The sequence below is a fragment of the Oryctolagus cuniculus genome, chromosome 4 (assembly GCF_051225735.1).
Source record: "Oryctolagus cuniculus isolate XC-2025 breed Fujian yellow rabbit chromosome 4, ASM5122573v1, whole genome shotgun sequence".
NCBI classification, from domain to species: Eukaryota; Metazoa; Chordata; class Mammalia; order Lagomorpha; family Leporidae; genus Oryctolagus; species Oryctolagus cuniculus.
In genome coordinates, this window is record NC_142870.1 from 103,050,167 (window position 1) to 103,122,255 (window position 72,089).

Below are 72,089 nucleotides of genomic sequence, written 5' to 3' on the forward strand. Positions count from 1 at the left end.
AATATTTTTACTTTTCCCTAGTTGTTTCCAAATTCAGTGAATGCTAGTTTTATTTTGCTTTTTGTCCCTTTTTGAATCATTTTCTTATTAGTTTTGAATTTCTGATTTGTTTTTCACCATTTTCTTATTTATCTAGTTGATTTTTGGGGTGAATTCTCTTCTGTTTATAGGTCTGAGTTTAAAACAATTTTTATCTTATTCAGGAGCTATGCATATACTTTTTCCCCCAATTGTTCATTTTTATGGTACTGGGTATTTTCATAAGGTTCTTAATTTGAAAGTCTCCTTTCCTGTCAGGATGGCACAGTACAGATACTTTAGCAGGGCTTTCTGTTTATTTGTTTGCTCATTTCAATGATAGGGGAAGATGTGTGAGTTTTCCTGTTTTACAGTTTTGTTTTGCTTAAAAGACACTAACATTCCTCCCTTTCATATTATCTCGCCATTACCTATATTAGGGTTCTCCTGAGAAACAGATCGAAGAATGCAGAGAGGGAGATAAATAGATTTATTTTAAGGAATTGTCAACTGCGACTGCAGAGGCTTGATATGCCCGGACTCTGGTGGGGGTAGCCAGCAGGGAACAGTTGCAGAACATGCAAGGGTGGTCTGCAGGCAGAATTCCTGTTGGCGGGAAGTCAGTCTTTGTCCCTAATTCGTAACATTGAGTTATGCACTTTGAAGAGTGGTTCTTCAATTTTCTGTGTGTGGGGAGCAACTGGGAGCAACCCGGACTAGACTAAGTTACTGGAATTAAGACTTATTCTATGCATCTTCTCTCCCACAATATGGCGCTGGGAGAGGAGGAAACAGCTTCTACGCAGCTGCCTCTTGCCAACTTGAGTGATGACCTCCAGGAGGTGATCCTGCTCCTGATTGGAGGAGAGCAGCGTACTCGGCGTGTGGGCAGCCGAGTTGGGATTGGCGGAAGAGGACTATAAAGGAGGAGAGAGACAACATGCACCAGGAACATCTAAGGGGAACATCTATCTGAAGGAACACCTGTGCAGCCCCCGAGAGAGCCGGCCGGCGGTGTGCCACTCCCCTGTGGAAGTGGGGAAAGTGACCAGGGGGAACCGCCCTTCCACGGAGGTGGAAGGGACAGCAGCCAACCCGGGAAGAACCAGCAGCAAACCCGGGGAGGGCCGAGCAGACAAAAGAACAGCGCATGGTCCTGTGTCGTTCCTCCACGAAGAGGGGGAGCGACATAATGGTGCCGTGACTCGGATATGAAGCCTAGGCAGGGCTTAGTGTCGTTCCTCCACGAAGAGGGGGAGCGACACTGTCCTTTAAATCATGCTTGCTACTTTAAATGGCACCTACACCTTTAAAGCACACACTGAAATCTCAGTCATTTTATTCATGTTCTGATCTTACTGGACTCTTTCAGTGTTTACACATTTAGTGTGGATTTTTAATTTTTATTTAATTTTTATTTTTATTTGTTTGAAAGGTAGACACACACACACATACACACACGCACATGGAGAGAGAGGGAGAAGGGTTCTATCCCCTGGTTAGCTCCCCAAATGCCCACTATGGCCCTGGGCCAGGGGCTGAAGCCAGGAGCTGGAAATGCAGACCAGGTCTCTCACATGGGTAGCAGGGACCCATTGGCTAGAGTCATCACCTGCTGCCTCTCAATGTGCATATTGGCAGGAAACTGGAATTGAAGTGGAGCTAGTACTTGAATCCAGCGACTTCAATATAGGATATGGGAATTCTGAATCTAAACAGCTACAACTGAAGCCTGTCCCTGCTCTTTATAATGGTTTTTCCAAATCACCATGAACTCCTTTGCCAGTTTTCTTCACCGCTGTGTTTGTCAGTGTCCTCCTGTAAAGCGGAATCAATATACAAGTGTCTATGATATTTATCATAGGATTAGCTTACACAATTATGGAGGAAGAGAAGTCCTATAATCTGTGATTTTCACACAGAGAATGAGGGAATTCAGTGCTGTAATTCAGTCCATGTCCAAAGGCCTGAAGATAAGGGGAATTGGTGGAGTAATGTTTAGCTGAGTACAAAAGCCTGAGACTAGAAGAGGGCAGCTAGCCGCAATCTTCAAGTCCTGAGGGCGAGAGAAGATGAACTTCCAAGAAGAAGGCAGAGGTTCCAGCAAATGAAAAGAAGAATGCATGCACCTGTTTTTCACTTTTTTGTTCTGTCCCTGCCCTCAATAGACTGGATGTTGCCCCTCTTCATTCACTGGTGAGGGCAAATCTTTTCTACTCAATTTACTGAGTCAAATGCCAATCAGTTTTTGTAAACAACTCTGACACTCTAGGAAATGTTTTACCAGTTAGCTGATATCCCTTGGCATATTCATGTTGATACACAGAATTAATTATTACCCTCTCGTTGTCTTGGGTTGCCTTTTTCTACCACAACCATTTGTGGTGGAGCAGATGCAAAGAAGGAAGTGCAGAGATTGTGTGTTGGCATTTGATGATTTTCTCTTTTTACTCACAGCTGTTATGAAGTTATGCCAAGGGTGTAGTTTTGTGTATAATTTACCTTCTGCTCCTTGGTTTATCTTAAAGTTTTGGTAGGAAGTTGTTGGAAATAGGGAGCTATGCTATCATTATTATCTTCAGCAACTTGAAAGTGTATAAAATTAAGTAAATATTTGGGGTGGGTGTCTGGCGTAGCAGATAAGACAGTGCTTGGGATGCCTACATTCTGTATCAGAGTGTCTGGCTATGCTTCCAAATCCAACTTCCTTGTACATATCCTGAGAAGCAGTAGGTAAGCAGTAGGTTCAAGTACTGTGTCCCTGCCAGCCTTGTGAGACCTGGATAGGGTTCCAAGCTCCTGCCTTTAGCCTGGTCTAGCCTGGCAGTTATGGGCATTTTAGGAATAAACCAGTGAATGGAAGATTTCTCTCTCTCTCTCTGTGTCTTTCTCCTCTCTCTCTCATTCAAATAAATGTAAATGAGTAAATGAAAAAAAAATTTAAAATTACATCTTCAATAAAATTTGTGTGTGTGTTTGTGTTGTGTGTACACTCACACTGATAGGGAGATTGGGTGGAAGAGTAATAGTGTAAACATTAGCGGAAAATTGGCCAGAGTCTTTTGAATTAAATACTCTCCATGGGGTGGTTGTTTGCCCTGGTAGTTTAGGTGGTTGTTAAGATGCTTGCATTCCAAACTGGAGAACCCGGGTTTGACTCTAGCTTCTTGATAATGTAGACTCTGAAAAGAACTGAGTTATGGCTCAGCAATTGGGTTTCTTCCACCCACATGGGAGACCTTGATTGAATTCCCAGCTTTCAGCTTTGGCCTACCCCTGGCTGTTACAGACATTTGAAGGAGTGACCCAGGGGTTGGGAGCTGTTTCTGACTCTCAGTTTCTCAAGTAGATAAATAAATGAAATTTCTTAAAAATAAGTTTATTAATGAAACAATAACATAAAATAACTCTGCTCATGTAGAAGAGCACCTGATAGTCAACCATAACAGGGTGAGAACAAGGATCACTACTTAAATCTCTTACCCTGATCCCATTCATATCACAAAGCTCTTGCCATGGGTGGTAACACTTTTCAAGAATTCTTGGTGATAAGGGAAGGCAGATAGTCCTGAAATAGGCAACCAATAACCTTCCTTTCAGCCCTTCCTGTCTCCTCCTCCCTCACTTCCTGCCCTCTGCAAGAATGAGACTTAATAACCCTTCTAATCACCTCACTTGAGGTGTCATCTTATAGTCCTTGTGCTTCTCTGGCTATGGAACGGATTAAGGAACAAGGGAGAGCTAAATTCTCCAACCTGTCTGACAATCTTAAGTACTCTGGTCTGTAACTTGTGCACTGAGTCTCTCTCTCTCTCTCTCTCTCTATCTATCTTCCTGCCTCCCTCACTCCCTCCCTCTCTCTCCCCCTCTCCTTCTCCCTCTCTCTCTGTCCAAATAATAATTTGGACCCTTCTCAATTTTCCTGGTTGCTGAGTTATTTAAATATGACTTCATTTTACTTTGCTTACCTGTTCCTTATGTTCTCTGCTTATCACAGCTGCAACCAAACTCCTAATTTGTTTTTACCTTATTGAACATTTACTTCCCTTATTTATTAAGAATTGAACTTGTAATCAGCTGTTGACCATTTGGGTGAGAATGAGACCACCTGTGTCCATATAATGGTACACTAACAGTGGGCACCTGTGTCAGCAAAGCTTAACTATTTGTTCTAGGAAATTCTCATTCAGGAAGATAGGTCTGTAACCATAAATCACCTCACTGTTGACTTTGGGACATTTCTGAGAACTAATTTGTTCAGGGAAATAATTTGCTCATCGGGGTAAACAGCACTCCTATCTGGACAACACACTGCACACCTGTGCAGGCGGCTTGCTTTCCCAGCAGCAGCCAGTCAAGACTCTTTTGAAAACACTTACTTCACTGTTTCCCACTCTGAAACAATTATGTCACAATATTTGGCTAACCCTTATTTTCATTCCTTAAAAAACCTGCCCCAAATTATTTCAACCCAGAACCCCGAGTCTATGAATATCCTAGACCATGGCATCCTGAGACAGCATCAAGACTCTGTCAAGGTGTTACTAATAAAGTAGATCTAAGCAGCAGCATTCTTTGATCTACAGGTTTTCTGGTGGTCTTTGGGGGAATCAATAGGTAACAATAGGAAAACATCTCATCTGACCCAATTTAGCTATGTTGATATTCTACATTAGGCTAGGCTTTAAGCAGTTGCACTTGACTGAAAATAAGGATATTTTCTGTCTTGAGTGTGGAATACTTAGAAAAAGGGAGAAACCCTGCAAGATATAGGCACCGGCAAAGACTTCTTGGAAAAGACCCCAAAAGCACAGGCAGTCAAAGCCAAAATTAACATTTGGATTGCATCAAATTGAGAAGCTTCTGTATGGTAAAAGAAGCAGTAAGGAAAGTGAAGAGGCAACCAACAGAATGGGAAAAATATTTGCAAACTATGCAACAGATAAAGGGTTGATAACCAGAATCTACAAGGAGATCAAGAAACTCCACAACAACAAAACAAACAACCCACTTAAGAGATGGGCCAAGAACCTCAACAGACATTTTTCAAAAGAGGAAATCCAAATGGCCAACAGACACATGAAAAAAAATGTTCAGGATCACTAGCCATCAGGGAAATGCAAATCAAAACCACAATGTTTCACCTCACCCCGGTTAGAATGGCTCACATACAATAATCTACCAACAATAGATGCTGGAGAGGATGTGGGGAAAAAGGGACACTAACCCACTGTTGGTGGGAATGCAAACTGGTCAAGCCACTATGGAAGTCAGTCTGGAGATTCCTCAGAAACCTGAAGATAACCCTACCGTTCGACCCAGCCATCCCACTCCTTGGAATTTACTCAAAGGAAATTAAATTGGCAAATAAAGGAGCTGTCTGCACTTCAATGTCTACTGCAGCTCAATTCACAATAGCTAAGACCTGGAACCAACCTGCATGCCCATCAACGGTAGACTGGATAAAGAAATTATGGGATATGTACTCTATAGAATACTATACAGCAGTCAAAAACAATGAAATCCGGTTATTTGCAACAAGATGGAGGAATTTGGAAAACATGCTGAGTGAAATAAGCCAGTCCCAAAGGGACAAATATCATATGTTCTCCCTGATCGGTGACAACTAACCGAGCACCAGAAAGGAAACCTGTTGAAGTGAAATGAACACTATTTGTTAAAAAAATTATTTTTTTTGAAAGAGTTACAGAGAGAAGTACAGACGGAGAGAAAGGTCTTCCATCAGCTGGTTCACTTCCCAGCTGTAACAGCTGGAGATGTGCCTATCTGAAGCCAGGAGCTAGGAGCCAGGAGCTTCTTCCTGGTCTCCCACGTGGGTGCAGGGGTCCAAGAACTTGGGCCGTCTTCTACCACTATCCCAGGCCATAGCAGAGAGCTGGATGAGAAGAGGAGCAGACGCGACTAGAACCGGTGCCCATATGGGATGCCGGCGTTTCAGGCCAGGGCGTTAGCCTGCTGCGCCACAACATTAGTCCCAGGATAGGATTTTTAAACTTCAAAACAACTCATGTATAATTGAGTAGGTTTTAAGTGGTGGTGAAGAGATAAAGAGAAGAGGTCCATTCACCCACGGAAAGGTTTCGAATTATACCCCTAAGTATTCTACTCATAAGTTCCTTTATCCTTCCTCCTACCCCAATTAGAAGTAGGAAACCAGTCATCTAGATAATTTTCTTTCTTAAAAAGGCAAATGAGGAAATGGAAGCCAGTATTTGTTAATCAACTAGTAAATACTTATTTATCTTTAAATATGCAAATAAGTCAATATTATGGACTATTTGCTTTCTGTCCCACTCAATTCTGTCATTTTATAGTACTTTCTCTTGACCTTCTATAGACTTATTTTTATACAGAAGGAACAATTTTATGCCCACTGGGACACAATTATGCTGGTGAAATGAAAGATTGAAGCAGGGTTTATACAAATTGGTTCCATTAGGTAGTTTGGAAATGTTTTCAGTAGAGCTTTAGTATAGGAGAATTCTTCAGATGATATAATGAATCACTGAAGAAAAAAGTTGACTCTATTCTTCATATTAAATAAAATGTTGGGAAGAACCTAGAACAATTAAGGCTTCTTTTGAGAGAGGGCTCTAATACTATTGTGCTCCATTCTGCTCTTGTTTTATTTTTTATTTTATTTTATTTTTTTAAAGAATTGAGTCTTTTTTAAAAAGTCTTTATTTTATTTATTTGACAGGCAAAGTTACAGACAGTGAGAGACAGAGAGACAGAGAGAAAGGTCTTCCTTCCGTTGGTTCACTCCCCAAGTGGCCACAATGGCCAGAGACACGCCAATCCAAAGCCAGGAGCCAGGTTCTTCCTCCTTGTCTCCCACACGGGTGCAGGGGCCCAAACACTTGGGCCATCCTCCACTGCCTTCCCAGGCCACAGCAAGGAGCTGGACTGGAAGAGGAGTAACCAGGACTAATACTGGCGCCCCAACCGGGACTAGAACCTGCACCCATTTGGGATGCTGGCACTGCAGGTGGAGGATCAACCTAGTGCGCCATGGAACTGGCCCCTTGCTCTTATTTTAGTTACACTGCTCTCCAAGACCTGCCCCTTAAATTCACAGAAAAGTCAGATAAGACTTTTTAAAGATTCTATATAATAACCACTTAGCAGTAGTCTATTATCTGAATTTAGTAGATATGAAAAGTTGAGTGAGCATTAGGTTTTTAAATGTTTAATTAGATCTCATATTTAAATTATAACATGTAGTCCAGTTGGACAGAAATATGCTTTGTTAAAAAAGAGAATTCCCTATGAAGTAGGGGTAAAGTCATTAGAGTTCATTCATTCTATGTATTATATAATAAGTCATAGAAGATGGTTCTTACACTCTATGCTTTATAAAATGACACTGGAAATAATATACTTGACTCCTCTCTCACTCTCCAAATCCAATGCATCAGCAAATACTGTTGACTGCATTTGATCTTTTCATCAGTTCCACCATTCTTGCTGTGCTTCAAGCTGTCTAAGCTAGACTATTCCAATAGTCTCCTGACAAGTCTGCTTGCTTATGGCTTGGATATCTTTTCTACACAGTAACCAGAGTAATCCATTTAAAATGAAAATAAGATTATGTCATTTCTCTCATCAAAACTTGTCAATGGTTTTCTTTAAAGAATAAAATTCATTCTTTTCATACCATGATCTAAAAGAGCAATGTCATCTTACCCCTGCCTGTATCCTGAATCTCTTTCCTTACAACCCTTTCCTTCTCACTCTGTCCAGCTTCACCAGCTCCTTGCTGCTCTCTGAACACATGTTCTGCTCCAGCCTGTGGACCTTTGCACCTGCTGTTTTCTCACCCTGGAATAGTCTTTCCTCAGATACTTGCATGGCTTCTTCTCTCAGTTTCTTCAGGTTTCTGTTACAATGCCACTTCATCATAGACATCTTACCTGACTACTGTTTCAAGCACCATGCCCTGTACATTTCTATTCCATTAGTTTGCATAACAGCGTGCACTTATTACCATCTTGAAATATTCTATTGATCTGTTTATTATCTTTTCCTCACTTTGGAAAGTAAACTCCACCAAGAGCAAGAGGACATCTGTTTTGTTAATTACTCTGTTCCAAGATCTATAATGCTGTCTTGCTTATAGTTAGGTATGGCATAAATGTTGGATAAATGAGTAGACAACAAAATAATTAACTAATAATTATCATTTGACCACATTCTGTAATGACCAAAAGCTGGAATTCACTATGAACATTTGGCTATGGTGACTACAGAGTCTATTCTCATACCATTCTCACATTCTTTCTCACAGGATGACAGCCTTTAATAAATAACTTTGCCTGGACTGAAAAGACTTATTCTAACACAGTTTCAAGGGCTGTATTGCTAGTGCTACCACTTACTTATGTTTTTTGTACTAACCAATCTTGACTTCAAACTCCAGGATCACTTAGACAATGTCGAAACTTGTATTTTCTTTAAGTTTACCCTATTTTAAGTATTAGAATTAATAGTTGTTCTTGGTGATGTGACCTTTTCTATTTTGAAGCTAAAAACATTTTTTACATGTGGTGACGATAAATTTTTTCTCTAAGAATAGCATTTGTTGTGAATTTTTTATAAACAATATAATAGATATATATTTTAGATAGTATGGAACGTTCAGAAATGTAGCTTACAAAAGTAAATATTCTCCTTGTGATTTACTATCTGTCTAGGATAGTAAATTCTCCTGGGCATTTCACAGGATAACCCTTGCCACGGCTGGCGCTGCGCCGATCCGAAGCCAGGAGCCAGGCACTTCCTCCTGGTCTCCCATGTGGGTGCAGGGCCCAAGCACTTGGGCCATCCTCCACTGCCTTCCCGGGCCACAGCAGAGAGCTGGACTGGAAGAGGAGCAACCGGGACAGAACTGGCACCCCAACTGGGACTAGAACCTGGGGTGCCGGCGCCGCAGGCGGAGGATTAGCCTAGTGAGCGTGGCACTGGCCAACATTGAGACACATCTTAACCAAACCTATTAAACATCCTCCAGGTAAGAATAGCTCAAAGATCATCACTCAAAGATTTATTGCTTAATATTAAATAGGTTGCATAATATAATCTAAAATGCTCTGAGTCAATACTTTCTGAAGGCTCAGAATTCTTCTATGATATAATAAGCAATCTCAATTATTTATAAATAACATTTTAATATATTAGGTTTTCTTACAGTGGGCCACAGCTTTTATAAGCAATATCCATACATTAATGTTTTTGGAGCTCAGTGTTATTATTAGTAATAAGAACAATGTTTAAAGCTCAAAGCAATAAGTAGAAAATGCTAGGCTGAATGTTAAAAGTGATTTATTTCAGTCCTTCAGATTCATTCAAGAACTTCAACAGAGTGAAGTAATTTCAGCCACATAAAATCCATTTCTGCATTTTAAAAATGTTTATTTTTAAGAAGAAGATCCACAGTTAGTATTACAAAAAGATGATTGTTGTTATTTAAGATTTTGGCTTAAATTCAGTTTGTCAAAATATTAACAGAATAGTAGCTCCATTCTATATTTTATGATACCATATTTTCACTTTTATATGATAGAATTATTTTTATTATAATACTTATGTATTAATTCTACATAATTTATTTTCAGCATGAAATGCTAAATAACATTCCAACTAATATTTTGCATTTCAGATTTGAGCTGATTATTTGTTTGTCTTTGACATAGAGGATTTAAAGATGCTATCATCAAATAACAACCGTAGAATTAAAAATTAAGACCCCACTTCCTTTAAATTCTTCTCACTTACTGTGTGGAATAGGGCATTTAATCGCAGTGCGTACACTTCCTAATTTCTAAATTAGGGTACCTCTCCTATTCCTATGTCATAGAAACTTCAAGTGTTAGTGGGTTCAGATAAGTTGCTCCCATGCTTTCTTTTCTGTGGCTCCAAGTGCTGCCTCCTCATCACCAGTCTTCAGAGTGTCCACGGGGTTTTGAAAGGAGGAGGACGACTCCCTGACACTCTGCCACCTTCCTGGTTACACTTTGTTGCCTGACCCCACCCTTCCACTGTTTGTAATGAACCGGATGAGGGCAGAGACAGTTGGCCTAGTAAGAATGTCCAGAGACTGGAGGAACGTGATAACAACAATGAGTGCCAGGAGCCCTGTGGGCATGAGGGACGCAGACAAGGGGGTGGGGGCATATGAGGAGGAATGTGGTGTGCCTGACAATAGCCTTTTCTGGACGGTGACACTTTGGGAGGAAAGTAGAAGAATTCTTTGCCTGGAAGTGGAGACCTCTACGAGGAGGTAATAATAACTGAGGTATGCAATAATCTGATCAATCCTCATAAATCTGTGGTCAGTATCTGATTTGTCAGAAAAGGAAAAGTTCTAATCAGTAGCTTTTCTGTGTTTACTGTGTACAATATTTGATTAACATTATAATGTAAAGTGTGGATACTCCATTGTAATGTGTTTCTTTCCTTCTCATGCCTAGAATGTCACTTACATCAATATTATATGTGTATATATGATATATATATAATTATATAGCTATATTATATATGAAAATGTGAAGAGTTGTTAATTCACTGACAATTATTAGACAGGGTGCTACAACTTGCTCTCCCTTTCTTTCCCTGATTCATGATGTATTTATCCTGGACGATGAGAAAGCCTGAGTGAGACATTGATGGTTGGGGGAAAATCTGCAGCCATCAAAGGGAAGGCGTGAGAGGGTACCTGTGCCCTGAAGTGGGCTGCTGAAGACTCATAAGTCTGGACAATGCCTCTTCCTTCTCAGAAGTGTAGGGAAAAGTCCCAGAATCTTTTTGAAAAAAGATTTATTTATGTGAAAGGCAGAGTGAAAGTGGGGACGGGGGAGAGAGAGTGTGAGAGCGAGAGTGAGAGAGAGAGAGAGATCTTCCTTTAGCTAGATCACTCCCCAAATGGCCACAACAGCCAAGTCTGGGCCAGGATGCAGCCAGGAACCAGAAACTTCATCTGGGTTTCCCACTGGGGTAGCAGGGGCCATCATCCTTTCCCTTCTCAGGCATGCTAGCAGGAAGCAGAATTTTCAACTTCAGCTGGCTTTCCCATATGGGATGCCAGCATCATAAACAGTGGCTTAATGTGCTGTGCTATAACAACATAACAGTGGCTTAATGTGCTTCCTACACCCACACCTGATCTTTTAAAGAGACTTCGAAGCAACAGTGATCCTCTAAAAATGTATGTGCCGGGGTAAGGAGGTGTAGCTTTGCAGAATTGCCTCTTAAGCAGTTTATTCTTACATTCTGAACCTCTGAACTGAACTGGCTGGAATAAACTCATTTTCTCCACCTCTTCCTGGTCCTACCTCATCCCAAGAAGAGTCCAGTGTGCCTATAATTCTGTCTGGAGTCGAGGTTTCCTTGTTCATCTCTACTGCAGCCTGACTCTAAAAGTTGGCATCTACCTGGGGTCTCACTGTGACTGTGAACGTGCATCTGTGTCAGTTCAGGTCCTCAGAGCATAAACACCAAGGTGGGATTAGATCATTGTTCCAGAGGTTTATCCGGTGAACACCTGGTGAGGATAAAGGCGAAGGGTCAGGAGAAGGGAAGAGGAGGAGTCAGACTGCAGTGCTGGTCCACTGCCTGTGAAAAGAGGAGGACTGGCTAAGAGCAACAGATGCTTGTGAAAGTTTCAAGCAGGCCAATGGCATCTGTCAGAGGAGTCCCATCTCGGTAGGCATTGCTGTTCTTGTAGCACTGTGTTCATTCCTTGGTTGGGAGCAGCCTGAGAAGTTGGAGTGTGATAGGGTGGTTCCACATGAGTGGAAGTTGGAGTCTGTCCATCAGCCATGCTTCCTGCAGCAGGTTCTCCAGAAAGCAGAGTGAGGACCTGTAGGTCTCCCATCCCCAACTGCAATGGGAACATTTTGGAGAGTCCACAGTCGAGCCTGGAGTTAAACAGGAGGCTTGGTGAGGACCATTGTTCCAGTATGGAAATGTGGATGCACAATTTGTTAGAGATGAACAAGTACCTATGCTTCTTGAGTCTCAGTTTCCTCCTCTAGAAAATGGAGTTAATAATAGAGTCAGCGTCACAGAGCAGGGTTGCTGTGTTGATTAAATGAGTACGTAACATGAAAGTTTTCAGTAAGTCTATTTGTTGTCCTGTCATTATTCTCTTACTGCCCTCTCATTTCAACCTGATCTACTTCTTTCAGTTAACCGAACTGACTTTAAAATTCTGTGTCCTGGGGTGGGCACCTGGTGCAGCAATTGAGCTGCTGATAGGAATGTCCACATCCTATAATGGAGTGCTTGGGGTTAAGTTCTAGCTCTGCTCACCATTCCAGTATCCTGTTAATTTGCATCTTGAGAGTTTGCTGGTGAGGGTTTGAGTGTCTGGGTCCCTGCCTTACAGATGGGAAATCTGGAATGGATTCCTGGCTCCTGGCTTTGGTCTGGCGCAGCCTGAGTCATCCGGGGCATTTGTGGAGAAAACCAGCACATGGGGGATCTCTGTCTGTCTGTTTGTCACTGTCTTTCCACCATTAAAACAAATAAATAGGGGCTGATGTTGTGGTGTGGTGGCTTAAGCTGCCATTTGTAATACTGACATCCCATATGGGTGCCGGGTCGCTGGCCATCTGGTGAGTGAACCAGCTGATGGAAGATCTCTCTCTGTTTTTTCCTCTCTATGTAACTCAGCCTTTCAAATAAATAAAATAAATATTTAAAATAAATAAAAAATTTAAAAATTCTGTTTGAGTCTTTTCTCTTAGAGTACATGTTTAAATTTGACTCATTTAAACCCTATTGCTTTCTTTTGGTTCTTTTTTTTTCTTTTTTGTATCAGATTCAACCTCCTGATTCTTAGTTTCCCATCACCTAAAGACCCATCCCCCTCTGTTGTTTTAAAAATCTTTTTTATGCCCAACTTTATTTGTACTCATCAAGCAGAACATTTTAGCAATGAATGCCTGTTTGCACTGAATTATATATTCCATTACCTCCCAAATTCTGGCATCCATCTGCAAATGAGAAATTTCTCCCCTCGTCTTTTTATTGGATCCCAGTTGATGCTCATGTTACAGAGAGTTTGTATCTAACTTTTCAAGTCTACTGTGGGTTAAAAGACTTTATTTTTTTCTTAAAGATTTATTTATTTATTTTGAAAGTCAGCGTTGAACACACACACACACACACACACACAGAGTGAGAGAGAGAGATTTTCCACCTGCTGGCTCAGTCCCCAGCTGGCTACAACAACCAGGGCTGGTTCAGGAGCCAGAGCTGCTTCCAGATATCCCATGTAGTTGGCAGGGGCTCAAGCACTTCAGCCATCTTTACTGCTTTCCCAGGCACATTAGCAGGGAGCAGAGCAGCCAGGACTTGAACTGGTACTCCTATATGGGATGCTGGTGTCACAGGCAGCAGCTTAACCTACTGTGCCATAACACTGGCCCCAATCACCTGTTATTAACAGTATTTGGTAGAGTACCTGGTGATATTTTGGATATTTAAAGTTGCATTAGAAAAAACATTAATTTTGCCTATGGTCATTTTTGCCTCAGAACTCTAATTGAAGACACTAAGTTCCTTGATTTATGGTAAATTGACTATTAAATCTTTGATATGTGGTTCATTATTTAGTTATCTAAGAAAACAATTTTTTTGTCTGATGATGTGAGGGAGAGTACTGGGAGACAAGACTATCAAGAAAGACAGGGTCATGTTGGGGAGAATCTTGAACTTGTACTTAGTTAAGAATGGAATGAGGAATTTACACAAATAATTTGTGTAAGGAAGTGAAATTACAGGAGTGTAATTTAGAAATGCTAGTGTCAGCACTTTGCAGGTAAAATGGAGTCATGACAGGGCATAAAAATGGCCAGAATTAGGGCAGAAGAAGCAAAGAAGGTAAAGGAAGCTAGCAATGTGAAAGGCTTTGTGGATAGAATTGAGAATGATCTTAAAGGAGAAACAAGAAAAGGAAAGTTATTCAATCTATCAGGGAAACTGATAATATTTATAGCAATAGAGGAAGTCAGTAGTAAGGATCTTTATGGGAGCATATTTTTGGTTTAGAAAAGCAGCAGAATGGTCTCTCAGAAAAACTGTAGCTATGAAATGGCCATCTTGGGTCTGAATTCCTGTATTTGGTTAGATGACCTCTAAGGGCCTCAGGGTCTACAACTATGGGGAAAAATAAGAATTTTTGATTCGAAGAGCTTTGGAATTCCTTCCAGTTCACCACTGTGAAATCTAGACTCATTTTTATTTTGAGGTTGCTCTATTATTTGGGTTCTGGAAGGAAGCCACATAAGGAAGAAATGAAATGACTCCTAAACTGAGTGTAAGACACTGACAATTGATGGCTGTTTCCAATCACAACAGAAAAGAGTGCATAGGGCTTTGGGGTTTGGGTTGCCTGATGTGAGACTTAATCTTCTACTAACTAATTGGTCTACACTCATAGGTTCTTCCTTTGTAGACTCACCTACTCTGCGGATTTTGCTTTATTCTGGCAGTGATCCCCAGTGTGGCATGTGATGATGGGGATGGCTGACAATGTGGCAATGCTGAGAGATCTCAGAGCTGTTGAGGAGACTTGGATGCAGGGAGCTTGTCAGGACTTGGCTGGATACGATTTCTGCATCCATTCTTCAGAGTAAGGAGAGCCATGGCAGCTAACGAGAATGAGCATGTGCTTCGGTGAGGAAACAGAGAGATGCGAGGACAAGATGGGCATGCATGGATTGTTGGTCAATCTCCTTTCTGGTGGCTGTCTGCTAAAGAGAATGGAGGGCAGAGTGAGTTGGTTGGAAAGCAGGTGCAGGGCTGACCTGGAGGCAGGACAGCAACGCTGGCAACACAGAATGGCTGGCTTATTTATTGTGCTACCAGGTGGCACAAGGTGCTCATAAGGTTGCTCATAAGGTTGCCACCGGGATCCAGCCCTGGAGAATAGGATCCTCTGTGGAGTGAGCGTCTCAGAAGAGGCAATAAATACTATTCCATCAATTCCTACCTGTGCTGACATTAGACTCATTTTCTAGAAAAGTCCCATCTTCCAATTTCATGAAATTGTGCTGCAAGGGAGCAAGTTAGGGGTTTTGCTTTTACTTTCTCATGGGAAGTGAGCTTCAATGTAATTGCTTTTTATTTTCATCACTGAGTAAAATACTACAAGGTCCCTAACTTCCTATAGGTGCCCAAGGCTTTCACATAGGCACTGCTTTTAATTCTAATCAATAGGAGAATAAACCCTGAAGAGTGTATTTAAGGTTTTGAACTGATTGCATCCCAAAATCAAGCAAAGAGTTTCCAGATGCTGCAATGTGCTGCATAAATTCAATAAAAATTGCCATGCTCATTAGCATCACTGCCTATTGTTATGGCCATGAACAAATTCTATCTTTCATTGCCCATTTTGCTTCAGTTCTTTGACTTAATGATCCCCATCCCAGAGAGAAACTCCATTAGCATTTGCAGATGTCAATGTAAATGTAGGAGGAAAATGCTTTAGGACATGAAATAATCAGGCAAGACCCTGGATATCTTGCTACTGGTAAAAAAATTTCAGAAGAAAAAATTAGTTTCCACTGGATGGATATATAATCCTAGAAAAATGCCAATTAAGGCTTTAGTTACTCATAATATATTAATTTGTTTATTCACTCTCTGCCTCATTCTGCAAAGAATCTGTGGAGACTTAGAACAAATGCACTTGCTATGAAATGACGAAAAGTAGAAGAGAGATAGAAAATCAGCATCAGGGAAAATAGAATAATATTATTTCGCAAATATAGCAAGTCTTCTTATTTGTCTCTGAGCTTCCTGCTAGACAGGAAGTTGATAGAGCTTTTGTTATTGGAACGTTTTAAGCATTTTCATGTATTCAGGGAAAAATTTTTTTTACTAACACCAAGATAATTTAATAAAAATACAAAGACACTACCTAAGGAATTTAGTAAATGGTCACTGAATGATACAATATATGATGGCCTAATATTTTTGTACTGATTGCAGTTACAAATACAGTATGTATGTTTCTCACAGTGATGTTAGTGGTGTAATAGTATGCAAGATCTCTCTGTCTCTCCAGCTCTGTAATTCTGCCTTTTAAACAAATAAATAAATCTTTAAAAAAAATGGCAGAATGCTTCAATTTTGAAGTTGTAATTATCTGGTACATTATTGGGTGTTCCTCTATTAGAATTTAACTGTTGTTTTTCTCATCATTGGACTAGGGTTATGGATTTTGGATCACAATGTTGAAATGTAGTTTTGTTACATCATTCAATGGTACATATAATGGCAGCTTAACCCACCCTGCCACAAAGCCATCTCCTCCAATTGTGGTTGTAATTGGCATTTCCCTGATGGCAAGTGAGCATTTGTCATAGGTTTTGTGGTAACATATTTAGTTTTCTAAGAAATATTTGTTCCTGGCACTGCTGCCTGTGATACCTTCACTCTATATGGGCACTGGTTTGTGTCCTGGCTGCTCTACTTCCCATCCAGCTTCCTGCAATGCACCTGGGAAAGCATGGCCCAAGTCCTTGGGCCCTTGCATCCATATGGGAGACCCTAATGTTGAACCTCCTGGCTCGTAGCTTCAGCCCTAGCCGTTGTGATCATTTGGGGAATGAACTGTCTGATGGAAGATCTCCTCTCTGTGCCTCCCTCTCTCTGTAACTCTGACTTTCAAATATATAAATAAATCTTTAAAAAAAGACTTATTCATTAAAAAAAGAAGTGTTTGTTTCAATCCTTTGTACATTTTTAAAATGGATTCTTTATTTTGTGGTCAATTTTTTGTGTTTTTAATATATTCTGGATATCAATCATTGTCAGATGAATAATTCGCAAATATTTTCACATTACATTGGTTGTTTCTTTACACTGTCAGTTGTTTCCATTGCTGTGCAAACTTTCTCAGTTTGAAATAATACCATTTGTCTAGTTTTGCATTTGTTGCCTGTAATTTTAGGGTTTTATAAAAAAAGAACCACTCTATAAATATGTCTCCAATTATTTCCAAATGTTTTCTTCCAGTAATTTTATTGCTTCAAGTCTTGCATTTAGTACTTTGATCCATTTTGAGTTGAGTTTTTTATAGGGTGACAGGTGGAGAGGAAATTTTTATCTTCTGCCTATAGGTAGCCAGTTTTCCCAGAACCATTTATTGAACAAACTGTCCTTTCTCCATAGTATACGTTGGCCCATTTGTATAGACTCAGCTTGCTATAGATGCATGGATTCATTTCTGGGCTTTCTATTCTGTGTGCTTGTTTTATTGCCAGAGCCATGCTGTTGTGGTTACTATAATTCTGTTGTATATTTTGAAGTCTGGTATTGTGTTTCCTCCAGCTTTGTTCTTTATGTTCACAATTTCATTGGGTATTCGGATTCTTTTAGTCTAGTTTTGGGATAGGCCCCTAATCTATGGGGAGCAAGTGCTCTCATTTATAAGGTTTAGGGCAAAGTTCCTCCCCTAACTTCACCTGCCTGCTAATAATGCACAGCACTGCTTGTGCTAGGGTGCTGGGTCACAAGGGTACTTTTCACTGCTGTAGCCTGTGCTCTGGGGGCTAGGGGTGGGGGAGACAATGTGAGTTCCTACTCTGGAGCAAGCTAACTAGCTTATTCCAGGTGGCTCCCCCGTGTGGGTGCAAACTTGTGACAACTCTGGATCCCTCCCGTAGCTAGCATTGCCAGTGTCTGGCATCTTTGGAAATGGGCTCCTGTTTACTTTGCAATGGAGATTGTTCTTGGCTGTGGGGCTGGGGTCATGGTTGCAAGGGTGTTGTTCCCCTCTTTTTACTGCCATCCAGGTCTCTGTGTTCTACGGGGTTCTCATGGTTACCTGGCTGAGCTCCAGTGTTCTCCCTCAGGCACACATGTTGAAATGCAGTTATTCACAGGTTATCTTCATTCTTCTCTGAAGGAGGAGTTAAATGCTGGGCACCTCCATTTTGCCATCTCGGAGTCTCCACTTCATTTGGAGCACCTCAGATAAAGGAGGTGCAGTCTGCTGCCCTGGAAGTGCATGAGAGAGTTGGACAAGAGAGAGGATACATTCCGGCCTCTTCTAGCTCAAGTTACTGTGGGTGTGGGTCCCGAAGTTCCCTTGTGCTCCAGTTCTTACCCCAGAGGCATGTGATGACAACTAGAGGACACACCTCCACACCAGGGCTTACATTGTAGGTGAGGAGTCCTGAAAAAAATGACTCTCTGTGTGACATTGCAGAGACACCTGTGGGGTCTCCCTGGCCTTCTGAAAGGATACAGAAAAACCTTCACTCCTGAGAATGATTCTGGGTTCTTATTCTGACTCTTTGTAATGTAAATAAATCTCTCTAGCAAAAGGTAACTATTGGTTCCATTTTTTGGAACAGGGACATCCTTCTGGCTCTAGGTCTCAGCCCTCCTTGAAATGAAAAGTTACAGTCTCCCAGAGGTAGAGCTCCTTGGGTTTCTATCTAATCAGTCTACTGGATCCAGCAAAGTGCTTGCTTTATCTCAGGTTCCAGGTTCAATACATTTGCTCAAAAACCCCAAAACTCTGTACAAATGTGAAAATATTTAGTCTATAGCTCCTTATACAGATGAGGAAAGTGAGGTACAGACAGGCTAAAATTTGGCAAAAGTTGCAAGTATTAAGGTGGGATTTCAATTGAAATATCCAAAGCTCGTGTTTCTTCCGTCAGTGGTTTTCTTCCAGAAAACATTTTCTTGTCCCTCAGGTAACCTCAGATATTTCAAGAACGTACTTGTCCTTTGACCTCCTTCTTTTGTTCACAGTCTTTTCTTGGTCTGTGCACCTCATATTTCTTCATTAGTTCTGCAGAGTTTTGCTTTTTATTGAACTCTGATATGTTTTCAGTAGTGACTTTGCATATTTCCTTGGAGTTTTGGTGCATCTCTTTAATATACCATGCTGCCATGCTTTCTAGAACTCACTAAGGTGTGGAATAGAGATCTTAGGAAAGATTAGGAGATACCAAAACCATTATTGCTGTCTCTGTTTAATGTGGATAAACAGCCCAACTTCAGTTTTAAAACATACCAGCAGTTTTCCACATGTATTTCTTTCTCGAAATCTCAATACATTTCATGCTTATTCCAACTTAATATTGGTATTCTTGTTCCTCTGAATGGTTTGTATTTATGTAACAGTAATGTTCAAGGTCAGGGTGTGAGGCCATAAATAGTTATTCTTAAGAGTGTAAAAAACTTCAATGGCATTTCCCATAATGAAGTACAAGACTGACTCTGTGGCTGACATTTTGACTAGTGCAATCTCTCCTCTCCTGCTGCTGTATAGGGGACTCAGGGAGCCTCTGCAATGTCATGAAATTTTTAACACTGCTTTAGAGGCTTTTGCACATTTCAGTTATGACTTGTATTCTGCACCACCATTGAATTCCTGACAATTACCTGATCTTGATGATTCCTGATTAACTGTGATCTGTTTTTCTTTGCTTTCAAGAATGGGGTGATAATTCAGACTCCCTTTACAGCATAAAACAGGGCTTTGAACAGCTATTGTAAATGTTCACCTGCATGCTTAATTTCCTGTGGTCACAGCATTAGAATAAAATCTCAAGAGGAAGTAACTCACCAGTCGTGGTGTAGCTGGTTCATGGAGAGTTCTTTGTCACAGGACATGAATATAGACCTGTAACTGGGGGAGTCTCTCTTTCTATAGGTGAGAGCAGGCCATAGTGGATCAGGAAGTCTTTTCAAACAGTACCTAGGCTTCCTGCAGTGACAAAGCCCTCTGGTTAGCTGCGGTGTCCATGGTGCCCGTAGCTAACACAGTTTCACTCTTTGGATCTCAGCTGTTTAGAGGACTACGTGAAGCTTTTACCCCAAGGAATCTGCAATCGTTGAACACAATGGCATTGTTGCTTTTGCTGCTGCTTCCAGTGGCTGCTGTGCTGATGGACACCTGCCTATTGTGCCTTCAATGTAGTATACTCAACACTGTTCTGACAGTGGGTGAATTGTTCGTTATTCATTTGGTTTCTGTGCCTTCCTTTTGCTAAAATTGTGACTACGCTTCATTGCCAACCTACAGTAAGGTGATCATCAATGATAACGGCTTATTTCAGATACAACTTCAGAAATCTATTTAACTAATCCTACTTTATTTGAAAATCTCATGGTTGTTGATGGTATATGATACATATGAATGGTTTTCCCAATAGAAGATCATGCACAGAAATAAAGTTAAACATGAAATGTGTCGTTTATATAGAAGAATGATTCCTTGACTATGAAAGTATATTCCTTCTTCTTGAAAGTTAAATAGAATGGCAGGAATAGATTCAGTTTAAGGAAAATGACTTACCTTGCTCACATAATTGATAATAACTCACTGCTTTAATTTAGCTTATCAGCCTGAGAAGGCTTTGCCAGTATTTTCATTTGTTTAGGGAAGGATAACAGCTGCTTCCTCATTATTTATATAGTCATTTGTTCATTCATTCATTATCAGTCAGCAAGTTCCAAGTGTTAATACACTAGGCAGGAATTGTTTTACCCAGTCCACAAAGAATTTGGATGCATGGATCTTGAATGTAGTCTATCTCATTTTACTGGAATAAATGGATGAATAAATGAATGACTTTTCCACTTGATCTTTCTGGTAATTGGTAGTTTGAATATTCAGAGAGGAGAAATGTTGGCGTGCTACTTTTGGATGAGCAGATCAGAACTCCTACATAGGATGGTAGCAACTTCCATCTACAGCATAAGAAATGATAATAATAGTAGTAATAGAAATGCCAATAATAAATGTAGAAACAATATTACAAGCCAGAGTTCTGTATAAGAGAACATTTCATTTTTCAGAGCTGCAAATTCCTACATTTAGAAAGCCAAAGCTGTCACTTCCTCATCTGCTGCAAACTTCACGATTCTTTCTTAGGATATACCCAAAGAAATATTCTTCATTGTTCCTGGTGTCTCCACAATTTTTATATTCTTATTTTGGTCTACTGTAACTAGGAGAAGAAAATGATGTATTTTGGTTGTGCTAGCGGCTTACCTGTCACATTTGTACAAATAGACCATGTAGAATGTAAGGTTCAATTTCTTGTGGGAACCTCTTATGGGCAAGACACTCTGTTGTGTTCTCTGGGGGAATGCCAAGATGGACAAGACAGGGAAATAAAGAATGTGTACAGATAACCTAATGCAAGACAACATGACTAATGCTTTGAGAGAAGGACTAAACAAGACCTGCTGTCACCCTGAAGAGAGGATATTTATTCTTGTGCTTATCGGGGAAGGATTTATGAAAAAGGAGACCTGAAACTTGAGAATCTTTAGAGCTTAGGTAGTTAGAAATCAAAGTGGAGGCAATTCAGGGCAGGGCAAACCTTATTATCAAAGATCATTTGTTCATTTGGTAAGCAAACATTTATTGGCCACTTAGAGTACATAGTTACAGTCCACAACAAATTTGTAATTTATTTGAGAAGATAGACATTTATCTAACAAAACCCATGAAATGTGATAAATTTGGTAAGAGTAGTATGTAGTAAGGGCAATGGAAGTGCAGAGAAAGCAGCAATTTATTCTGACTAGAAGAGGGAGGAGATTATATTTGATCTGCCTAGGGGGGTAAAAGGGAATTTTGTGGGCGGCAAGAGAAGGATTGGCATTTCAGAGAGAGGAAAGATCATGGACACTTGTCCAAACCAATGTTTCTCAAGATGTGTTTCTTGGGCATCCTTGGACCTGGACACTTGGTACACTTATAAATGCCAGTTCCTAGTCCCAACCCAAATGACTCGGTTATAATCTTCCTGAATCTAACCCAGCCTTTGTTTTTTCAACATGTTTCTGACCTTGGAAAAGTTGAACACTGCTTATCCATGGGTAATGTGAAGCGGCTCATTTGGGGAGTGAAGTTTGTCAACTTAAGATGTGTCTGAATACCAGAGTGACAGAAATGGGAAATAAACAGTGCCACTTACTTGTAGTGTGTCAGGAGTGGTGAGTGATAAATTTAGAAAGGTGGTTTGTACCAAATCATGAAGGGACTTGAACAACTTGACTGTTTCTCACACAATGAGGTGACCTTGAAGTTTTGTAAGTAGGTGAGTGAAGTTTATAAACCCCCCCAAATTTCCAAAGTTACCACCATGACTTTTATTTATTTATTTATTTTATTTTTTTTAAAGGCAGAGTGGACAGTGAGAGAGAGAGAGACAGAGAGAAAGGTCTTCCTTTTCTGTTGGTTCACCCCTCAGCGGCCGCTGCAGCCGGTACACTGTGCTGATCTGAAGCCAGGAACCAGGTGCTTCTGGTCTCCCATGTGGGTGCAGGGCCCAAGGACTTGGGCCATCCTCCACTGCACTCCTGGGCCACAGCAGAGAGCTGGAATGGAAGAGGAGAAACTGGGACAGAATCCGGCGCCCCGACTGGGACTAGAATCTGGTGTGCTGGCGACCCAAGCGGAGGATTAGCCTAGTGAGCTGCGGCGCCAGCCACCATGACTTTTAAATAGTAAATAAGTCACACATAGCTACTGACTGATTGCTTTTTCTCACTTATAAATATTCCAGTTTTCAGAAAATATTTAAAGAGAATCCAAATTTAGTGTCTTCTGACACTTTGGTCATTTTTGACTTTGGATGCTACCAATAAACATGTTATGGATCCTGTTTGTAATCTGTACTTAGCAACTGCCTGTGGTTGTTTACAATGCAGTCTGAATACACATGGGTTGTATTAATTTTCAGATTTTCTGAGATAATTTTCAATTGCCTTGGTCATAATATGGAGGTAATGGAGCAAATTGGCCTATAAGTGAGGAGAGGGATCCACTTGGTATAATCTAGTCTTTACCATGTGGGAGAGTTCATGCTACACTGGTAGTCTTGAATCCAGGGACTTTAGGCTGGTGGTAGTTTTGGTCTTCAAAACGTTCTGTGAACTTCTTCCTCTATGACCTGTGTGCCATTTTTCTCTTGAAGTCATTGAAATGTCCCAAACTGTTACTATGTGCCCTTGCCCATCTTCCATCCCACATTCTCCTCTGGAAATCATCCTTACCTTTTGTAGAGAAGAGCTATTTCTTACTTCAAATATGCCATGGAGTGACCCCCATCTCAGGGGTTGGAGCTGTAGCGGAACAGACAAGAAAGATGGATCAGCAGCCTGAATACTTGGGTATCCATCCAAGAGTCAATGCAGTTAACCAGGTATGCATTTTTCTGCATCTCAACCATATGAAGTTTAATCTCTGTACAACCTAAAGAGTGACAACGACTCTGTAAAATCTGTTAAGTCTGAGCTGCGGGTTGAGAAGGCAGTATAGGAATCTTTCTGTCCATTTTGGACACTTATCTCAAGAAGTTAGTATTTGGAATACTAACTGCGGGATAAAAGGTACTGTTGATATCAGTTAGGTCCATTGGTCAATAGTTGTAGATTGGTTCTGTTTGTTGATTTTCTGTCAAGTTGATCATTTATGAAACCCCCCAGTAGTACTGTAATGGAGTCTATGTCTCCTTTTAGATCCATGAACATTTTTTTAAAATACCTTGTTGTCCTGGTATTGGGTCCTGTTGAATTGATTGTTACATAGTGCCCTTCTTTGTCTCTTTTAAAGTTTTTGTGTTAAAGTCTATTCTGTCTGATATTAGGATGAGTACAGCAGCTCATTTTTGCTTTCCATTGGCATGAATATCTTTTGTCCATTCTTTCATCTTCAGTCTGCATTTATCTTTGTTGGTGATATGTGTTTCTTGTAGGCAGCAAATAGATAGATATTGTTTTTTAATTCATTCATCCATCCTATATGTTTTTTCCCCTCAAAGATTTCATAAGTACAGCTTTAGGAATTTAGCGATTCTTCCCACCATGCCTGCATGGGATGCGAATTTATGTATTTATTATTATTTAGTATTTAGTATTTATTTCTTGAATTTCTGTATTTTTAAGCATTTGTGGAAATATTTGTTGTTTTTCTTCTCTGATGTATCTCATCTTTGTACTATTACTCTGTGGCTTAGAGGAGTGTCTGCTTTTTCAGTGAATACCTAGAGGTGTGTTCTGGGTGTGGCCAGGGAGCTCTGACCAGTGCTTCAGGTTGGACGAGTATCCTGTGTGACAGTCACTTTGGATGTGGTAGATCTCTTCTATTGTCAGCAAGGGGGAGGGTATGATCACTTCTCTGTGTGTAATCACAGCTTCACCTTATATCTTCCAAGGTGATTATTACCCGGCTGTTAGTTCACAGTGGGTGCAACACTGTGTACACCCATGCTGTGTATGAACTGCATAAAATATCTTTGCAGCTCTCAGTGTAAGCATGGGTATCTTTGGAGTGACCCACCACAGGCAATCAGAGAGCTTTGGATCTCTGTTGTTGGACATAATGATTACACGATGACCCAGCTACACTCTGACTTAACATGCAGTCATAGAGTTCCCACAGTCGCAGCATACAAGGTTCTTGTAGTCACAGGTTGCAGATCTGTTTTGCACCCCTAGCCTGTCCCATCCACATAGAGAGATGAGATGGTCCCATGCCAACTACCTATGGATGTTCCACCTTGAAGTCTGAGCCCCAGATCCTGTGATATGTTGAGAGGATGGGGCACATCCTACGTGTATGCCCAGCCCCCTGTTAACCCTCCCAACCAGACCCAAAGTCAGTGTGGGATGCTGATTTTTCCCTTTGGTAAAACCCCCTGATAACATGTGCTCAAGAGCCACCACAGCCTGTTGCCAGGTGCCCTCAGGGAGGAATGGAGAGAAAGAAGCATGCTTTTCTTTCACTGGATTAGGTGGGTGCCTTGTGCCACATTAGTGCTCCAGGATGGACTCCAAGACAGTGTGATCCATAAAGCTCTCCCCATGGCAATATCACCAGTGGCATAAACTGCCAGTCTCCTGTTGCCCTGCTCTCCAAAGCTGGCATATCCTCACAGCTGTTGGTTGTGAGGGATATGTGTGTGGTGTCCACGTACATTGCTGCATTGATCCACCATGACCCTAATCCTTCTGTAAAGTTTCCCCTTCAAATTTCTCCCCAACTCTCCCCTGTGAATGATCTTTCTCTGCTTTTTTCTCTGTTGTTTTCTCCTTGTTTAAAGTAGTACATCTTTTCCCTATTCAGGCATCTTGGAATCTCTGGCACAAATCAATTTACTAAGAACATTTACATATTTGATAATCACAATAGTGTCTCACAAACTTTCAAGGGATCAGATAGTATCCCTATTTTAAGTTCGAAAAAAGAGAAACTCAGAAAAGTCAAGTGACTTCTCCAGGATCACACAGGTAAAAACTGCCTATCAATGCCTGGAAATTAGGAAGTCTGATTTTAAATCCACTCTTTTTCTACCACATAGGCCTGCAAATTAAAGTAAAGCACATTGCTGGTCAACGTGGGGAGACAATAGTCTTGGTATTTGGTGCTTTATCAGAATTTAGGCATATTTGGTCATTATCCTTCAGAGGATATTTCATATGATCCAAAGAGGATAGTTGGGAATCTGAGAACACAGTCATAGAGAAAAATCATTTACCACTTTCTCACATTAGATGAAGAACGTGGTCCTGGACTGGTAGGGTGAAGCAATTTGGCCAAGGCCAGATAGTTGATTAGAGACAAAACCAGTGCAGGAACCCTGACATTTGGCTCCTAATTCAAAAGTCTCTCTAGGTCATCTTAAAGTTTCTTACTATTGATGAGGTAGCCTAAGACTACAAAATCAAGTGTGTTATTTAACATTATCAATAAACAATAAAATTAGTGGGTTCATGAGAAAGTCTGTCTTTCCCTTTAGTAATAAGGAAAATTTTCCTCTAAGACATTTAGTCCTAAAGGCTCAAAACTATTTACAAAAGAGACAACTATATAGTTACTTGCTTTGTTAATAAGGACTGTGACATTGAGACATCCTGAAGAGGAAACACTATTTCTTTGAATATTCAGACTAAACTGGCTAATTATTGATTCATATTTGCTTACAGTAAAATGTAATACTGATTTGAGTTCCATCTGAACACATGTCACGTTGGCACAGTTCAAAGATATGAACTGTAATCCAGGAAAGAGAATACCAAATCAAATCCTGGTTGTGTCACTTATTCTTTTGTGACTTTAGGTCACAAAATAGGGATGTTGCCACAGCTGTCCTGCCTACTTTATGAAGTCATCCAAAGGAGCTCATACAATATTAATATTATATATTATAATGAGTGTGAAAGGCTGCCCTTTGTGAATTCCAGTTGTAACAAGTGATTGTTCTGAAATTCCATTTTGCTATTTACTAGAGTGAATGGAAAAGAAAAAAAGCAAAAGCTTTCCTATGCCCAAGCTTCCTGTCCATGTTTATTTCTGTGTGCTAAGGTAGTTTATATACACTGCATATAATTCGTTTTTTAAAAAAGCTTTATTTATTTATTTGAAAGACAGAGTTACAGAGAGGCAGAGGCAGAGAGAAAGAGAAGTTTTCTATTCTCTGGTTCACTCCTCAAATAGTTGCAATGGCCAGAGCTGGACTGATCTGAAGCTAGGAGGCAGGAGCTTCTTCTGGGTCTCCCAGGCAAGTGCAGGGGCCCAAGCACTTGGGCCATCCTCTACTGCTTTCCCAGCTCATAGCAGAGAGCTGCATCTGAAGTGGAGCAACTGGAACTTGAACCAGTGCCCATATGGGATGCTGGCACTGCAGGTGGTAGCATTACCTGCTATGCCATAGTGCCTGCCCCTAATTCTTAAAACAATATATTGATAAAGGTGCCATTATTTCTTTTTCACAGATATGGAATTTGAGGATAAAGTTATGTATTTGGCCATAAGGCACTTGATAAGAAAAAGATTTCAGATTTGAATTTAAGTTTTTGCTTCTTAGGTCCTTGTAGTTGAGAAGACTACTGTTCTGTCTCTTAGAAGAATTCAGGGGTCGCATGGTCCATTGGCAGACTGGCTGCAGTAACCTCCTGCAGGAACAATAGCACATCAGCAGATGTCTGATGTGGTGGCTCAGGCAGAGAAGCTGCATTGCAGGTACAGTGTCTGGGCCCAGCCAGGTCCAGGCGCTATCCATTTGACTCACCACCGCAGACCACACCTGTGTTTTTGCCTAGTTTTCTCACAGAAGCACGGTGATAAAAGCCTCCTTTTATAGCCTTTGCAAAATAAATCGAAGTGCAGTGTTTACAAAGACACTCCACTTCATCGGTCTGCTCCTAGCCTTCGAGTGCTCCAGTCCTGCAGGCACCACTTGTTTCAACAGCCTGAAGGAAAGAACCTTTTACGAAGATCAAATGAGACATTCAAAAAGAAATCTAGTTTCTTACTCCCATGGGTAGGTAAAGTAGCCTTTTATGTTTTGATTTAAATGTTGAGATTTCCTTTTTCAGACACCAGGGAGAACTAGATTTATAGTCATACCTCCTTACATGGTAGTTTCCCATTCTGCAGTTTTAGTAACCTGTAGTCAATTGTGGCCCCAAATATTACATGGAAAATTCAGAAATAAACAATCCAAAAGTTTTAAATTGCAGGTGGCAGGCTGTTTTAAGTAGCGTGATGAGATCTCTCACCATTCTGGTCCATTCCACCCAGGTTATGAATCTTCCCTTTGTCTGGTGTATCCATGCTGTATGTTCTACTCATCTACTGGTCATGTGGTGGTCATCTTGGTTACTAGATTGAGTGCTATGACACTGACAGTGCTGTGTTCCAGTAAACTTTATTTTATTTAGTAATTCTTTCTAACTCAATAGCAATGATGCTGACAATTCTGTTACAGTTTACTGTTAATCCCTTCAGGTAATTTGTTTAAAGGATATATGAAACATAAATGAATTTCATGTTTAGACCTGGGTCCCATCCCTAAGCTATCTCACATATATGAAAATATTCCAAAATTTAAAAAACTCCAAAATCTGAAATGCTTATGACATTTTAGGAAAGGATTACTGTACCTGAAGTGTTATTGGAGCTGTGAATTTACTTGGATTGATAAAGAACACAGGTTTATTTATTTTTTGCATTCTTTAAATGTTTATACTTCTGTTAACTCTAATGTACATGTCTTGGATCAACTTTCCAATTACTTCAATAGATTAGCAATGGTGAATGGCCACACAGAACATATATATGCCTTTCATTTGGAATTTCTTAGCAAGAGCCAACTTGAATTTATACCCTAGTGGGTAAGATCTCTTGCTTATATGTCTATATTCCCTTCTACTTATCTTCTATTGACTCTAAATCCTTCAATATTTTCCTCTTTAGTCCTGAATCAAAGCTAAGTATCACTTGGATTTTTTAAATTTTATTTTTAAATTTTAGATTAACATTTAACATTCTAAAGGGATATTTCTCTCTCTCTCTCTCTCTCTGTCTCTCTCTCTCTCCACACACACACACACACACACACACACAGCATAAACTAACCATATCAGGCAATTGGTCCTTCTATTAGAATATCTTTTGTTTGTGCTTGCAGCACCCTTAGTCCTATGTTCCAGTTCTTTATACAAAATACAATACTTTTTCATGAGCTATAGCATTGCAAAACAGAAGAACCCATTACATTCGCCCTATTGTATGTTGGTACCCATTATCCAACTTCTTCCTCCACTCTTCTTCCACTGTTCAAAACCTCTATTAAGTACTACTTAAAATTTTTAACTTCAGATCTATCTACCTATCTACCATCTATTATCTCTGTAATCTATATTTATATATATATATATATTATATGTAGTATTTGCATTTCTGTATCTACCTATTTCACTTAAGATAATGCTCTTTAGTTCCATTCTTCTAGCTCCAAAGATCAAGATTTCATTTTTTGTGGTGAATAAATATTTCATTGAATATATATATATATATACACACACACACACACACACATATGTCACTTTTTTTATCTGTTCATCCATCAGTGGACATGTAGGTTGATTTCACATCTTGGGTATTTTGAATCATGTTACAGTGAACATGGGGGAGCAGGAATCTCTTTCACATGCTGATTTCATTTCCTTCAGATATTTACCTGGAAATGCACTATCTGAGTCATATGATAGATCTATTTTCATTTTTTTGAGGAACTGTCCTCCATTATGATCATACTAATTTTTATACCTACCAATAGTATATTAGATTTCCTTTTCTCAACATGTTTATCACCATATGGTAGTTTTTGTCTTTTGGATAATAACCATTCTAACTGGAGAGAGATTGATACCTTTTATTTGCATTTTGCTAATGGCTAATGATATTGAACATTTTTGCATATATTGGTTAGCCATTTATATGTCTTCTTTTGAGAAATATCTGTTCAGATCCTTTGCCCATTTCTCAGCTCCCCAAATGGCTGCAGTGGCCAGAGCTGTGCCAATCCGAAGCCAGGAGGCAAGAGTCTTCTTCTGGGTTTCCAACGCCAGTGCGGGGGCCCAAGAATTGGGCCATCTTCTACTGCCTTTCCAGGCCATAGGAGAAAGCTGGATTGGAAATGGAGCAGGTGGATCTCAAACTGGTGCCCACATGGGATTCCAGCACTGCAGGCAGCAACTTTACCTGCTGTGCCACAGTGCCGGGGGCCCCTATTGATTGCTTCTTTTGCTTTGCAGATGCTTCTTAGTTTGATATAGTCTTATCTGTCTAATCTCAGCTTTTCATTTTAAATGAAAACAGGTTCAATGTTTACTGAAGAGACTTCTTTCCAACACAATACATTTTCTCCTGAAGATTCAGTAGGAAAATTCTGGCAAAGACCCGAGAACTACTTGATTACTTTGAAGTTATCATTTCCGTAACTGAGAACAACCTGAAATTCTAGGGAGAGTTGGAGATATCACAGGCCTACAAAATCATTTTCTTTTGGACAAAAGCATAGTATTTAGGAAGCTTCCATTGAGCCACTAGAGACTACCAGTTAGAGTGGTAAAGGTTTAGTATTTCATTGAAATGGACCTTAGTTATTTCTGTGAAATCCCCTAACTGAGCACAGATGGTGGTACTTTAAATCCATACAGACCTTGTCAGTACAAAGGATGACAAAGAACTTAACTATATTTGAGGTTGCCATGCTGCAGAGCATCCAATAGGGAGATTAAAGAGTTGCATGGACCATTAGCACTGTAGAAACTGAACAAATGTTTAGAGAAGAGAAATGTTGACTACTGACCTAAAGAGGAATTCTACATTTTTCTAAAGAAACCCAATAGATCTAATATGAAAGAACAGGCTAGATTTTGATCTTAATAATTCCTATTCTTTTTTATTCATTTTTTGAGCATTCATTATGTGTCTAACACCATTGTTGCACTGTGGGGAATGCTGAGGTGGATAAGTCAGATTATCGGCTTTTGCAGTTAGAAGAACAAAAATAACACCCCTTTATTTGTTTATCCTTGGAACCAATTTAAAATAAGATACAAGTATTTTAATCAAAACAGTAGCTTTATTACTGATAAAGCTTATTGGAGAACATGTACAAATCGATTTGCTAATAGTATCACTTTTAAGTCTAGACTTTTGGGCAACTCACTCTGAGTTTGGGTTAGCAGAGCAGACAAACTTAGAAATGCTATTATTTAACCAGTCATGCATTTTGAGCCCAAACTTGAAACTTTAAAAAATTTTTTTATTTATTTTTATTTATTTTTTTTTACAGGCAGGGTTAGACAGTGAGAGAGAGAGAGACAGAGAGAAAGGTCTTCCTTTTCCGTTGGTTCACCCCCCAAGTGGCTGCTGTGCCGGCAGGTTGTGGCCGGAGCACTGCACCAATCCGAAGCCAGGAGCCAGGTGCTTCTTCCTGGTCTCCCATACAGGTGCAGGGCCCATCCTCCACTGCACTCCTGGGCCACAGCAGAGAGCTGGACAGGAAGAGGAGCAACTGGGACAGAATCTGGCGTCCCAACCAGGACTAGAACCCAGGGTGCCGGTGCTGCAGGCGGAGGATTAGCCTAGTGAGCCGCGGTGCCAGCCCAAACTTGAAACTTTTTAAAAAATATTTATTTATCAAGCCGGCGCCGTGGCTCAATAGGCTAATCCTCCACCTTGCGGCGCCGGCACACCGGGTTCTAGTCCCGGTTGGGGCGCCGGATTCTGTCCCGGTTGCCCCTCTTCCAGGCCAGCTCTCTGCTATGGCCAGGGAGTGCAGTGGAGGATGGCCCAGGTGCTTGGGCCCTGCACCCCATGGGAGACCAGGAAAAGCACCTGGCTCCTGGCTCCTGCCAGGATCAGCGCGGTGCGCCCGCTGCAGCGGCGGCCATTGGAGGGTGAACCAGCGGCAAAGGAAGACCTTTCTCTCTCTGTCTCTCTCTCACTGTCCACTCTGCCTGTCAAAAAAAAAAAAAAAAAAAAAAAAAAAATTTATTTATCTATCTATTTGAAAGGTAGAGTGACAGAGACACATGCACGTGTATGTGTGTGTGCGCACACACACACACACAAACATACATGTACACAGAGATATCTTCCATCTGCTGGTACACTCCCCAATGGTCAAAATGGATGGGGCTGGGCCAGGCTGAAGCCAGTAGCCTGGATTTCCAACTGGGTCTCCTACATGGCTTGCAGGGATCCATGTATTTGGACAAACATCCACTACCTTCCCATCTACTGGATTGGAAGGGGAGCAGACAGACTTGACCAGCACTTTGATATTGAATGCTGATGACTGCCTCATCTGCCACATTACAATACCAGCCCTCAAACTGGAAATTTTTAAAATTGTTTAGCTCATTTTCATCGAATTCAGTGGCCTACCAATGAGACAATAAAGACTGAAGCCTACAGTATTGCATCAGTTGTAGTAGCCCCATGGAATTTTCAGAAGGAAAAAGATCTGAATTTAATACTCTCCAGTTTCTCCTAGCCCATGGCCTTAAGCTCTAAATTTATGGTAAAATGTTGATGTATCTGTCCAGTTCAGCCAAAGAGATTATCATATATTAGGGAAGTCCTGCTGTGGCCTTTGTAATGCCTCTCCCCCCAAGCTAGCTAGTATTGAATTTTCAGTACCTTCCTGTAATTACTGATGGGGAGTTTAGTTTTTTTCCTTAACTGGTCTTTGAAATGGTTTAGGAAGGACAGTACCTTAGACTAAAATATGCTTCCTATTTTATTCTCTTCTAAAATTTTATTCTATCAGAGGTTGTAAAATAAACCCAAATCACAAAAGCCATCATCATCAAATTAGAGATGATTCTACCTGGATATAATCTCTTTCTTGCTACTAAGTTGCGAGGAAGATGTAAAATTATTAAAAACAAAGCCTCTTGGTTCTTAATGAAGTTTGAATTTATTAAGTCCAAAAACCTACTTAAGGATATTAGTAGGTAAGCTTTGAAAGTTTTGAAACTTGATATGGACAAATAACAGGTTGTGGATTTGGACTTGTTTGTACATGTCTTTGTACATCCCTAGTTCACCTTCATGGTATTATCGATTTGTGATTTTTTTCTCCCATTATTTAGTGTATAATTATGGGTTCAGTTGTTTACATGATCTATATCTGTGTCTTTTACTTTAAGGGATCCTCCCACCAAAGAGGATAATTTATTTCCTTTTTCTTTGATCTTGAATATGGCTGTGTGACATGTTTGGCCAATTGGATGTTAGCTGTCCTGATACTGAGTCTGGAAAAAGTGCTTGAGTATTTCTGGTTTTGTTCTTGTGTTTCTTCCATTGCTTTCACTATGTTCCTAGGTTAACCTCTTGGAGAATGAGAGATATGAGGAGCACAGCTAATTCGCCCAAATTATACTGTCTAAAGTCAGATTAGATCAACCAACATCCAACTGGCACCAGACATGTGAGCAAGCCCAGCCAAGTAGAGAAGAACTGATTTGTAAGAGGTCCAGATTACATCAGAGGTCCACAGTAAGTCATTTACACTTACTGCCTTACATCATTGAGTTTTTATGGTTATGTGACATACACATATATTTTTTATGGAAATAAATAATTGATACCTCCTCTGTTTTCACCATTAGATTGTGAGTTTTCTTCCAGCAGGGATTATGAAAAGGTCATCCTTTTTCTTCCCCAATATATCTTGTATAAAGAAGGCATATGTGCTGAATTAAAGATAACATAGATAAATAAATTCTTACTATACTGTCCAAGTATAAATGACCCCAAATTTGTTTACATTTGTCTTTGAAATATGCAGTTGTTTTGTGGTTGTAGCCCATTTATTTCCACATTTGTTAGGCTAGCATTAGTGATGTTATATTACTGCATCAAACTTTGAAGAAGAGTAGATATGGAAGAAATAATGAGGCCAGAGAAAACAAATTGGTGATGAAATGAAAATGTCACTGTTGATCAGTAGCTGACCATAAGAAATAACAATCCATTGATCTTAGTTGTCCACCTCCCCCCTTTCATGATGCTGTCAACTATGAATTACAAAAAATGTTTACAGCCTCCACTTTCTTGTTATCGAAATCACTATTGTCTGATGATGAAATAGCTCAAGTTATCGTTGAGGTAAACCCAAACAGGTTATTCCTATTTGTTTACATTTTAAAAGAGCACAGATCTTCCAGTTAAAGAAGCAGAATCAAGTGGTTTAAAGTTTGTCTGCTGGTTTCCTAGTGTTGAGATGGTACAAATTTATGAAAGCTGTATTTTAAGGACAATTTATCTGTTTTTTACAGAAGCTGAAGTCTTAATAGATAGGGTATTACTTGGAAAGTTGAGGGACCACAGGGCCAGGTGTGTATAATTCCTTGCAATGTGAGGATGCACCTGGTCACAGCCTTCTTTGAACTCTCACATTGTCCACTTGATGAGTGATACGTCCATTCTAAAGTGCCACAAAAACATAGATACTACGGGTCCTGGGGGAATAATCAAGAAAGATCTGTCCCTTAAGGCAAATTATTTTTCATTTCTATTTGACAAACATTGAATTAACATTGTAAAATAAAGACATTTCAAGAGTTTCAGAGGTAGGGAGAAAGAAGTGACTTTTTAATCAGGTGTTAAGATGTACAGATTAGAAAATTTGTCTAATAATAGATTCTGAACTAAAAAATGTTGTCATGTTTTTTTGAAGTATTCTGATCTAGCAGTAACAACATTTTCCATATAGTTATTGTTTTAAATATTCATGGGAAGAGGTAGGTCATAGGTCTTTGCAAGTTTCGGATTCTTATCTAGTTGCCAATTTATCCTCGAGTTGGTTTGCATGTTTTCAGTTTGTTTGTTTTTTTTTTTTTTCCTCACTAATAAGTCATTTTATAGTGAAACTGTGCCCTATTCCTTAACCAATTTTTCAGAGCCGTAAAGAAGAATCTGTGGTTCTTATGAAAAAAATAAATTTTATTTCAACATTTTGGTGAAGGACATTGAAATGGCCTTCAGTTGTGTTCAGAGCCAGTTAAATGTCGGATTTATGTCTTAAACTAGACAGTAGTCAAATATAGCCTTCTGAGAAGAAACCTCGTATAATGAAAGGAGCATGGATTTTAGACTTAGAAAGACATGCATTCCAATCTTCACTCTGACATTTACTAATTATTCAATTATGGCTGGTTATGGAGCCTAGCTGACCCTCAGTTGCCTTTTCTGTGAAATTGTATTAACACAGGTATGATGGATTAACACAAGCGAAGTACAGTTGGCTCTCTACACCCATGGGTTCTGCGTATGCAGATTTAACTAAGGACAAGTCAAACATATTCAGAAAAAAATTACATCTATACTTAACAGGTGTAAGATTTCTGGTTATTTTTCCCTAAACAATACAATATAACAACTACCTGTACACCCTTTATATTGTATTAAGTAATATAAATAGTCTAGAGACGAGCTGAGGTATACAGAAGTTTGTGTTTAGATTATATGTAAATAACAATCCATTTTATATAGGGGCAGTAAGAATCTGTATTTTGGTATCTGTGAGGGTTTCTGGAGCCAATGCCTCATGGATACAAAGGCATTTCTACACAGATAGCAAGCATCTCTACACATTAATTCAAATTCTGAATTCAAACCACATTAAGCTTCTCCCCTTATTACCAAGCTTTTTTGGTTTTCTCATGCTTAGCTCATATAAACTGAAGACAGTCAAATAAAACCATCATTGGTTATGAAAGAAGGAAGGAAAGCCCAGGGCCCCGAATTAGTACAGATCTGTCAGGGGGTGAATAATTCTGCACTGAGCTGGACTATCTATATATCTTAATTACAGTTATATTCTCTGACTACTAGGGTTCTAGGGTTGAATTAAAGTTAATTGGTGAACATGAAACACAGAGCGACTAACTCATTAGCAAGCTCCTATCCAAGCCATCCACATCACTGTTTTTGACTCTTTAGGCTTAAGAGGTTGATGACATTTTTAAAAATGTAAGTTTTCAAGTGCTTGATGATCCCAGCTGAGCTGGATATATAATACGCTCTACCTTGGGCCTGATGAAACTGTAAAGCAGAGGCGTGACATGGGGAGTAAATCTCAACTTTCTCTGAGGAATTTGTTAAAACATACTCACACTCTAGTTACTTATACTCTGAAAAACAATTCTAATTTCAGAGCTGGATAATTCTTTTTAAATATAACACTGTTATCCATTCCATTTCCACTGAACATTGAGCAAGTGTTCAGGGATAGGGTAAAATCAGTGATTCAAAGGGGAAAGTATGCCTATAGTGAAAAATGTGAGAAGCAGTTCTTACAAAAGGAAGAGAAAGGATTCCTTCCTTATCCAATTTGTAGGGTGTGATGCAGATCTAATTTCTAGTTATTGCAGGTCATGGAAGTAAAATAATCAGATGCTTTTTTCTCCTAATTCCTTCCTTCCCCTAAAATGTTGGCCTGGGTTGTGGGAAGCCATCTCTAGATTGAAACCCTTTACTCCCTTAGCAGTCTCTGAAGTTCCATGCAGATAACCTGATCTGCTGATTTTTATTTCTGAACAGCAGTGCTGTTAGACCTGAAGGAGAGACTGCTGAGGGACTTGAATGAAGACAGAAAAATTCTATGCAGGATTCATGGTTGTATTTCACCATTTAGATTGTAAAAAACCAACCAACCTAACAAAAAAAAAAAACCAACTAAAAACAGTAAAGAGCTTTAAAGAGAAAGATAGGACTTACTGTGAGAATGTGATTCTTTTCTACAGTGGAACAAGTATGTCTAAGTGAATGAACTTTTAACTCTGGTATAAACTGATTCTTCCAGCAGAAAGTCTCTTGGTACAAAGCAAGAGTGCCTCAGGCGAAGGATTTAAGACAGAAAAAGAAGACCTTATATGCCATTTTATCCTCTCTGTTTTTATAGTTATGTCGCATTAACTTTAATGAGGCCAAATGTCTATCAAGCTTTAGAACTATATGAGAAATTTTAAGGAGAATGGTTATACATTCAATTCAGAAAAGGTACTCTGGATAGTCTGTTAGACCTTTTTTCTTATTATTAAGGTTGACTTTTTAAAATCGGAGCTTTTTAAATTTTGTGCTATGTGACACAACCTTAAAAAAAACCTTAGAAAATCCTGTGATAAAATTTTAAAGTGAAGTGTTTTGAGAAGTAAAAAGAATATGATGGGTGAAATCTTTTGACAGAAAGATGACAAGCAGGTAGACAGGAAAGAATTAAGCCTGCTAGTCGAAGAAAAAATTACCAAAAATAATATATTATATAACAATGGCCTGGGATGAGTCATTTTCTATTTATCTCTTGGTAAAAACTGCTTAATGATTACAATATTTATCCATTAATATTTTTTATTTGAAGTATAATTCAAAACCCTCTATCAATCTGCTGAAGGTTAAGGCAGGTATTTATTTTAAAATGAAAAAAAGATTGCAAATTTCCATCCCTTCTAGTCATAATATAGAAGAGATCTATAGCTGGAGACTTTCTGGGGAAACATTTGTGTGCCATGACTGCTCTTGATGCAGGCTTGTAATGATGACAAAGCCCTGTTCCTGCTAGGGAAGGAAAGCCTCTCACAGCAGATGTAGAAATTCTTTCCCAGGTAAAAGCAACCAGTGCTGTAATTTAATTCTATTCTAAGCCAATGTCTAGAATTTCAGGGGAAAGGTGAAAAATATCTCCATGATGTTCAGTAAATTAGTTTTAAAATTTGCCCATGGGGAATGAAAGGTGGTTTCTCTAGAGGGAAGCTTTAGATTACCTTTCTCGCTTCCTGACTTGGCTGAGTTTGTGACAATAGAGAATGGCATGTGGCAGAGCAATCTGGCTTCAGCTGTTCATTGTTAGGTTCAATGTGATTCCAGGACTGTATATTCAAAAAGAATTCTTCACATAGGACATATTTATTCAGCAACCATGATGTTGTTCTTCAAATTATATTATTCTGTTTTAAGTATCCAATTTGGCCAAAATATCTAGCCTCATTCCAGAAATCCAGGCAATGTGCAAACCTAATGTCTACTCACAAGTTATGAGCAGAAAGGGGATCAAGACTCAAAAACTCTGATCTCCCAATCTTCCCTGGCTACAATACTTCCCTCTGATGTGAGATTAGAGTCTGGAATATAGGCAAACGGTTTTATTTAAAACATACTCAGAGGTCTCAGTGTTTAGGCTGATTAAATATCCAGTCCACTATGTGGAAATAATTTAGTGTCTTCAGGGCTATAAATCATCCCAACACAATGTCAAAACTGAGCACATTAGGTTCCCAGAACAATGACTATGTTATACCATTTAAAAGACACTCATAATAAACCACTATCATTGACAGCATACTTACCAACTACTGAGCAATTTAATAGGCTCACTTTCTTTACATTATCTAGAAATGAGAAAACAGAGGTTTGAAAACTCTTAGGAATTTTCCCAAAGTCATGCAGTAGAGTGAGGATTAAACTCAGGGCTATCTTTTTTCAGTCTCATGTTTCACTATATCATACCACCCTCTTAATGGAGAGAGAACATAATAAAGTTCCCAAACACCCCAAACAGTAGTGAGTTAAAGTGGATTTGCTTTTCTTGTCATAGACCAGATTGAAATGTCAGTATCTGTATGGCAGCTGCATTGTACTGGGGACTCAGTTTCTGTCATGTGGCTCTGCTTTCACTGGGGTATGTAGGGATCAAGAGGGCTCATCACCGTGTCTCCTTCCAGTGCATGGAAAGCAGGCAGAGAAATGGAGGCATGGAGGTCATGTCACTTCCCTGTAAAGGCACAATCACTTTTACTCATAAGCCATTGACTTGAACTTACCCATATGGTTCATGTCCAGTTGCCAAGGAATGTGGGAAATTAAGCTTTCATTCTGAATAGCCATGAAACTAGGTAAAACCAGGCAAGCTTATCATTATGGAAAAGAAAAGTATGGGTATAGTATGGGTATAGTTATTAGAAATAAATACAGGGACTTTACATAATGGAATCTGCTATTTGCCTCATTTTAGTGAAGATTTCAAGGTCCAGAGAGATGATATAAATTAACAAATGTTACACACATGTTGGTGGCACAGTACATTCTAGAGGTCAGTTCTCCTGATCCCCAGGTCTATGCTTTATCTCTTGTATCGTATCAACTGTATAGGCTCACCACTATTAGTGAAAAAAGCAATATTCCCTGAATTACACAGGTGATTCTCAATTATGCTCATTAGCATATACACAATTCCCAGAGAACTGCAAAGATGCTTTGTACTCTCGGTCTGTGAGTCAATTTGAAAATACATACATATTTAAATATGTTTGTATATCTCAGGATGATGGTTTGGAAAAGAGATTTGCAAAAACATTTCTGCTATGGAAATGTGGTATGGGGGAATTTAGTGCAATTTTCTAACACACACAGAGAGAATGTGTTCTGGAATTTATTATACTGTACATTTCACTTGGATTGCCTGACAGATCATTGGAATTTAATTTTAATTAAAAATATTGTGCATAGCCTAGTAGTCTATAGCCTCTTACTGCCATGCAATTTTTGGAAGGCAATAGAAAATTGAAATCATTTTCGGGTGTTGAAAGTTTGTGTTCTCAGTCCATGGGCCAAGTCACAATTTACTTCTGATTTTTGAAAGACCCATGCTTTGTGAGCACACTAATTAAGAAAAAAACAGAATTTATTGTGACACATCATTAGTTTAGCGCTAGGCTGCCCCTGAAGGGAGTGGTAGTTTAGAAAATAGATTGTGCAGGAATAGTAAGCAAAAACCGAAACCAAAGTGGGACAGAGGACTAACTCTTCGAACAATCACTATGAGCTCTTCTCCATCATATGTTTCCATTCACTGAAGCACCTCCTTAGTTTTTGTGAAATGTTCATCAATGTCAAGAACAATGCTTTCTATGGATCTTGTGTTCTGTGCTTTATAAAGTGCTTGTCCATGGGAAGATATAATTTCATCTGCAAAACAATACAGTGTGGTAAGAGCAAGGGGCAGTGATTCCCATTTATACAGACAAGGAAATCAGTCATAAGTTATAACTACATGTTAATCATAGTAAAAGCAGCAAAAGCAAGTCATATTTGACTATGAATCTAGTGTTGGCATTTTGAGGACAGGGTGTTTGTAAAATTGAATGTTCCTTACATGGACATTTTCTATGAAAGTTGAAACAACATTTAGTCTAGTAGCTGAATTTTTTTTCCGAATTATTGTTTGCTGAATGCTTTACATTGCTTTACTTTTTGTTTTCTATGTGAAGTCCATTTTATAGAAGAGAATTCTAATTCTGGTAGACTGAGGTATCCATGCTAAGTTTCATTTTTCTGCCCTTCATTTCTGTTAGCATCTTTTACCATGCCCAGAGCCTCTGTTGTCCTGCTGTTTCTTACTGTAGTACCTTGTCTCTGCACTCTTTATCATTTATTCCATTTCTGTTTGGTTTAGGAATTCTACGTTGTCATCCTGTAGTCTATTAGAAAGCCTGTCCATTATCAGGAGATATGGATTAGACGTGGGTATAGCATACATCAGCATAGTCATAGATATTTATAATACATATTTGGATACTTAGTTGACCACCCTTTTGCACTGGAATGCTATAATTTGTGCAGTTATTTTGTTCAATACAAGATTTTTCCATTGAAATATAGTGAAGAGGAAAAGGGAGTTTGTTCTTTTCCTTTGGGTCCATTTATTTTTACCTTTCAAGAAATCAAACTTAGCCAGATTTATGGAGCTAGGCAAATTCTATTTCAAACACCATGAGGATTACTTTGCTAATACTATTACTGAAACTACTCCAGAATGTTTGCTGCTGAACACTTAACATGAACTTGGCTTTGCTTTGGATCTTCTTGGTCTTTTTTGGTATGATATCTTAAGATTCTAAGAGTAATTTGCTACCATGCTAAAAACTTTGAGAAGTACGAACTATTTAATTTTTGTTTGTAGCCTTAAATCAAATGACTAGACTTTTATTCTTTTTTGTTTCTTCTTTTTTTAAAAAAACTTTTTTGAGACAACATATTTTGATTTACATTATAGTCAAGGGCTTAATGCTCCAGTAGATTAAGAGTTCAACAAGTAAAAAGTAGAAAGACTATAGTTCAGATGGTCTATAAGCAAAGGCTATAATTAAATAATTAATTATATAATTAATTAAATAATAATTAAATGAAAAGATATCATTTTTACTCATATACAGTCAATTTTAGAATAATTACAGATCGTTAAAACTGCAGTAGTATATCATTCTTTTATTTATTTATTTATTTATTTTTTTGACAGGCAGAGTGGACAGTGAGAGAGACAGAGAGAAAGGTCTTCCTTTGCCGTTGGTTCACCCTCCAATGGCCGCCGCGGCCAGCGCGCTGCGGCCGGCGCACTGCGCTGATCCGATGGCAGGAGCCAGGAGCCAGGTGCTTTTCCTAGTCTCCCATGGGGTGCAGGGCCCGAGCACCTGGGCCATCCTCCACTGCACTCCCTGGCCACAGCAGAGGGCTGGCCTGGAAGAGGGGCAACCAGGACAGAATCCGGCGCCCCGACTGGGACTAGAACCCGGTGTGCCGGCGCCGCTAGGCTGAGGATTAGCCTAGTGAGCCGCGGCGCTGGCCTATATCATTCTTTTTTTTAAATATTTACTTATTTATTTGAAAGGCAGAGTTACAGAGAGGCAGAGGGAGGGAAAGAGAGAGAGAGAGAGGAGAGAGAGAGGAGAGAGAGAGAGAGGAGAGAGAGAGAGGGGTTTTCTATTTGCTCATTCATTCCCCAGTTGGCTGCAATGGCTGGAGCTGGGTCAATCTGAAGCCAGGAGCCAGGAGCTTCCTCCAGGTCTCCCATTTGGGTGCAGGGACCCAAGGACTTGGGCCATCTTCTACTGCTCTCCCAGGCCATAGCAGAGAGCTGGATCAGAAGAGGAGCAGCTGGGACTCGAACTGGCACCCATATGGAATGCTGGCACTGCAGGCAATGGCTTTATGCGCTACACCACAGAGCCAGCTCCAGCATATCATTAACAATTTGTTTGACAAAAATATAAGTCAAAGTTTGACAAAACTACATTTGCAGCAGTATTGTTACTTGCAGGCATTTTTGTTTGTTTAAAAATTAGTACCCAAATATATTCTTTTTTTTTAAGTATACAGTTCTAGGATCTTATTATTTGCCCCTTTTCTGTTGATGTCTCTTTTATAAAAATTGTAAAGGAATTTATTAATATATTAGATTCTGAAGGTAACAGAAAATGCATGATATTTACTACAACACAGTTCTTTTTTTTTTAAGATTTATTTTGTTCATTTTAAAGATAGAGTTACAGAGAGAGGTTGAGAGAGAGAGAGAGAGAGAGAGAGAGAGAGGCCATATGGGATGCATGTGCTATAGGCTGGGACTTTAACCCACTGTGCCACAGCGCCGGGCCCCACAACACAATTCTTATCAAATCTTACCACGTATACTCTTGATCCACTGTTTTGGTCATGTGAACTACCTTTCAAACAAGAATTAGAAGATGACTACTTTTTCATTTCTATATGTCAATAACTTCCTAAGTACAAAATGTAATAGGTCTTTTTCTCTAATGTCAGCTGGCTGGAATTCAGTCTTCAGGGAGGATCCTTAGTTTCTTCATAGTCAGAATTGAATTCCTCACTTCCCTGTTTCCCTAGTCAGGGTTCCTGGTACTCCGATGCTAACCCTGGATTCGCTGGGGACTTTCTGTATCCACCTTTGAGAAGGCTGTCTGTGTTGCACTTTGTTTTTCCACTGGAGGAGCAGCTTAAGTACCTGACTGTGGCCAAAAAGGAGGTTTTCCGGGCGATTGTAGGGTTTTTTGGAATGGCCACTTCTAGCAATATTGCCATGGTGGGAATGTGGATGCATAGAAGAAAGATCTCAGGTGGTCAAAAATGTTTTCCATTTCCTTCAAACTACCTACCCGATAAGGAGGAATTCATGTTGTAGACTAGGAATGAGAGGAATATTTTAGAGTTACATTATTTTTTGTGTATATAAGTGACTATATCTGGGTATTTTTAAGCATTTCTTTTTCTAAACTTTCAGTTTGTTGATGTTCTAAATTTTCCTTAGTACGGACAGCTCTTACTTCAGTGAATATAACTTTTTGATTTCTTTTTATGTATTTGAAAGGCAAAGTTATACACACACACACACACACACACACACACAAAGATAGATAGAGTGAGAGAGAGAGAGAGAGAGAGAGAGAGGTCTTCCATCTTCTGTTTCACTCCCCAAATTGCTGCAATAGTTGGGGCTGGGCCAGGCTGAAGCCAGGAGCCAGGAGCTTCTTCTGGGTCTCCCACATGGGTACAGGGGCCGAAGCACTTGGGCTTTTCTGCACTGCTTTCCCAGGTTCATTAGCAGAGAGCTGGATTGGAAGTGGAGTAGCTAGGCTCCATATATAGGATGCTGGCATTGCAGGCCGTGTCTTAACCTGCTATACACAGTGCCAGCCCCCAGTGAATGTAATTTGCTGATATTTTATGAAACATGAGGAGGAATAAATTATGGTCAGAATTTTTTTTGTGGCCAGATGTTTTAAGAGTATTTTCTGTATTGTAAATGAAAATATTTTAAAGAATTTAGAAATGTAAAATCTAGTATTTGATCACCAATGGTGAAGTCAGAAGCATGACCCAATGAGTAGCAGAAGTAGGGTTATTTGTAGTGCATTCTTTCATAAAAATAAAAACAAAAACAAAATAGCAGCAAAAATTTTTATATGTTGTTGTTAAAACATGAGAAGCCGGCCGGCGCCGCTGCTCACTAGGCTAATCCTCCGCCTTGCGGCGCCAGCACACCGGGTTCTAGTCCCGGTCGGGGCGCCGGATTCTGTCCCGGTTGCCCCTCTTCCAGGCCAGCTCTCTGCTGTGGCCAGGGAGTGCAGTGGAGGATGGCCCAAGTGCTTGGGCCCTGCACCCCATGGGAGACCAGGAGAAGCACCTGGCTCCTGCCATCGGATCAGAGCAGCGCGCTGGCCGCGGCGGCCATTGGATGGTGAACCAACAGCAAAGGAAGACCTTTCTCTCTGTCTCTCTGTCTCTCTCACTGTCCACTCTGCCTGTCAATAAATAAATAAATAAATAAATAAATAACATGAGAAGCCCTAAAATAACTTGTGTTGTCTCCATACAGCACCACAAAACCATAAATATAAGGCTTTTCAATAAAAGATGGCATAATTCTACTTTCGATTGTTTTAATAAATTTGTGGGTACAAAGTGGAAATCTCATAGCATGAGTGCAACATCACTTTAGATTTGGTTTCCCTTTTGTTTCTCAGGACCTGTCCTATCTGATAAGCTAGTCTATTACACATTTTCCCAGATACTTTGCAAAGAGCGACCTAACGATGGTGTGCTATTTACTTCTAATGATGTTAATTCAGCTTGAGAAGAGTTAAGATCGAAGATCAAAATGCTTGCCTTCAACTCTTGTTTTGGGGAAACAATTTGTCTCAACTTTTGTTTCCTCATCTACAAAGTAAGGGGCTTGAACCTAAACGTAACAAACCAAATTGTTTTCTACAGGGTGTGGGTGGGGCCAGCGGCCCTGGAGATGTGATGCATGTCTTCCCATCTGTACTTGAAAGAAAGAGACAAGGTGACTTTGTGTCTAAGAGAAACCGCAGCACTGAGGCCCTGAAACAATAGTTCCAAAATCTTGGTGTGTACAATGATTTCTTTCCTGGGCAACTTATTAATATTACCTACTCCTGCTACTCACTGCAGAAATACTGATCCATGAAGTCTGGCGTGATGGTTAGCAATCTGCCTATTCGGTCAGTGCCCAGATGGGTCTGACATAGATAATCCTGGACCAGACTTTGGGAATCACTGCCCACTGTGGGCGGCACAGGATCAGCAACCATAAGCTATTCATTGATAAGTGCCAATGTTTCCCCACAAGTTTGTTGAAGCTCCATCAATTCTGAGCTTAGCCAATGATTGGTTTTATTTCTGGTGAGTGCGCTTTTGGATGAAGTTTAGAGCCAGGCAGAGGGTACCTCTCAAGGAGCCGTGTTGTATCATCTCTGGAGAAAGGTGAGGGGTCTGATTCTCTCTGGCTCTGATACTGCTTACAGGTGATGTGAGCAAGCTGTCTTCTCATGGATGCTTCTCTTTTTTAATTCTAAAATGGACGTGGTTTAATACAGTTTTTTTTTTTTAAAGATTTGTTTGTTTTATATGAAAGGCAGACTTAGAGAGAGAAAGAGAGAATCTTCCATGTGCTAGTTCACTCCCCAAATGGCCACAATGGCTGGAGCTGGATTGGTCTGAAGCCAAGAGCCAGGAGCTTTTTGATGGATGCAGTTCTTGGGCTGTCTTCTGCTGCTTTCCCAGGTGCATGAGCAGGGAACTGGATTGGAAGAGGAGCAGCTGTGACTTGAACTCATATTGGATGCAGCTTTACCTGCTGTGCCACAGTGCCATCCCCAATACAGTTTTTATAGTTTCATGATGATAAATATGTAAGATCATGCATACAAAGTAGATTGCTTAGAATATAGCAATACTGAATATAAGTTACTTTTATTGAAGGCAACAGGTAAGACACATTTGACTTAGTGATTTTTTTAAGATTTATTTATTTATTTGAAGGCAGAGTTGGAGAGAGAGAGAGGAAGAGAGAAAGAGAGGTCCTCCATCAGCTGGCTTACTCCCCAGTCACAATGGCCGGAGCTATGCCAATCTTTGCCAGGAGATTCTTTTGGGTCTCCCACATGGGTGCAGGGGCCCAAACACTTGGGCCAACTTCTACTGCTTTCCCAGGCCATAGCAGAGAGCTGGATCGGAAGTGGAGCAGCTGGGACTCGAACCAGCGCTGGGATGCTGGCGCTGCAGGCCAGAGCTTTAACACGCTGTGCCACAGCGCCATCCCCATGATCTATTTTTTAGTACAATTTACCCTTACATTTTTAATTCATTCTTCAAATACCTATGACATATTTGTCTGCCATGAACAAAGCACTCTGATGTGGTGAGACTTGGTTACATGAACAGAAGAAGTAAATCTCAAAATGAATAAGGTTTTATTTTGAATTACAAGGGGTCTTCAGGCTGGTTGTGGTGGACAGATGTTAACCACGACATGTGGAAGCGGTGGGAAGAGCAGTTAACATTCAGCATGGCCTGATTCTGTGAGTCCAGCCTTAATTCCAAACTGATGAATCCTCTCCGGTCTGAACACCTGGTCCAGGGTTGTAAGGAGGGCCTCTGGGGAGCTTTCAGTAGTTCACCTACAACTTGCCAAGGTATGGTAACATAATCTGTTTATACTTTCCTGTCAAATGGTTGCATAATCCACAAAATGTTTTTTAAAATAAATTGAAATTGGATCAGTGGTTAAGACACTGCTTATGAAGTGGCCATTCCATATGAAATGCCTGGGTGTGAGTCCAGCCTCTGCCCCCAGCATCAACTTCCTGCTAAGGTGCACCCTTCCAGCAGATGGGGGCTCCAGTACGTGGATCTCTGCTGCCTATGCGGGAGATCTGTATTGAGTTCCTGGCTTCTAGCTTTGGATTGGCTCAGCTCTGGCTGCTGTGGGCATTTAGGGAGTGAAACACTGAGGAAAGATCTCTCTCTGCCTGTCAACCTTTGAAATAAAATTTTAAAAGGCATAAAAATTTGAAGAATGATCCCTCTCTCTTCATTTGTTTAAGAAATTGTTCATCAAAATTTAAAATGCTTTGTGAGTATGAAAAAGCAAAACTCTTAACCCTTTCTGATAGTTATTGCATATTTAATATATTTTCCTGACCGGTACGGTGGGAGAAGCATTTCTTTGGCTTTGCTGGTCCTCTGTCACTGGGCAGTGCCCTTCCCAATGAGAGAGCGCTGCTTTCGGTAGAGACTCAATACCTTTGCAAAACTGCTAGACTCACCACTTGAGTTAGAGACACAGACTCCAGTTTTCCCAGAAAGAAGTGATCATCTCTTTAGGTCTTTGTGAAGTAATTGTTGGAGGAAGAAAAACATGAATATAAGGTTAACTAGATCTAGGCTTTGTGATGCCTGCAGAAATCTGTAACCCAGAGGTAAAGGATTCACCTTTTATTGTGAAGGGATACAGCCCTGGCTGAAGAGCAGACACAATGACGTTAGTTAGAAACCCAGGTCCTCAGAGAGAAATAAGGGGAATCAGAACCATCACCATTTCCTGACCACTCTGCAGCCCCTGCCTGCTTCATTAGCAATGGACAACACAGTACTTCTAATTAAAAAGTCATTTAAAATAATTTGCAAAGAGCAGGGACGTGTCAAGTGTGGAATGTTCCTCATATTGGAGCACTTCAGGGCTAATGATGATGAGGCTGGCAGTTGTTGGGGACCACAGAATCTTACTTTGGCAGCTTGAAAGAGCACCTAATTAGCACCTGTAGTTCTGTTAAAAATAAAGAAAGCAAGATGAAGTCCTGGGCCAGGTAATTTTCAGTGTTGCCTTCATGTGTTCCAGGAATCCTGCTATTCTAAATAAACTAATCAATAACAAGGGAAAATCCTGTTAACAGAGCCATGAATACCTCAATGGAAATTACAAAGATAAATAACTCAGAAGCAAAGGAAGCTGCCAGATTCCCATGCAGTCATTTAAACCAATAGTAGGCATTCTCTAAGGCCAGCTTGGATTTCCCTATTTAGATTGTTAGAGAAGTTACGTGTGTGTATATAATGTACTGTCTTTCAGGGATAAAGAAGATGACAACAGCCTCTCCTTCAGAGTATCCTCATGTAAAGACTTTCGTCTCAGAAGTATCTCTGTTCAAGTGAAGAATACTGATTCTTATTCAAACTTATTTAAGCCTCAGCTTCCTCATCTGCATTATGGAAATACTGCCATGGCATTTGTTCATTCATAAAGATTTTTGAGTGCTGCTTATTATATTTTAGGCCTTGTGTAGGTTCTGAGTGTCACTGTTATAGTCACATGTACTCCCCTTGTGATAGCATTATATTGTGTGTATATATATATATAGTGTGTTATATATATATATAGTGTATTATATATAGTGTATTTTATATATATATAGTGTATTCCTTATGTGATAGTCAATGGACATGTGTGAAAATGAAGATGACTCTGAAAATTTTCATCGTTATTACTGGAAGATATGGGTTTTTAAGCCGCAGAAATTGGTGAAATCTAAAGCCTGGCAAATATCAAAATTTGGATATTCCAAATGACTGTGTTAAGGGTAGGAAATACTTTTTGTCTTCAAAGAACTCAGTTTTATTAACACTGAGGAGTTTGATCTGAATGTGCCTTGGGTCCTAAGGAATTCTCCATGATAAATTCTCAGTTGCATTAGTCATAGTCCCCTTGATGAAATAGTGTGTCTTGCTATTTTCAAAAAAATTTGAATTTCTATAATTTGTGTTGTTTAGTTAAAACTCAGACTCAAAGCATAGACATACCCTCAGTGCAGTTATTATGGACAGGGACTCATTTCTGCTTTTTGGCCTTTTAGAAAGACTTGAGGAGCAGGGAAACTGTGAGCTAATACAATGACTCAGTTAGGGCTTTCGTGCATTATCAAATCCAATTAAAACAACCAGCACTATTCTGCTTTAATGTCATCATTGATACTTGGGAAATGAGTGCCTCGTACATCCAAGGATTCATGTTGCTTGTGTTTAGTCTTCTACTGTACGTAAACTGTAGCAGGGTTGCACCAGCATCATCTGGAAAGCTCATCTCATTTAGACACAGGTTTCTGGCACCAGTCTCCGTAGTGTCTGATTCAGTAGGTCTAGGGCCTGACAATGTGCATTCTGAATATATTTTAAGTGATGTGGTGTTACTGGTTTGGATAGCACACTGTGAGAACCATAGGAAAAGAGCGAGTCAGTCTAGATTTTGTCAGGAGCTGCAATTATAGCAGTGCTAGCTCTACTCATATAATACTTGATAGCAAAAAATGCTTTCCCATATAGTTTCATTTTATCTTCCCAGTAACCCTGGGAGGTAGGCATTATTAGTTCTGATTTATAGATGAGAACTGTACTGTAACTGCTTCTGGTTTTTCTCCCCTAATAGGCTGTGAGTTCTTTGAGGCCATTCCATATCATATTCAATTTTGTATCCTCAACACATAGCAGGGTGTCTTTGCAATAAATGTTTGCAGAATGAATAAAAGGATTTGCTCTAAGTCACATAGGGAGTTTGTGGTGGAGCCCAGTTTTGAACCTGGACTCCTTAAATCTTGGTCTAGTGCTTTTTTTTTTTTCCTCTTGGGTCTACAAATCAAAAAGCAAATTTGCTCTCACACTTGGGAAAATGTAAAAGTAGTCTTTTTCTGCTTTATCTTGAAATTCTGGATTTAAAAAACTAGCTAGCCAACATGATTAAAATGTCTTTTGAATGATATGTGAACCACTGAAGTACAACACATCAGCTGTGTCTCATCCTTTTATTCTTTTCTCCTTCACTGTGACTGCTTTACTAAATGCAGGCCATACTCACTTTGTTTCTCAGGACAGTCAGAATGATTGTGCAAAATAAAACCATGGAAAATGATCTTAAACATCAATGGGAAAAGTTTCATCACTTTTTGAAAACATTTCATCACACCATTAAAGTCTCATGGCTGGTTATAAACGTATTGAGAAAAGAAAAAATCAAGCCAATGTTCATTTTGTACATTTAATTCAGAACATTAGAAGCACTGGGAATTAAAGGGTTTTGTTTCTTTGTAAAAAACCTATCAAGCACAATTTTAATAGCACTTGCCCTCTGATTATCATATAAATTATGACAAAATAAGCATCTTTTCTATGCCTTGGAAAATTGTCATAATCCTTTCAAGGTTTGGATTAGTTTCCAATGTTTTTTCCTTTACATTTTCAATGCTGTAAAATATCTGTTAGTACTTTCAATGTGAGGTTTGTTCTGGCATCACTTCCTTTGGGAAATGCCCATTCTTTTCATCTAAATTTATAATTTTCATTTAAATTTATCATTTATGTTGATAAATTAGTTTCTCTGGCTGCATCTTGAAGTCTCTTGAATGGTAGCAGAGTCAACATTCCCATGGACAGCTATTTCTTTTATATCTCTTTGGAATCTGTGTATGAACTGCAAATTTCTTTTTTTTTAATTTATTTTTAATTTAGTAAATATAAATTTTTAAAGTACAGTTAATGGATTACAATGGCTCCCCCCCCCATAATTTCCTTCCCACTCATACCCCTCCCATCTCCCGCTCCCTCTCCCATTCCATTCACATCAAGATTCATTTTCAATTATCTTTATATACAGAAGATCAAATCAGTATATATTAAGTTAAGATTTCATCAGTTTGCACCCACACAGAAACACAAAGTGTAAAATACTGTTTCAGTACTAGTTATAGCATTACTTCACATTGGACAACACATTAAGGACAGATCCCACATGAGGAGTAAGTACACAGTGACTCCTGTTGTTGACTTAACAATTTGACACTCTTGTTTATGGCGTCAGTAATCTCCCTAGGCTCTAGTCATGAGTTGCCAAGGCTATGGAAGCCTTTTGAGTTCGCCGACTTTGATCTTATTCCGACAGGGTCATAGTCAAAGTGGAAGTTCTTTCCTCCCTTCAGAGAAAGGTACCTCCTTCTTTGATGGCCCCGTTCTTTCCACCGGGATCTCACTCATGGAGATCTTCCATTTAGGTCTTTTTTTTTTTTTTTTTTTCCCAGGGTGTCTTGGCTTTCCATGCCTAAAATACTCTCATGGGCTCTTCAGCCAGATCTGAATGCCTTAAGGGCTGATTCTGAGGCCAGCAGCATCTTTTTCAGAACTATGGCTTGACCAGATAGCTTAACACTAATCAATTCATGTTGACTTATACAACAAGGGAGACAGCCTTTACTGGAAGTAAAAGGTCCTTCTTCAGTATTCTTGTAATTGCAGTTTTCTTTCAATGTGACAACTAACTTCATTGCTTTGGCCTGAATGTTAGCCAAACTGATTGGCATTTGTTTTAGATTATAGTCTTCAATTTACAACAGAAGCAAATGCTTTATTGTAGCCATCAGTAGCTTTCTGTTCCCTGTGCAATTTAAGCAATCACACGTTGAAAATTCTTAACCTTGGTTTTGTATTCACTATCCAAGCCTTCTTGCAGCCTAGGTCTTGTCTGACCTTTGCCAACACGTTCAAGTCTTCCAATCACAATCTTACTTCATCATTTGCTTCTTTGCAGCACTTTCACCTCTGTCATTCAATTTCTTCTTTTGGTATTCATTTTAGTAAAACGTCATGGGGATTCATTGCTTGCAGACAAGAAGGTAACACAACTACCCAGTTTCCTGTCTGTGTATGAACTGAAAAGCAAATGGAGCTTGATGAATGACTGACAAATGGTAAAGAAGTGATGTGGGAAGTCATTGGCCATGATGTATACTGGTTTTTATGTAGTGATGTGTGGAATGAAAGTTAACTGTGAAGTTTGTACTTTATGTATTTATTGTTCTCACAGTGAATTTTGTTTGAATTTTGAACCATGTTATTGGAAGTTTGCTACTATTTAACTAAACCATGGAAAATAAATCTTGTGTGTGTTGAAACCATAAGGATTACCTATAACTAGAAAAAGTTTATCTCCATGTCAGGCTAAAAAATATTATCATAATTTCAAAGCCCAGTTCTATTCTCAAAATAATGTCCAAAATTATCTCTAAGTTGTTTATTGAAACAATTTTCTTTCTTTTGCTTCCAGATGGACTGCTTAAATTAAGAACACCAAAGATAGACATGGGTTTTATGTGTGTGTTGATATATTATATGTATATTTCCTAAAATTTTGTTTTTATTTATTAGGGGGACGAGAGAGAGAGAGAGAGAGAGAGAGAGAGAGAGAGAAATAGATACGCAGAGCCAGAATTCCCACCTACTGGTTCACTGTCGCAAATGGCTGCAATAGCCATGGCTGAGGAAAGGCTGAAACTGAAAGCCAGGAATTCAGTTCCATTCAGGTCTCATGTATGAATGACAGGAACTCAATCATTTGCACTACCGCTACTGTATGTTAAGAACTAGGCTGCATGTCCATATATATATATATATATATATGATAGAGGTATATACACACACATACACATATATATATGATAAAGATCCATAAACTGTCTTTTTTTTAAAAATTCAATGTAACTTAAATTGACATGTAGTGATAAAATGTTTAAAAGTTGGATGGAATACATAAGGGTATGTAAAAGAACTTTTGGAAAAATGCAATTAAAAGATAAGCTTATTTCAGTGCAAAGAAATGAATTCCATGTATACTTTTTTCATAATATTCGTTCTCCATGAACTTTTTGAAGATCTCTTGTACAAGGACTATATTGAATTCTTATCATTTAAATTTGTGCTATTCTTTTTTTTAAAGACTTATTTATTACAGAGAGAGAAGGAGAGGCAACGAGAGAGAGAGAAGTCTTATCTGTTGGTTCACTCCCCAACAGCTGGAGCTGCACCGATCTGAAGCTGGGAGCCAGGAGCCAGGAGCCAGGAGCCAGGAGCCAGGAGCCAGGAGCCAGGATCTTCCTCCGGGTCCTCCCACGTGGTGCAGGGGACCAAGGACTTGGGCCATCTTCTACTGCTTTCCAGGCCATAGCAGAGAGCCAGATTGGAAGTGCAGCAGCTGGGACTTGAACTGGTGCTCATATGGGATGCCAGTGCTGCAGGCAGCAGCTTTTTACCCACTATGCCTATGCCATAGCTCTAGCCCCGGTTTGTGCTATTCTAATCCTCTTCTCATGATGTTTCTCTCCTCTGAGTATTTGAATGGTGAAATTACAAAGACAAAGGGCTCTGTCAGAGTGGATGAGCAGATTCTATTATCAAGAGGGCATTTATCTAAGTTCCTGATTTTTCCCTGTTTTCTGTTCAAGGATTTTATTCACCATACTTTGCATAGCTGTGATGGAATAGCTGAAGAAGTTTTTAGGCATTTATTTATTTAGTACTTACAACAGTGCTTGGCACCTGCTTGGCTCTCAATAAACACATATTTTATTGAATCCATACTGGGCTATCAGAACTCAAAAATAAAATAGACACTATCCTGGGCATAGAATATGTCTCTCTGATGCTGAGTCTCCAATATTGTACAATGAGAACATTAGTGGAGTTTCTAATTTTCAGTGCCTGCAAAGTGTCAGCAACTTTATTAGAACTTTGCTGACATAATTGCTTTAGTCATCTGAAGCCAAGATTGGTGATGGAGGCCCTGCTGTCAAGGTGATTACTCACATGATTGAAGAGATTGGCCAGCTGTCAGATAGGCCACTTCCTTCTTTAGGGGACTCACAGCTGTTCTTAAATTGCTGTATTTCTGTTTACACCTTAGAATATTCTATAGTAGTCCATTAGGAACCCTGTTGGTACTTTGACTGAAATCCAAACTAGCTCCATTTGAGAAGAACTGATATCTTTAAAACATTTTATCTTTCTTTCTTCAACTGTTGGGATCTTGACTACGGTGCATCTTTATCTATTAACCTGTTCTAAATTTTCACAGATGTGGTGACTTTTCTGTTTGCTTATTCAGGACCATACTTGGCTAGTTAGGTTTCTTTTTTTGTGGCAGTCACTCAGTCTTAGAAGACTTCTTACCACTTTAGTACTTTGCTTGTCCTAGTTTCCCAATTCAGAAAGAAGTTTTACCCTGTTCTTGTTTTTGGAACATGGCTGCTAGCAGTTTTGGAAAATTCCTGTCATTCTTGATTCTATTTATTACAGCCCTGTACATACAGGAAATATCCTAAGATTACTTCACCTTTTTGCTTGTTGTAACTACCAACGGGAAAGCCCTGTCTCACCTCTCCAGATTGTTGGGGGATTTAGATATGTTTGTTCAGTTCTGCCTAGAGAGGGAGATGACTAGAGAGAAGAGAGGTGGAGAGAAAGGAGCATGTCCAGATCACTTGGATGTATGGGGGAAGTGGCACCAACAATTTTGGTTGATGGGCTCTATGTTAGTGACTGCTGCCAGGAAGGTTCATTTGGCTTCACAGTCTGAGTCATTTTTACCTCGGGGCTCTTCCCACACCTCTCACTCCTTGTCACCCATCTCTTCAGTCTCGCAGGGTGCCTACGATTCCATAAAGAAACAAAGACTTAAAGATCGTATATCTGTTTTGCAAATATGAAAGCACATTTCTTTTGCGTTCACTCTACCTAAGTGACTTAATATCTTTCTGTAATATCCCAAGTAGAGTTAAATGGTCAGTGCACCATTTAATTTACTATAAGACCTAATAAGTAGTAAATTCAGCTTTGTGGGAGGTATATCCTTATGATGACATTAATACTATAGGTCTTAATTATCATATATGTTCCTATAAGGGGTTATTTAGTCAGTGGCAGGCACTACAGCAAGCTGAAAGAAATTATTAAAATCTCAGCAAAAGTCTTTTGTGTATATATCCAGTAGTGTGATTGCTGGATCACGTGGCCAGTTTATTTCTAGTTCTTTTTTTTATTTTTAAGAAATCTTCATACTATTTTCCACAGTGACTACAGCAATCTATATTCCAAACAACAGTGTATAAGTGTTACCCTTTCTCCACATCCTTGCCAGCATTTGTTCCTCTCTGTGCTTTGGATTTTAGCCATCCTGACAAGGGCAAGGTGATATCTCATTGTGGTTTTGATTTGCATTTCCTTGATGGCTAGCGATTCTGAGTACTTTTTCATATATTTGTTTGGTCATTTGTATTTCATCTTTTGAGAACTGTCTCTTACAGTCCTTTGCCCATTTCTAAACTGGATTGGCTGATTTTTTGTTGAGTTTTTAAAGTTGTTGATATGTTCAGGATATTAATCTTTTGTCAGATAGGTGGTTTACAAATATTTTTTTCCCATTCTGTTGGATGTTTCCTCACTCTATTGATCATTTCCTTTTCTGTCTCAGGTCTTAAATCTAGGTATTTTGTTCATACTGGGTCTATTTTTGTATACAGTGAGAGATATGGATCTAATTTCATGATTCTAAATATATACATCCAGTTTTTTTTAGCATCATTTGTTGAAGAAATTATCCTTACTCCACTGTATGGTCTGAGCACTTACAAAAATCAGTTGGCTGTATATATGTGGATTAATTTCTGGGCTCTTAATTCTGTTGCATTGATCCATGTATCTGTTATGTCAGTGCCATGCTGCTCCAATTACTATAGCTTTGTGTTATGCTTTGAGGTCAGGTATTGTGATGCCTCCAACTTAGTTTTTGTTTCCAAGAGATATCTGGACCATCATGTCTATAGCAGCACTGTTCACAATAGCCAAAATTTGGAATCAACCAAGGTGTCCATCTTCAGATGAATGGATGAAATATGGAATATTATTCAGCTATACAAAGAATGAAATTCTGCCCTCTGCAGCACAATGGATGTAACTTGAGGACATAATGTTGAGTGCAAAAAGCCAGACCTGGAAAGACAAATGCCTCATGTTCTGCCTTATATGTGGGAGCTAAAAGTTAAAAAAAAAAAAGGAAAGAAAAAAGAAAAAGTCTTTGTGTACCAGTATTGCTACAAATATAGTTTTGTAAAACTTTGTTTTATACCATTGTCAAGCCAATAGTCAAGAATGTTAAGAAAATACTATAGTTTAATTATCTGAGATTACCTTAAAACTTATTATATATGGGTGAAATGGTCATTTTGCCATTGAATTATTGTTTATAGCCATTGTCTGTGTTCCCTCTATGGTCTTTTTGCTTTTTGCTTGTTAAACTTCTTAATTGGTAAGGTATTAAGCCATTTAACTGTCATATAAATTTAAAATCTGTTATCTCAAAAACTAAAAAAAGGGAAAAAGAAAGAGGGAATGTGGGGAGAAAGTGGAGGGAGGGAGGGAGGTAGGAAAGAAGGGAATATTATTATATTCTTAGAATTGTATCTACAAATCACATCAAATCTGTTAAAACAAATTAAAATTATAATTAAAAATACAAAATGAAAAAGAAAAGAAAAAATAGAGCAGTATTTAAAAAGCATTTAAATAAACAAGGACTGAAGTTTGCAAACTTCATATCTGAAAACAAAGAAACAAAAAATCTCAGCAAAAGCTTTCTGAACCCTTAAAATCTGTTACATTAATTACCCTGGATCAGAAATCCCCAGTGAAAAGTAACTGAGCCTGCAGAGAGCTAGAATATTTTAATCTTAATTTCTCTAGGGCTTTGATTTTTAACAAGGGCATTTAAAAGTACATGTTCATAACGAAGCCCAAATAATCCAAGGAGAGTCCCATGAAGTTCCAGCAGCATGGCTGTGGTACGTAAATATTCTTGTGACGCGTTAGTGCTGAAACTGGGAAAGGCATGGACAGTGCTGACTGAAGTGCGAACCTCACAGTGGGGAGCGTGGGGAGCGTACCCACTGCTGCTGAACACTTGCTGGCGTCATGGATGCTCCAGGGATCACATATTCCTTACGTGTTAAGTTTGACTGAGAGCCAGACTTTACTTCAAACACTTTGCTTGTGATCAAATTTGTAGGTGAAAAATGCAGTAATTCTCTGAGAGGGCAACTTTTGAATATATTTAAGTGTATTTTCTGAATTTCCACAGTTTTGTCAAGGGCAGTTCTTTTTACCTCTTCAGGCCTCTTCTCTGGTTAGTTCTTATCCTTAGGTGTAACTGTGAGACAGAAAGTTGAGGCAAAGAAACAACGCCCACTTTAATGCTGTGCTTGGAGAACTGGCAGCCAAAGAAACGAAGCTTCTGCACAGCTGTTTGAATGCAGCTTTCAAGGATGTGTGCGATTGGAAGCAGACCGGAAGTTCATTCAACACACATTGACCTTCTTCTCTTTTACTTTTGAAAGAAAGCCCAAGAATAGAAATTCTGTTGTGGACTATCTTCAGTTTCAATTTTTTTTTCCCCTAAAGATTTATCTATTTGGAAAGCAGAGCTACAGAGAGAAAGCGATTGATCTTCCATCTGCTATTTCACTCCCTAAATGGCTGCAACTGCTGGACAGGGCCAGGCCGAAGCCAGGAGCCAGGAGCTTTCTCTGGGTGCAGAGGCCCAAGCACTTCTGCCACCCTTCACTGCTTTCCCAGGCCATGAGCAGGGAGCTGGATCAGAAGTGGAGCAGCCAGGACTTGAAAGGGCACCCATATGGGATGCCAGCGATGCCTGCTGTGGCTTAACCCATTACATCACAGTGCTGGAGCCCTCGTTCCAATTTTTTTATTTGAAAAACATTCCCTCTCCTTGAATTTAGAGATTATTTTTTCTACTGAGGATCCTAATGATAAAGAGCAAGTTACATATCTGGGGCTGCAATAAACACGTACCTCCTAGGTATCATGCAAACTGTGATGGTCTTATACATGTTTGGTGCACACCCAGGCACCAGTGGTCACCCCTAGAAACCAAGAACTCATCACTTTACCAAGAATGTCCTTGTGGATGTTAAATACTCACTGGGAAGTGGTTGACTCTGTTTTCTACCCTGGAAACTCAGCCTCTTTTCTTCTCTTATCTCCCTTAGGAATGATATTCTCTGAATCATGGCTTGGATATATACCACAGTCATGTATTTGCCTTCCTCCCTAATTTCCAAAAGGAGCAGAAGAGAAACAAGAAAAAAACCCAAGGGCATGACAGACAGACTGGTACAGGCTGATTTCATGGGCACAAGAAAGACCTGTGTTGTGGAGGTGATGGGCAGTCAGCTAAACCCAGGTATTATTGTTCTAGTATGCAGATTTAGGGCTTTAAATTTTCATCCATTCTCTTCTAATCTGCCAGATATCTTAAATCCTTCTAGGTCTCTGCTGCTTCAAGTCCTAGTGGACCAGCAGAATGTGTATCAGCCATTCAGCAATGTCGTGTCAGGCCCTGCCCAGAAGTACAATCAGATTTTAAATTTTAACAAGGTTCCAGGGTGACTCAACTTGAGAAGCTGCCCCATGGAACATCTATAGATACCTTGTTTTAGGCGAAAACCAATAAACATCAACCAAATAAACAAACAGAAAACCTCACTTAAAGTTTAGACTCATGGATCCTGGAGTGACCTCTATTTTATAGGATATTTGGACTGTAGGTAAAGTTTTGGGTGCACATAAGTAGCAGTATGTCCCTCTATACTTTGTTGTCCATGCAGCCAGAGTTCATGTCAAAAGCTCTTAGATTTAACATTTACCAACCAACTCAGGGAAGTGTGCACACTGGTCTGTTATTGCTTGGTTCAACCGTTCTTAAGGCAACACCAAGCATGCAATGTTAGGTTTGCATTAATCACATCTTTCCTTTATGGCACATCACATTTATGAAGCATTTTTTTTTAAGATTTATTTATTTACTTGAAAGTCAGAGTTACACACAGAGAGAAGGAGAGGCATAGAGAGAGAGAGAGAGAGGTCTTCCATCTGCTGGTTCACTCCCCAGCTGGCTGCAACAGCCAGAACTGTGCCGATCTGAAGCCAGGAGCCAGGAACTTCTTCCCCTCTCCTGCACAGGTGCACGGGCCCAAGGACTTGGGCCATCTTTTTTTTTTTTTTTTTTTTTTTTTTTTTTTTTTTTTGACAGGCAGAGTGGACAGTGTGAGAGAGAGACAGAGAGAAAGGTCTTCCTTTTCCATTAGTTCACCTCTCAATAGCCGTTGCGGCCGGTGCGCTGCAACTGGCACACCACACTGATCCGAAGCCAGGGCCATCCTCCACTGCACTCCCGGGCCACAGCAGAGAGCTGGACAGGAAGAGGAGCTTCCCGGACAGAATCTGGGGCCCCGACCGGGACTAGAACCCGCTGTGCCAGCGCCGCAGGCGGAGAATTAGCCTATTGAGCCATGGCGCCAGCCAGGCCATCTTTTACTGCTTTCCCAGGCCATAGCAGAGAGCCAGATTGGAAGTGGAGCAGCCGGGACTGGAACTGGTGCCCATGTAGAATGCCAGCACTTTAGGCAGCGGCTTTACCTGCTATGCCACAGCGCCGGCCCCTATGAAGCATTTTTATACCTTCTGTTCTTCACAGCAGCCCAAATTAGGTGTGAGAGGAGCCAGTGTTGCCTCTAGGTTAAAGTGAGGTCTCTGAGACTCAAAGAGGCTCAGTGATCGGTTTGTCTCCTCCTGAGGTCTGCATCACAAAGTCCAAGGCACCTCCCATCTACAGCTGCCAAGACTTTTAAAGAAAGCAGAGAGTTTCTATCAGAGCTGGTTTGCCTCTCGCGGGTTCCTGAGATAATTTCTAACGAGACAGACAAGTTATATGTGAATTTTATAAGATCTCAGACACAGGGAATACCAAGCCCAGCAGAACGTGGAGCACCAGGTGATTCCAGGCACCAGGGAGCTCTGCTGGGTAACACATTTATGTTTTCTGTGTACATGGGCACAGTGGCCTCTCAGCGTAACAAGATTCCTGGCCAGTGTTCCCCAGAGACTCCCCGCTCAGAAAACTGAATTACCACCCCTAACAGCCTCAGAGCTTGAAGTGTGGAAGCCGCTGGTGTCCCACTTTGTTTTTCCTCTCTCTTCTTTCATTTTACAACATGATTCCCTCCTACACACCACTCTTCCCCCAGTCCACCTATTCTACTTGCTTTAAGAAGCTAAAATCAATGTTTTGCTGCCCACTTGTCAGACTGTGAACTTGTTTTTATTTTCAATTCTTCCTTCCATACATGATTCTGTAGGGGGCCTACATTGTTTGTGTTTGGTACCAGAGAGAGGAGCATACAGAACTGTCTCCTAATCCTGTGTGGGAGTGTGCAGAATCATGGCATAGATTCAGGTCTGCTCTTTAGAGTTACTTGCAGTGTTTGCTGGGTAGAGCTGCTGGAAATCAATCAATTAAAGTGTCTTATTGGCAAAACGTTGAAATGTGAATCATTAGCAGGTTTTCTGATCCTTTGACCCGTACCCCCTCTAAAAGCTGATTAGAGGCTATTTTTGGTGTGCTTTCCCATCATTTAGGCATATATTTCATGCTACTCAACTTATGATAATTTGGCATGTCCAGCTAATGAATCTGTCAACATGTTGGAGCGGAGTTGAAGTAGAAAGGTTATGTCAAGTGTTTGTGGCCGTAAGGAACAACGCTGAGACTGTCCTTGAGTCAGTATGAGAGCGGTGGCTGCTGTGAAGGCTCCTTGCAAATGAAAAGCTCCTGGGAGTTCTGCCGCATATCAGACAGCACTGTTGCAATCAGAACCACCGAATGATTTCTTGGATTTGTGATGAGCCATTTTCTGTGACCCACAGGGCCCTCCTCAGAATGAAGTGTACTCTCAATGGCAAATCAGTCTTATTTTCCCTCAAGACAAGTGTGGTCAAAGGCGGGCAATTCCTACTGTTACTCTCACTGCACATATGGCCCGGAGTTTTTGCAATTTGTGAACCAAACAGCTTATTTACCTACGTTGAAGAGACCAATTCCATGCCCTGTATACAGTGGGCATTCTGAAAGTGTTGCCTGACTAATGATGTACTTTGTTTCTGGGTCAGAATTTAGAGAAGAGTTTTGTTAGCAAGGGATGTGCCATCTAAAAATTATTGCAGATATTAATAAAAATTCCAAGAAACTATGCTTTGGAAAATTATCTCGAACAGTGAGCAAAACAAATTTTCATTTAGAGAAACTTATATGAACTTGTTTTAAATCATTGCTGGGAAGAAGCTGGTGTAGGATGACCTGAGCAAAATCATGAGGTCTTCCTGTTTTTTGTTTCACCAAAGGTCAGGCGCCATTATGTTGGGTAAAGGTGAGGGGAAATTTTGTTTTTCTTAGGCAGTATTTTGTTGCAGAATTTCTTATGCTTCCCACTCCACACTCAGACACAAATATGAATCTGTCTCTAGATAAATTGTTAGAGACTGTGGGTCTATTGGAGTTGATAACAGTCTTTGACAAGTATGTTCAATCTCTAGAATATGATCTATGAGGCCCGGTGTGACCTTTTTCCTTGAAAAAAGTGTTTATTCGTTTAGTTGAGAGGAGAGAGAGAGAGAGAGAGAGAGAAAGAGAGAGAAAGAGAGAGAAAGAGAGAGAGAGAGAGAGATATCTATCATCTATTTGATAACTCTTCAGATAGCTGCAATGGCCAGGACCCAGCTGGGCCAAAATCAGAAGCTAGAAACTCAATTCTAGCCACTTAGGTGGATGGCAGGGATCCAACTGCAGCCCAGGGTCTGCATTAGCAGAAAGCTGAAATTGGGAACCAGAGCCAGGAGTCAAACTCAAGCCCTGCAGTGTGGAGTGAGGGGTGTCTTAAGCACTAGGACAGGAACCTACTCCAGATATGGTCTTTTCTTGCTTTGAAGCCCACTTATATCCATTCTCACTGACTCATTCACTCATTCATACACTGGCTTTCTTTCAATTCCTCAATTTTGGAGGCTTTAATCTTCTTAGATACATATTTTTCAGGAAAAAAATAGCTTTCTCACAAAGTTTTTCCAGTCCCTTAATCAGAATTAGCATCAGTTGTTGCACCATCTCAGAAATCATAATTTCCTTTATAAGCATAGTTATAAACTTGTAACTATGTGTACATTTGTTTGTGCAGTTTTTCCTATTTCAGGGTGAGATTCCAAGAGGATCTGTGCTTGTAGTCATCTTATTTCCTACACTGAACCCTGGAAGGTCAGCATTAAGATGCATGAGGATGCATCCGAATGTAATCAGGCGTAGAACGAGGAGGGCAGACGGCAGGCAGGGGTGTGGTGCTCAGCACTACATTAAAGTGCATCATAAGGGCCAAGTGCCACCTTGTCTCACAGGATTATCACAGGAATGTAATAGATGTTCCAAGCCAGACATTTAATAGGTGCTCAGCCAAATCCCATTTTCCTTGAGATATTTGGGATAGCAAATTTCTTCAAGGAGCTACTTATTGAAAGAGTAAAGCAACAAAATATTACCATATTGATATAAATTAAAACATTTCTGGTGAAAATGTCACATCTCATAATCTCTGTGTACAACAATTTGGCAATATATATCTGGAAGTACAGAAATCTTCATTTATTTGTCCCTATGCCTCTAAAAAACATCTAATTTTAATCAGAGATACAGGAAATGTTTGTATATGATGCTATTCACTACCACATTGTTACTATATGAAACTGAGAATGATTTAAACACCCAACAGTAAAGGATATGTTTAAATAATATATGTTATATCTGTATTATGGAATATTATGCAGCCATCATAAACCGTGCTTTAAAGGAACTGTTAATGTCATATAAAAATGATTATGGCAGTATTAGAAAGAGAAAACTGTAAAACTATGTGTATGTTGCTCTCAATTAATTATCAAAATGTGGGTAACGACACTAAAACTAATAAGAACTTGTCATTTATTAAATATTTTATATGTGTAGAGCGTTAGCTAAGAGATTTATGTATACTATCCGCACACATTTTGAGGTAGATACTATTGTCATTCATTGGTTTGGGGGAACTCAAGATTTAGACTTATTATTTACTGTCTTCTAGGTTCATTACTTGTTAAGTTGTATCCTGCACTTGGAGCTGGAATTTGGACTCTAATTAATCTTTCCACATCCAAGTGTGCTACATCCTCACCCATCCATTCGTTCTCTGTCTGTACTGCAGCAGATAATACATCTTGAAGCATAAATTTGATTTCTTTGATTGTGTTCCCCAGTTCTCTTATGGTAAAGACCAAAACTTTTGTCTAACTTTAAAACCTAAGCCCATAATCATGACTATTCACTCTTTTTCCATATAATAGTGTTGTGTTCTTTTTGCCCCTAGTTGAGAAACTTTTTACATTGTTCTGTATTTCTCTAGTCAATTAGCATATATTGTATTAAAATGTGAGACAGAGTGTACATGAGGGCAATGGTGATGATTTTTTTTTTCATTATCATTGCTTTTGTTTTTAAAGAAAGAAAGCCTGGAGCATGCTTGCAGCCCCAGAGGGCCCAGGATGGTGGTACATAAGGGGTCCTCTGAAGACAATGGCAAATTGAAACTACAACTATTTCACTGAAGACACAGCTGAGATCCCACCTGTGAAGTATGCAAAAAATTCTCATCCAGACCTGTCCTGACCATTGCCATTGCTGACAAGGCCAGCAGCTGCAGGGAGTACTCCCTGGAAACCACCAATGAAAAGCACTCAACAGGAAGGCAAAAACTTGGAATATGTTAATCCAACACAAGAAAGGAGAATTCACCCTTGTCTGTCTGTCTGTCTGTCTCTCCTTCTCTCTCAGAAAGAGGCTCAACTTTCACCAAGTTTAGCTCCCCAGCAGTGTTCTCATTCTCACACATGCAGGGATTTAATAATCACCGCAAATTCTCCTTTCTAGTCCAGCCCTTTGCTCCTGGGCATCCCTGCTTTATTTTGACATCCATGGAATATAATGTGATCATCTGGTTATTTATTTCTGCTGCTGGTTGATAATCAGGAAGGCAGGGGCCATACGTGTGTTTGTTTTTCATGATATCCCCTCATCTAGCAAATAGCCAGGAATATTTTAGGAATATTTATTTTATTTAATGTTTTGTGAGAGCTTGCTCCTAAATCCATATATTTGAAGCACATGAAGTTTGTTCACCCTATATAAATAAAAAATCATTGGAAAAAAAGGATTATAATAGGAAAGAAAAAGCACAGATTCTGAAGTCAGATTTCCAAGGCTCAAGACCTGTCTTCCCCATTTGGGAGTAGTGAGAATTTAGCAAGTTACTTAAACTCTGTGTGCCTTACTTTGCATTGCCTTTAAAGTGGAAAGAGCAATGCTACCACATAGGATTGTTCTGAGGGTAAAATAAGTTAGTGTACACAAATTTCTTAGAATAAAACATTCATTTTATAAGTATTTAAGTAAGCATTTTTCCTAAACATCTACAAAGATTTACTTATTTATTTGAAAGGCAGAGTGACAGAGAGAGGGGGAGACACAAAGAAATCTTGCATCAACCTGTTTACTCCCCAGATTCCCACAACAGCCAGGGCTGTGCCAGGAGGAAATCAGGAGCCAGGAACTCCATTCTAGTCTCAATTGTAGGTGTCAGAGGCCCAAGCACTAGAACCATAACCTGCTGCTTTTGTAGGTGAGTTAACAGGAAGCTGTATTGGAAGTGGCACGGCTAGGACTTGAACCAGCACTCTGATATTGCAAGTGGTGACTTAATCCACTGCCCCAAAACATGAGCCCCGTGCCCAATTTTAAAGACTGTAGATCCACAACAAATTAAAAGTCAGAATAAGTGTCATTTATATTTGTAATGGTTGAACCAATTTTTGGTTAGGTAGTCCTCTAAAAGAAATTATTGAAAAAGCTCACAGGATTGAGCTCAAATATGTCAGAGTTAGAGGAGGTTATTAAAAGGGATGCCATCTTGGGTAGATAGAGAGGAGTGGAAACTTCTGAGATAGTCTCCTGTATGGGTTGGTTGAAATTGCAGGGCTCCAAGTCATGCACTGTGTGTTTGTAGCCCTGCATAATCCATGCACAGTGTGCCAAGCACTGTTGTGACTCAAGATGATGACTAGGCATGCACTTGACCTTACAGCTCATAATTTGGAGGTGGTCGGTAATTTAACACTTCCACGAATAACAATCCTAAATCACATACATTGTTGTAAGTGCTAAACTATAGTCAAAAGAAGTGTACTGGAGAGATTAATCCCAAGCAGCAAATCCCAAGAAGCCTATTTGAGAAGACAGCCCTTGGTGGGGCCATGAAGGAAGGCTAAGATTTGAGCAGGTGCAACGGTGGCAAGAGGACAGTATAGAGAGTAGGAACAGCTGAAACAAAGGCCTGATGGCAGCGAATTGATGAACACATTTAGGAAACACAGGGCAGATCAGCCCACTAGACTGTACCATTGAATGAAACTATCATTGTTTGTATATGGGGAAAGTATGTGATCTTTATTTACGCTCATTTATTCCTGGCACAGGAGTGCAAATCTAACTTGCATGATGAAGTCTTGACTCATCTGTCTCCTTCTGCTTATCGTCTGCCTCAGTCTCTTTGTCCTTTCTCTCCCCTCAAGTTTATGCGTTCCTGGCATAAAGACTGATTGTAATTCTCCTCTAATAGGAGACAACTGGGAACTGACAAAGAGGGACTAAAAGATTGTGTAATCAAAGGCAATAAAAAGATTCATTTGAATGGGTGTCTGGCTCAGAATTCCCAAAGTGTGCCCTTCTGCAAATACAAAATAACGCATGGCTGCTTTAACGTGCTGGGCGACGTCCATTATCCTATCTGTCTTCCTTTATCATTTAAGTTCACTTCATGGGTAACCACTATTTTAAATCCATCTTTCTTTACAAGAACCATTTTCTCTTTAACTGGGACAAAGGAGTCCAAGCTTATAGCTTCCTGTGAACAGCATGAAAACCTTTTAAATTACATGGTACTGATGGATTTTCACCCTTCCTCTAAATACAATACATATGCTATCCCTGGGGTTCACTTAATGCTTCCTTACTGATGATAAAACTGCTGCTTGGCACAGATGAGGGCCAAGCACGCTGCATCACTGCACACTCTTGTTCAGATTACAGTCTAACCAATGAAGCCGAAATGGAAAGTCTAAGCCCCTGATCCTTGCAGCACACAGCGTATTAAATGTTGTGCTTGCTAATGTTTCTCCTCTTGAATGTGAAATACATTTGCTACTGCCTCCAGATCGCCGTGTCCTAAGTGGTCGAGTGATTCTGAATTGTGTACCGTGGACAAGCTGCAGAGGGCTCAGGGAGGAGGCTTTGAAAGGGAAAAGTGATGTGAATGCTGAAATGTTCTACCTCTGGGAGCTTCTGTAACGAGAAAGCCTGCTTGCTTTTGGCTGGAACAAACTTACTGTTCTTTCACTTGTCCCTTTCTGGAAATAATCCTAGCAACCAGCCTGCAGTTCTTGTGCTGGTTCTCTATGAAACTTGAAGTATGAGACATTTAACAAGAAATGTTATTAAACGAACATAAAGGAGCTTGAATTGGATTGCTGAGAGCCAAATCAACAAAACAAACCAGACTGAGGGAAGTAACTTCTTTGTTTGTTTGTTTTTGCCACAGACCATATTAAGTGTACCCAACTTGATCATCTCCAGTTGTGTTTTCCCATCCAATAGCACAGTGGTTTATAGTTTGGAAAATGCTTGCACCTACTCCATCTTATTTGTGTCTCTCTGATGTGTCAGAGACAGAGGCTGGGCAGATAACATTACCTTCAGGGACCAGTGAGGGAAACTGAGACTCAGAAAACAAATGGTTCAAGGTTACACAGTTAGTAAGAAGCAACATTGACCCTAAAAATTAGGCTTTCTGATTTAATACCCATTGATCACATTGCTTTCTAGAGGAAGCACTACTGTCCCATGGAAACCACTTTTGCAGGAGGAATCCTTCCCAGTGTTTCCCAAGAAATCTCCTACTCTCAACAGGCACAAAGCTCTATGTTTGGCTCCTACTTCATTCATTATCTGAATCACCAAATGTGGCAAGTATTGTGAATTCTCATTTTCTGCTTCTTAAATGCATTGACTTCTCAGGGTACAAACAGCTATTATATCCTTGGAACACACTGAGCATTTAGTGGACATTTATTTATTTATTTTTGCTGTTATGGTGAAAAGAACATACACATGCAAAAGGAATGTAACTTTACGTTGAGTCTTCATCTTGAAGTCAAGATGATCTGTACATTTTCCACCTGTCATTTTGGTTATCTTTAATGTCTTAACATGATGGAATGCACCATGCTTTTCTGGCAAGTCCAAATGAATAAAAACAGAATTTGGATAGTGGCCTGTAGTCTTTTCTGGGCTCTGAACATTTCTGAAAATACAATGAAAATTGTGCATTTGCATGCAAAGCCAGGATAGGGAGAGAAAAAAACCCATTCTTGGGTCCTAACTAGGGACTGTTACGTTAGGAAAAATGTTATGTTGCCTTATGGTAGCCACTTTCAAGCATAACCCAACTGCAACAAAAAGAAAAAAATTCTCACCTTCCCTGACATTCCCATTGGTTCAGTCATATTTCTTGACTTTCTCTTTCCTTCTTACAAACACCCCAATCCCTCCATCCTGTTTTGGTAAAAAGAGATAATAGCATTCACTTGAAATTTTACCTGACAATTGTTTACTGTGAGTCTACCACATGCCAGACACTGTGCCAGATACAAATTAGACGCACATCTCAGGGATGTGTGCCCCTGTCCACTGAGGACTTACAGTCTAGAATGCGTATTAAACAGGCTTTGAATTCTGCTTGCAGTGAAGCCTAAGACTTTTGAGACTGGGTTATGTTAAAATTAGGGAACAAAAATCAGTAGATGCCCTCCAGGTGGATGGGAGAAGAATGTATGGCATTGCAGCAAAGAACTTACTCGTGTATGCACAGGTTCAAGGGCAGTTGAAGAGCATAGTCCATCTAGGGTATATTGGCTGTTTCAATGGAAATGTGGAGAGGATGGCTGGGTGAGGACATTAGTTGGTGGAAAGGGAGTCAGGGCTCAAGACTGGGCCTTTGAGACAGGATAACTTATATGTTTTTGTTCTACCATTACAAAGACCCCAATTGGAGAAGCTAGTATCTGGAGAGCCTTTGTCTTGTCACAGGGTTAGAATTACTGCCACTTGCTACCACTGGCTACACAGAATTAGTTGTTGGCTATTTCCTTAACCCAGATGCTAGAAACAGAGCCATCTGAACAACAACAACAACAACAGCAACATCAACAAAAACCCCACTCATCCCTTGCTCCACGTATGAACTTGCGAAGCTCTGCCATGCATCAAGAACATTCTCTTGGACGCTGAGCATCTTAACACAGCTGTTTACAAATACTGTCAATCCACACGTAGTGGGGGAAGCCACAGAGTGATCTGTCTGGCTTCCTGAGCACTTTGAAAAAACTGCTGGTGACATGGTAGATTGACACTCCCGCTGATATTTTAAATAACAGCCAGAATCTGTTTCCAGCCGAGTGGACATAGAGTCGCTGTCTCTGATTACTTATGCGTCATCTAGCTCCGTGCTGAATCCTTGCCATTTGTCTACTTAATTCAGTGGATACAGAGGAACTACACTCTTTCAATTCATGTATTTATTCTTCACTATTGGTGGCAGGTCTGTTAGGCAAATGCCTGCATATCAGAGTCTTGTGGGTAAATGGGTCACACCTCATTGCAATCATCCTCAGCAGTGCTTTTCTCTGTAACTGGCTGTGGTGCCAACTTGCAACAGGCTTTCACACTGAGCTTTTTCTTGTCACTGTTTCACTGCCTTAGGATTCGGGGAATGCCAGCGACTACTCTGTCTCAGCTTGGAGAATGCAAGGTTCAGTTGATTCACTGTAGCTTCCTGGGGACTGTGGCAAAGATATCCTGTAGAAGTCAAAGTTCTCAGGCCTTTGGACAGCTTGCAGACGCTCTCTCAGCCCTGGCTGACACGGGAGCTAGTAGAGTTATTTTGGGTGAAGGGGATGAGGAAATAAGAACAATGCTCTGGGAAGGGTTGAGAGAAACTTTTCAGCTTGTTTGCTAAGGGGCCTTTGTTATCCGCAGGGTCACAGACTCCACACGGAGGGGTCAAGGTGGAGAGACTGCTCGAGGCTATGTTTTGGTTGAGTCTCTGCAGCCAGGGTATCACAGATGGCAGAGTAGTCAGTGGGCATAATGCAGGCCAGTGTGACTGTGGTACCTGTAACATTCAGATTAGCTTTAAAACAAGTCTACATGAGTCAGAACTTGGTTCAGCTTCCGGGGTGCAGTATTTGAAGGCATTTGGTCCTAAGTAGCCATTTTTTATTCATCAAAGTTTATTAAAAGACCAAATGACTTGGGGAAACCTCAAAAATTTTGTGTATTCCATTTTCCTTTGCCTTCTTTTGTAAAGACCATATCTAAAATACATTAAACAAATGAGATGCTATTTACTTCTTTAGCTTAGTTTTATTTTCATTTTTTGGATGATTTTTAAAAAGTTGTCATTTAATAAGTGTTTGTTATATGTTCTGACTTGTAGTAACTACTGTTACATGATCTCTTCTTTCTCAGTAGATAGGTACTATTATTTTTCACCATTTTTAGTATGAGGACATTGAAGCTTAAGGAGATTGAATAACTTATTCAGGGTTTCTTAGCCAATAATTGGTAGAGCATGAATTTAAATTCAGGTCTATCCTACTATATAACCCAAATTTGAATCCCTATGCTATATTACTTTTAGCCATATGCTCATTCACCAGTTACTATTGCTAATATTTTGCTAGTACTTTATAGGTCTTTTGAAGTAGATTTTTTTTTCAAACCATGGGTTCTGGCTCATTAGTGGGTAATGACCAGAATTTTTTTTTAATAAAATGGACTATAGTAGAATATTACAAAATATAATTTTACAATATGAGCATGCATTAATGCAATGGTGATGTATAATTTTTGAGAAACTTTTGTTTTAGGTGTATGTATGTGTATTGAATTACAATGTAAAATGCATTTATTACTGTGAGTCATGGTAAATTTAGAAAAATAATGCTATGCATGGTATAAAAGCATCTAAGACAATTTTCTTGCTGGCAAGGTATTCAGATCTCACTCAGGAGGGAGAGTAAGTATATTTTAATTAATATTGGCCAGATACACAGCTGTATATTCTTCAAGGCCGAAACATGCATACATGGACACTAGAAAAGCCATTCTCCTTCCCAATACTTACCACTTACTGTAACTTTCTCCAAACACGTGCGTGACTCTCTGAACATCTTGAGGACAGGGACATGCCTGTGGTCTGGAATACTCAGTGCTATGAGCAGAGAAGGTACTTCCTGAGTACTTATTGAATAAATGAAAGCAAAAAATGAGGGCACCCAGCCTCCTGCATAAAAAAAAAAACATTATTCTAAAATAGTACTTTTCTTTTAAGACTGGTGAGACTTATAAGTAGTTCTCTCATTTTATACCTGTTTCTTCCTTTTAAAAATGAAGTACTTTCTACTCTATGTGACAGAACCTGAATAAGCCAGCTATTTCCTGGGGAAGTGTGTAAGATGGGAATTATTGTGATGGTCTCTCGTCTATCTGAACTTAGCTTGAGGCTCCTTCCATGGGTTTTTTCAAGGTTATGACAGAAAATTTCTTTAAATATGCAATTTATCTAATATGAAGTATGTTAGACTCATAACTTTTGGTACCTGAGTATTTAATTTTAGAGCTTTGTATCAACCAATTCACTGGTATTAAATTAAAAGAAGTTAATGGTTTATGAATCAAATGTTCTTGAAAATTCTTATTTCTTTATTCTTCAACAGAATTATTCTAAGGTATTTTTGTAAAGTTCTTATGATCTTCCTAGAAACTGCCTAACACAGTTAAAAGTTTTTGCCTGAATATTTTCTGTTTAAACTTGTGTCCAGTGAATTATTTAACTAAGAATACATAAATAAAGAATTCAAACTTTAGTTTTTCAGAGGCCAAAGATTTACCTTTTAAATACTAGTGTGAAATAAGTCTGAAAAAAGAAATGAGATATGATCTACAAGCCACAATATCTGACATATTGAGAAACAGCACTTAGAAGATTTTAAAATTTTTATTTGAAAGGTGGAGGGGGGGGGGAAGGAGGAAGATGAGGCAGAAAAGGAGGAGAGGGAGGAGAGAGAATTGTTAGCTCCAGTTTGTTGGTTCACTCCCCAAATGCACACAACAGCTAAAGCTGGGCCAGGCCAAAGCCAGGATCCAGGGACTCATTCTGGATCTCCCATGTAAGTGGCAGGGATCCAATTTCTTGAGCCATCACCGGTTTGCCTCCCAGGTTGCACAGCAGGAGGAAGCTGGGGTTGAGAGCAGAGCTGGGACTCAAATCCAGGCCCTGCTGATATGGGATACTGAGGTCACAAGTGATGTGTTAGCTGCTGCACCACATGCACACCCAGGCATTTTTCTTGGCAGTGAAATGCTCTTTCTCTTCTATATTTCTGTGCATGTTTTTGTGAATTTGTTTAAAATCTTGGGCGCATACAGACCACTATTTGTAGGCCAACTGATATTACTTGAATTACTTGAAACAATTCTCAATGCTTGTTAAGGCAAAAATACTAGGCAGGCACTGCGGCTCACTAGGCTAATCCTCCACCTGTGGCGCCGGCACCCCAGGTTCTAGTTCAGGGCTGGGTTCTAGTCCTGGTTGGGGCACCAGTTCTGTTATGGTTGCTCCTCTTCCAGTCCAGCTCTCTGCTGTGGCCCGGGAGTGCAGTGGAGGATGGCCCAAGTGCTTGGGCCCTGCACCCGCATGGGAGACCAGGAGGAAGCACCTGGCTCCTGGCTTCAGATCAGCCCAGTGCACCGGCTGTAGCAGCCATTTGTGGGGTGAACTAATAGAAGGAAGACCTTCCTCTCTCTCTCTCTCACTGTCTAACTCTGCCTATCCAAAAAAAAAAAAAAAAGACAAAAATACTGCAATTCATTTTATTCTGGAACCCCTCATCACATATACAGAAATACAGTATCTTAACTTTTTAAAAACCTATGAAAATAAAAACCAAAACAACTTGTTTCTAAATGAATAAATTATTAAAAGTTTTTGTCTGAGCACTCATTGTCTGACTGGTTACTTGCTATGTCTCCTACTACTTCTGTTTGTCCAAACATCTGCTTTCCGACTTTCTTTTGGGCTTTCTACTTGTGGCAATTTGACACTCCTCATTGAAGACACTATGGCCACCACATTGCCATTGCAGTCATTGTCTTAAATCAGGCTTGTCCTCAGGCTTCCTTTAAGTTGTTCACTTTCATCTTTGCCAAGCCTGTGCCGGAGGTTTTCTGGTTCCCGTGGTTCTGCTGTTCATCTACTAGTGGAGTCTGATCAAGGTCCTGAATAGGACTTGGCCAGGTTCTATGCAGCGTGCAGTTGTGCAGGTGCGCCTCCTTGCTCTCCGCATGCACATGTTCACACAGTTAACTACTTCCCATTGTTCAGGCCTCATGTCCTGTTACCACCCTACTCAATATTTCTGACCTAAGCCCTCATTGCCTAGCTACTACTTAAAAAAGCATCTGTGATGATGTTTACTTATTTTTCAGATGACTGTATTAATGTACCTAGTTCAGATCATGGGAAAACACTGCTCCATGAGATCATTCATGGATTCACGGCTCCCTAATTTTGTTGTCCTCTCATAACCTAGAGTACTGTTATCTGAATAGTTAATGCTGTTTGTCATTGCATACAGTCCTAGCCAATGAGGAAGGGAAAGAACGTAGAGAGGCATACTCAATATGTTTTCACAGAAACAAAAGTGGCACACAACATTTTCTTTGCTATTTCCTTGGTACAACATAGTCATATGGCTATACTTCTTGAAAGAGAGGCTGGGGAATATAATTGGCTGGACACCATGTATCCGATGCAATTCTGCATCTACATAAGGGAGAGATGAATTCTTTCGTTCTGCTGGCAGTCCCTGCGGCACTCAGATGACAGTCTACCGCATGACCCTGTTTTTGATTCTTCACAGCTTCTTTTAAAGATTTATTTATTTATTTGAAAGTCAGAGTTACACAGAGAGAGAAGGAGAGGCAGAGAGAGAGAGGTTTTCCATCCGATGGTTCACTCCCCAGTAGGTCGCAACGGGCCGGAGCTGAGCCTATCCAAAGCCAGGAGCTTCTTCTGGGTCTCTCACATTGTGCAGGGTCCCGAAGACTTGGGCCATCTTCTACTGCTTTCCCAGGCCATAGCAG

General features: G+C 39.8%; 1 long non-coding RNA gene across 2 annotated transcripts; it reads left to right on the forward strand.

Annotated features, from left to right (window-relative positions):
* The first annotated feature begins 10,083 nt into the window (after window positions 1-10,083).
* On the forward strand, window positions 10,084-55,236 carry LOC138849335 (uncharacterized). 2 transcript variants are annotated; one of them, XR_011388050.2, is made up of 3 exons: window positions 10,084-10,333; window positions 32,711-32,884; window positions 51,789-55,236. It is a non-coding gene; the product is annotated as an uncharacterized LOC138849335 (long non-coding RNA). The 2 variants fall into 2 exon arrangements; XR_016232542.1 differs by lacking the exon at window positions 10,084-10,333 and adding an exon at window positions 27,206-27,347.
* The last annotated feature ends 16,853 nt before the right edge of the window (window positions 55,237-72,089 follow it).